Source organism: Lolium rigidum, chromosome 5 (genome assembly GCF_022539505.1).
Source record: "Lolium rigidum isolate FL_2022 chromosome 5, APGP_CSIRO_Lrig_0.1, whole genome shotgun sequence".
NCBI classification, from domain to species: Eukaryota; Viridiplantae; Streptophyta; class Magnoliopsida; order Poales; family Poaceae; genus Lolium; species Lolium rigidum.
The window spans coordinates 60,400,034-60,472,122 of record NC_061512.1 but is presented as its reverse complement, the minus strand read 5'-3'; the positions used below and the strand labels follow the sequence as shown (position 1 = coordinate 60,472,122).

The 72,089-nt window shown below is 44.8% G+C and overlaps 2 protein-coding genes across 2 annotated transcripts; one reads left to right on the top strand and one right to left on the bottom strand.

The window, feature by feature from the left end:
• The first annotated feature begins 54,542 nt into the window (after positions 1-54,542).
• Positions 54,543-58,669, top strand: LOC124653931 (probable boron transporter 2). The gene is made up of 12 exons (XM_047192989.1): positions 54,543-54,894; positions 55,094-55,176; positions 55,307-55,499; positions 55,604-55,742; positions 56,201-56,366; positions 56,495-56,661; positions 56,754-56,927; positions 57,016-57,111; positions 57,199-57,336; positions 57,436-57,755; positions 57,977-58,244; positions 58,379-58,669. The coding sequence occupies exons 1-12, from the start codon at positions 54,791-54,793 to the stop codon at positions 58,667-58,669; spliced, it is 2,139 nt and encodes a 712-aa protein (XP_047048945.1). The 5' UTR covers positions 54,543-54,790.
• A 2,374-nt stretch (positions 58,670-61,043) lies between these two features.
• Positions 61,044-63,882, bottom strand: LOC124655063. Its single transcript, XM_047194031.1, has 5 exons — positions 63,813-63,882; positions 62,332-62,396; positions 62,046-62,090; positions 61,459-61,556; positions 61,044-61,364 (listed from the first exon to the last, which is right to left on the bottom strand). The coding sequence occupies exons 2-5, from the start codon at positions 62,383-62,385 to the stop codon at positions 61,292-61,294; spliced, it is 270 nt and encodes an 89-aa protein (XP_047049987.1). The 5' UTR covers positions 62,386-62,396; positions 63,813-63,882; the 3' UTR covers positions 61,044-61,291.
• Between the last annotated feature and the right edge of the window lie 8,207 nt (positions 63,883-72,089).

The window sequence follows — 72,089 nt, the reverse complement described above, 5'->3', positions numbered from 1 at the left end:
GGGGATTTGAAGAAGAAGACCAGGGACACTTTGCTGAGCAAGGCAAGCCACCTCTTGATGCATCTCTGATCCTATATATCTTGTTCTTGCATTATTACAAGTTTTACAAAAAGTGCATGTCTTCTATATTTATTTTGTCGGTGGTTAGTGCCACCCGGAGATTTATTAATCCACCATTAGGGTGCCGCCCTCGTTGATACCTACTGAACACCTCTCTATTAGTGACCTGGTGCTTATCACCTTGTCATCCTTGTCGCCATTTTTCGAAGAAGAAATTGGACTATAGGTTGGGAACCCTGGAAAGATGGATGCGAAAAAGGTTTTTCTGAAAAGAAGTTTTTCGAAAACCTTGGAATGGGGTAGCCCTGCCCAAGTGTGGTTTTTGGTGAAACACAAAAAGATTTTATGGAAGATATTGCTGGAGACAAATGGAGATGAAAAATGGTTTGTTTTGAAAAACTTTGGTGACCATAGTACGAAACCGGACCTAGCCAGTACAACCACATTACCCTTTAATGGGACGGGGCGTAGTGTAGTAGTTTGTCTCGCCTTAGTTTGGGTCCTGCAAATGTAAGGGGTAGTCCGAGCATGGACACCTATCGACCGTGGCCTTCCCGACGAACTGGGAACGCCTTTCCATTGCGTATCGATGGCAGTGGTACAACCTATGAGCTCCCATTGAATAATTCCCCGCAGTTGGTCGCGGCATTTCGGAGGGTCGAGCTGGTCGGGGAATTTGCTACTCCTGGGTAAACGACCCCTCGGACTCTGGTGTTGGGAGGTACAACTCTAGGCGGCATGTCTTAGGCTAAGGCGAGCAGGCGAAAAACTACGATCGGGTACTTGTCGTGGCATATGTTTTTATGCAGGGATGACGCCCGCACGATGAGTATTCGGATCTTGTGGGGAAAGTGTACAACCTCTCGCAGAGTGTAAATCTATTCGAATAGCCGTGTCCGCGGTTATGGACATGGGAATGGCGGTACATGGCATTAGAGGAAAGTGTTGATTTCTCCAAACTGTTTTCGAAAGTGATTATTTCGGGAAGTTTATACCAGTGGGCCGGTGAAAAAGTACCTGCGAGGTACGGTGGAAAGTTGGAAAGGAAATGGCCATATGAGATGGCTGAAAATTAAACTGGGTCACCCATACCTATTAGTCTGCAAATGAAATGGTTTACCAAAAAGTTTTCAACAAAGTTATGAAAATGTCTTATTCTCGAGAGGAACCACCTCTCGCTCCTTGTCGCCCTAGATAGTGCCTTTTCCTTGCTACTGCCATATTGCATATCCTTTATTTCTCTCTAAGGTGGTTTGCGAGTACATTCAAAAGTACTCACTGGCATTGTTGTCCTGGTTATCTACTTGACCAGACTGTGAAGAAGAGTACTTCGAAGAAGAGGAGTACGACGCCGAAGACGCGAACTAGGACGCTCTCCCGGTCAGCCGCCCGTAGGGTAAAGGCCCGACTTGGGTTCCACCGCTTTTGGAGTCAAGTTGTTTCCGCTGTCTGTTTGGTGAACTACGGCCTTGATGGCCTATGATGTAAGACTTCGTATTACTTAAATTCGGTACTGTAATGGATGATGTAATCTGGTATCAGTTCGGTTATGTATTCACGATGGAATGATCTTGGGATCGTGAAATTGAATGCATAACTGGAGTTCTGGACTGGTAAGTCCGGGGCCCCACACACGCCCCGCCGCTTCCCCGCGCCACCTGTCGCCAAACTTGCCGCGTCGCTGTGCTATAAAGCGCCGCGTGCGCGCGGAACCACACGTCGCTGTCGCCTCCGTTCATTCGTCGCCGGGATGCCGCCGCGCCGTCGCGGCTTGTCCGGCTTCCGTGGCGTCCGAGCGCGTCCGAATGGTAGGTTCTACGCCGAGATGCGCGCCGGTGGCTTCCGGCTCACCCTCGGCACGTACAACACCCCGGAGCTGGCGGCGCGCGCTTACGACGCGGCCGCATGGCGATTTCGGCGGCCACGGTGCGACATGAACTTCCCAGACGTCGAATCGCTAGAGGAGGCGGAGTTCCTCGCGCCGATGCCGTGCCTCATCGACGACGAGGACCGTCGCCGCCACCGCCAGGTGCAGCGCCGGATCGCAATCGCCGAGCACGACGAGGAGTTGATGCGCCAGTGGAGGGCGCAGTTCCCCAACGACGTCGACAACACCGCCGCGTTCTTCGCTGACCTCCGGGCACAACGCAGGTCCAACGGGCGCCACCGTCGGGCCGTCGCCGTGTTCGAGCTCGACAACCCGAATACAACTTGGGCCGACAACGACCCTCGGTGGGACGACATTTGGACCGAGACAACCTCCGACGACGAGTAGATCGACTAGACTAGTTGTTTATCTATTTTAATTGTATTTTCAATAAAGTTGTTGTGGCAGACGCTGATGATGAGAAAAGTTTCCCGCCAGATTACATGTGGAATTAAAGTACAGAGCTCAACTGAAAATTAATTAAGATACATGGCCAGATAGTACTCGTGCCTAGCCCTATAGTACTCATGCCTAGCTCAACTGAAAATTAATTAATATACATGGCCAGATAGTACTCGTGCCTAGCCCTATAGTACTCGTGCCTAGCTCAACTGAAAATTAATTAAGATACATGGCCAGATTCGACTGTTCGAGTCATTCAGTCATACTCGTGCCTAGCCCTATAGTACTCGCCACTGTAGTCGTCGTAGTCGCCGTCATCATCGTCGCTGGCATCGGGGTCGCGGTAGTCAAACCTCGGCGGGAGAGCACGCGTGGGCTGGGACTGAGGGTAGCGCAGGCGGGGGCCACGGTGGGCCATGACGCCCTGGAGAGTCCGGTCGCGCCACCACAGCCGACGGCCGGCCTCGTTGAAGTTCGAAGGAGGCGGGCCGCCCTCCTCGTGCCTGGCGAGCGCCCTCTCACGCCGATTGATGAAGAAGCTTTCCCAAGTCGGGCTGTAGTCGGGATGCCACTGGGGATTCCTCCCGCTGCTCGGCGTGAGCTCGAAGTAGTAGTGGTTCGTGATGGCCATCTCGCGCGCCACACCTAGAGGGACAGGAGGGACCGGTACGCCTCCGACGCTCGGCAACCAGCCGGTAGGGACGCGGTAGCCCGGCGGGCAGGGGTAGTTCGACGCGCAAAGCGCCTCCGCCTCCCGGAGGGTTAGAGATACGATGGAAGCCATGTGACCTGGTGATGAGGTTTGCAGATATGAGTCTAGATGTGATATGTAAATGGAGTCCAAGCCAACATATATATAGTGAAAAAATGGCGGGAGGACGCGGGAAGCAGTGGAAAGCGCGGGAAGAAAAATAGGCGGGAACGCAGTGGCGCCCAAAACTGTCGGTGGGATAAGGACGTGTGGGTAACCTTTAGTCCCGGCTGGTGGGTACAACCAGGAGTAAAGATCCTTTTTTGTGTCATCTAACAAAACTGTCGGTGGGATAAGGACGTGTGGGTAACCTTTAGTCCCGGCTGGTGGGTACAACCGGGACTAAAGATGTCGGCAGGATAAGAACGCAGTGGCGCCCAAAACTGTCGGTGGGATAAGGACGTGTGGGTAACCTTTAGTCCCGGCTGGTGGGTACAACCAGGACTAAAGATCCTTTTTTGTGTCATCTAACAAAAATGTCGGTGGGATAAGGACGTGTGGGTAACCTTTAGTCCCGGCTGGTGGGTACAACCGGGACTAAAGATGTCGGCAGGATAAGAACGCATGGGTGGACGCACTGCTCGATGAGATAAAGCATGTAGCGCACGACGCCCTGTCGAAGGAACAAGACAAAGTAGAATAGGTGCCGTGCCTATAAAAGGAGCATCAATACGCCTTGCCAAGCAGATCAACAAGCCAAGCAGAGTTTCATTCCCATGGATGAAGGGAAGGGTTGGGAAATCTCCCGTGGCGCAGCTTCTCGAAGATGTCGTTGGTGCACACGCCCTACGACATCTTCGGAAGCTGCTCCTCGGAATTTTTCCCTGCAAGCCCCTAAACGACTACATCTCATCTAACAGTGTTGGGGAAAGGGTTGGGAAATCTCCCGTGGCGTAGTTTCTCGAAGATGTCGTTGGTGCACACGCCCTACGACATCTTCAGAAACTGCGCCTTGGAATTTTTTCCTGCAAGCCCCTGAACGACTACATCTCATCTAACAGTGTTGGGGAAAGGGTTGGGAAATCTCCCGTGGCGCAGTTTCTCGAAGATGTCGTTGGTGCACACGCCCTACGGCATCTTCAGAAACTGCGCCTTGGAATTTTTTCCTGCAAGCCCCGAACGACTACATCTCATCTAACAGTGTTGGGGAAAGGGTTGGGAAATCTCCCGTGGCGCATCTCCACTTTTAATATCTTACATACAGTTACATGATTACACAAAAATAAATGGGAAATTGATTGCCATGTTGAGATACTCATTTGTGCCATGAACATTCTTCAATTAACTTGATGATGGAGCATCTTCATCATTTAATTAATCTTCTTCGGCCGTAACCATGGAGCATCTTCATAATTTAACTTGATGCTTGGATCAATGTTCACTCGAAGGGTGGAATTTCATCAAACTGATTATAATCTTCCGACATGTCCGTCTTGTCCTCCACTCCCACGATGTTTCTTTTCCGTAAAAGAACTATGTGGCGCTTTGGCTCATCGTTTGATGTATTTGTTTCCTTATGTTTCCTTTTTCTTGGTTTGGTAGACATATCCTTCACATAGAAAACCCGGGCCACATCCTTGGCTAGGACGAATGGTTCGTCTCTATACCCAAGATTGTTGAGATCCACTCGTTGTCATTCCATACAACTTGTCTACCCGAACCCCGCCTCTCGTTTTGTTGACCCATTTGCACCTAAACAAAGGGACCTTAAAAGAAGGTCCATAGTCAAGTTCCCATATATCCTCTATGTAACCATAATATGTGTCATTTGGGCCTTCATTCATTATTGCATCAAACCGGACACCACCGTTTTGGTTGGTGCTCTTTTATCTTGGGCGATCGTGTAAAATGTATTCCCATTTATCTCGTACCCTTGGAAAGTCACTACGAGTCGAAGATGGTGTCTCGGGCCAGCAAGTACAACTGATCTTCAATATCTTTGTTATTCAGGAGATGTTTTTGCAACCAACCGCCGAAAGTCGACATGTGTTCACGTCTAATCCAATCGTTCGACTTCCCGGGTTCCGGGAGCGTAGAAAGTTCTTGTGGTCACCGATATACGGAGCCACCAAGGTGGAACTTTGTAGAACCGTGTAGTGTGCTTGAGTCAAAGAAATCCCGTCCCTACATATCATTGATTTCCTTCCTAGCGTGCCTTTTCCACTTAGTCTCCCTTCATGCCGCGATTCAGGAACACCAATCGGCTTAAGGTCGGGAATAAAGTCAACACACGAATTCAATGACCTCCTCTCGTTCCATAGCCCTTGGAGATGCTTCCTTCGGCCTAGCACGGTTATGAACATATTTCTTTAAGACTCCCATGAACCTCTCGAAGGGGAACATATTGTGTAGAAACACAGGACCGAGAATGCAAATCTCATCGACCGTGTGAACGAGGAGATGTGTCATAATATTGAAGAAGGATGGTGGGAACACCAGCTCAAAACTTACGAGACATTGGACCACATCATTCTGCAACCTCGGTAGAATTTCTGGATTTATTACCTTCTGAGAAATTGCATTGAGGAATGCACATAGCTTCACAATGGGCAGTCGAACATTTTCCGGTAGAAGCCCTCTCAATGCAATCGGAAGCAATTGTGTCATTATCACGTGACAGTCATGAGACTTCGGGTTCGGAATGTTTTCTTCTCCATATTTATTATTCCCTTTATATTGGAGGAGAAGCCGACGGGACCTTGATACTCGCTTAGACATTCAAAAATATTTCCTTCTCTCGCTTTTGTAAGAGCGTAGCTGGAGTAATGACGTCCTTTAACTCTCTCATGCAGCTTTTTGGGGTCTTTCCTACGTTGCTTGGTCCTCCCGTGCTTCGGTGTATCTTTTGTCTTCCCGTACACGCCCGAAAGCCTAGCAGGTTCACGCAAAGATTCTTCGTCACGTGCATCACATCGATTGAAGAGCGGACCTCTAAGACTTCCCAATAGGGTAGATCCCAAAATATAGATTTCTTCTTCCACATGGGCGCGTGTCCGGCATCGTCATTCGGAACAGACCGTCCGCTAGGACCCTTTCCAAATGTTACATCTAGATCCTTGACCATACCAAATATATCAACACCATCACGATGGAGAGGCTTCCTCCGGTGATCAGCCTCACCGTTGTAATGCTTGCCTTTCTTTCTTACGGGATGGGTAAGCCTAAGAAATCGACGATGCCCCAAGTACACGACCTTCTTACATTTTTCCAAATAATCACCTTCGAGCTCATGTAAACAGTGCGTGCATGCATTGTATCCCTTGTTTGACTGTCCCGAAATGTTACCAAGAGCAGGCCAGTCATTGATGGTTACTGAAAAGCAGCGCTCTTAGGTCAAATTCCTCCTGCTTGTGCTCGTCCCACACACGTACACCTGCTAGAGACCACAGTCTGTAGAAGTTCTTCAACTAATGGCTTCAGGTACACATCAATGTCGTTCCCGGGTTGCTTCGGGCCTTGTATGAGCACTGGCATCATAATGAACTTCCGCTTCATGCACAACCAAGGAGGAAGGTTATATATACAAAGAGTCACATGCCAGGTGCTATGGCTGCAGCTCTCTGCTCTCCAAAAGGATTCATGCCATCCGTACTTAGACCAAACCGTAAGTTCCTTGCATCCTCGTGCAAAGTTTGGGAACTCTCTATCGATTTTTCTTCATTGGGAGCCATCAGCAGGGTGCCTCTACATCACGTCTTTCTTACGGTCTTCTTCGTGCCATCGCAACAACCTAGCGTGCTCTTTATTTCTGAACAAGCGTTTCACCCGTGGTATTATAGGAGCATACCACATAACCTTGGCAGGAACCCTCTTCCTGGGCGCTCGCCCTCAACATCACCAGGGTCATCTCGTCTGATCTTATACCGCAATGCAGTGCACACCGGACATGCATCCAAATTCTCGTACTCACCGCGGTAGAGGATGCGATCATTAATGCATGCATGTATCTTTTGCACATCTAATCCTAGAGGGCAGACAATCTTCTTCGCTTCGTACTTACCGGCGGGCAATTCGTTACCCCTTGGAAGCTTCCTCTTAATTATTGTCGACAACTTTCCAAATCCTGAGTCGAGTGACACCGTTCTCCGCCTTCCATTGCAACAATTCCAGTAGTGCTCGCCTAGCTTTTTATGGCCATCTTCGCAAGTTGGGTATAACAATTTGTTGTGATCTTCTATCATCTTGTCGAAGGCCAACCTTTCCTTTTCAGTTTCACATTCTCTCCTTGCATCAGCAATGGCCCGACCAAGATCATCATCAGCAGGCTCATCTCGGTGCCTCTTGATCTTCTACTTCATTGTCTTCATTGCCTTCTGCAGTATCATCGTATTCAGGGAAATTGGGATAACCGTCATCATCCTCTTCCTCTTCGTCATTGTCTTCCATCATAACCCCTCTTTCTCCGTGCTTGGTCCAACAATAGTAACTCGGGCATGAAACCGGATCGCGAGAAGGTGGCTGTGAATGAGACTCGAGTGAGCGTAATTTACGGTATTCTTGCAGTCCACACATGGACAATACATGAAGCCACCATGTTTGTTTGCCTCCGCCACGGCCATAAAATTATCCAGGCCCGCAGTGAACTCGTCGAACCGTCGGTCAATGTACATCCATTGCCGATTCATCTGCATGATATAATTTAGCTGATCAAAACCATTACAGAACATCACGATGTATATATACACATGCATTTTATCAATTGCAGATGAAAAGGATAAAGTTGTTAACCTCGATGAAGAAGAAAAAAGCAAGTTAAGTGTGGCTTGATTTGTGTAAACTCAAGTGGCAAATCCTGTTAAGCATTTCATCGAACACCTCTTGTGCATGTGAAGAAGAGAGGAGAGCAATACACCCCTCTTGTGAAGAAAGTGAAAAAATGGCCAAGTGTGGCTCACACTTGGGCAGGAGCAAGGTTATATAGCCGGAGGCGGGGCTTTGGACCCGGTTTGTATTACAAACCGGGACTAAAGGGTTCCCCACGACTGACACGGCCTGCCGCGCCCTGCGGTGGACCCTTTAGTCCCGGTTTGTACTACAAACCGGGACCAAAGGCCACTACCGGACAAGCTCCAGCGGGTGGGGTCGTCCTGGGCAGAAACGAACCGGGACCAATGCCCCCATTGGACCCGGTTTGGTTCAGCACTGGGACATTTGCTTGGGACCAAAAGCCTCTTCTCCACTAGTGCAAGCCACCCGGCCGCTCCTTCCCGAGCAGCTTGATCGCGGTGCCGATGGGCAGAGCGAGGATGGAGAAGAGGTAGTCGACGACGTTCTTGTTGGCCTCCGCGAACAGCACGCGGCGCGCCGACGTGTCGACAAGGAGCTTCATGCTCGGCGCCGCCATCTAGATCGGTCGGCGGCGCGGCGGCGTGCGGTGCGGTCGATTGTACGCGAGTGACCTGGCTAGGAGCGTACCACCTTTTGCTGATTGAGCCCATGCCATTTATATAGTTACGGCCCACCGCGTCTGCAAAAAAATGAAAGAATTTGTGATGTCGTTCTGCCAAGGATTCAGTTTCAGGCTATGAACAAGGGACTTCCTTCTGTTATTATACAACAACAACAGTATTTGTGTGAGCCTCAAGAAATCATAACTTCACATAATATTTGTGAGCCCCGTCATTTGTATTGTGCTGTCACCGGAGACACTTTTTTGGTTTGAGCTTCGCAGTGCCGAGTCCGACCAACCTAGCCTAACAAACAACAAATAGTCGTCACTTCAGCTAGATTGGGTATTTGGGTTGGAAATATCTAAGGTCACCCGGACTACCAAACACATCCATAGAATTAAAACTTCCAAGGGAAACTATTTCAAAGCAATGAGTTCACGTTATTTAATCCGGCTAAACTTTCTACTTGTAACAGCATGCACAAAAGTAGCGACTAGCTAAAAAGTATGAGGAGCATGAGTTTCATAAAAAGGAACCATGTAAAAAAACATTCATAACTTCAGAATTTCCGAGGGCTTCTTCTCAAGAAAAACGTCCGTAAGAACAGTCTTGGACTCGAGCGAAGCTCTCAAAATTTCCAAACCCTCCTTGTATGCGAGCTGCACGTGTTTCTCCTGGAGGGCGCCGAGGTCCTTCACCGCAAACGTGTTGAGCAGCGCGATGCTGGAGACGGCGGACGTGGGCGTCACCGTGAGGTCGTCCAGCACCGTGTACCTCACGACGCCCCGCACGAGCGACTTCGTGCGGAAAGGGAGGGAACTCGCCTTGGAGGCGGCGGCGGGCGGCGGCGCGGTGGTGGGCCCAAGGAGCACGGCCTTCGCCGCAGCGGATTCGAGGTACGCCCTGTCGAGCTTCTCGACGCTGGCGTAGAGGCTGCCGGTGCTGCCACCCAAGCCACCCGGCCGCTCCTTCCCGAGCAGCTTGATCGCGGTGCCGATGGGCAGAGCGAGGATGGAGAAGAGGTAGTCGACGACGTCTTTGTTGGCCTCCGCGAACAGCACGCGGCGCGCCGACGTGTCGACGAGGAGCTTCATGCTCAGCGCCGTCATCGAGATCGGTCGGCGGCGCGGCGGCGTGCGGTGCGGTCGATTGTACGCGAGTGACCTGGCTAGGACCGTACCACCTTTTGGTGATTGAGGCCCATGCCATTTATATAGTTACGGCCCACCGCGTCTGCAAAAAAATGAAAGAATTCGTGATGTCGTTCTGCCAAGGATTCAGTTTCAGGCTATGAACAAGGGACTTCCTTCTGTTATTATACAACAAACAGCAGTATTTTGTGAGCCTCAAGAAATCACAACTTCACACAATATTTGTGAGCCCCATCATTTGTATTGCGCTGTCACTGGAACTGAACCTTTGGGGTGGCTATTTATAGACGAGCTTTCTCCTTCATTTTTCACAATTGTGATTACCTTTGAGAAGAGATTTGGAATGCCTAGATAGACGGGTGAGATGGTGGAGTGAACCAATGACAACACGAGAGCCCATCAGAGCATGCAGAATTTAAACCACATTTGCTTCCATGTACTCGGAGCAAGCGGTCAGGACATACGTTGCGATTTACCCATTAAATCGGTCAATCCCACCACTCTGAAGAGAGCCCCAACGCGATCAGGGGTGACGGGTGAGGTTCTCGCGCGTCGCAACGGCCATCTACAAAAGGTTTCAAGAACATTGTCATTAAGGGGGTGTATGAAAGCAATTACATCAGACGGGTTGGAGTAGTAAGAAGGATTTTTTTATAGATAGACTAATTTATGTAAGTATGTAAACAAGGTAATCAAAGAGCTTGCGATAGTTAGAGCATTCCTAAAGCGTCCCCAAACGACGTCGGATCGAGCATTTGGAGGATGTTTTTTCTTTGTGCCACGTTTGGGAACGTCGCTCCCCAACCGCGTCCTCTAAACGCGCCTCCAAACATTAAAATAATGCATTAATACTCCCATCGGGAGCTATGGTTATTGATACGCAATAAGCCATCCAAGCCTCAAGATAATTCGCGAGTGCTACAGTCGATGGAAATAATATTACTTACAAAAAGGCTCATACCGGTGCATCGTGTGACGAAGCCAAATACATAAAACGCCTAAATCCCTCGTTTACTCGATGAGTGTCGCTCTTACGGAACTTACAAATCGACTCTGCAAATAATGCAATTACAACAGAGTCATCGGGTGAGCAGGCTGACTTGATCACTCGGTCGCCCTCGACAAAATTTTTCTAATCGAACTAACAAGTTCAAAATCAAATGATGTTTAAAAAACACCCACATCAAACTACATACAGGATTACTCCTTGTAGCGCAAGGTTATCATATAAAAAATATATACATAACTTCATGGCAGGGCTTCTTGATCTTCTCGAGTCTTCAAATCTCTCTCGATTCCCGTTTCCATCCGAGAGATAATAACATATGCAGGATATCTGGCTATAGAATAATATTGGTCTAATCTTCTATTGGCACTCGCTATGACCTCCAAATCTAAGGTCGGGTGGCACGCTAGAACTGAAGCAAGTGCAAGTTCGGCCCCAGCAAGAAGTTCCTTCTGCACCAGCAATCGAATTCTCTCCGGAGTCTTGAACCGGTTGAATAAAGCAGATAAAGTCTCGGGTGCCTGATCCAATGGAAACATGGTTTTCCATACCATCGAGAGATGAGTATGGTACTTGTCAAAGTAATAATGCATCTTTTCCGCTCGATGCTCAAACTTAGCCATGGCTACGGCTTTCGACCGATTGGACCACAATTCATGTTTCGGGTGAGCAACATCGGTCATTACAGCGATCTTTTCATGGATTCGCCTGTTCTCTTCTGATTCATCAAAGGCTACGACTGTTGAAATAAGAAAGTTAATTAGCAGAACCTCAACTCAGCAAGTAAGTCGACATAAGTTAAAAGGTGATCAATTGCTTACAGCTTAAGCTTTCAGTAGCAACACGAAGGCGATCCAGAGCATGCTGTTCAACTGCGGAAGCAATCTCGCTTTTTTTCTTTTCACCAGCACCGCCATAGCATGAAGATTAGATATGTCTTTATTCAACCGAGATATTTGGTCACGTAAGCGATGAACAAGATCTGATTCATCACTAGCCGAAGGACCCAGAAAAGGCTCAGCACGAGAAAAAGTTGAAGGAATTTAAAGCACAATTCTTAATTCAGAAAAGCATGGATGAAAGACGAAAAAACTCCCATCGGGAGCGTATATTACATTCAAAATATTGTTGATACTAGCAACAGAGCTAGTACAAGTCAAGGATAGATTAAATTGTATCTAACATTACAAGGCCGAAGCAAATATTATTTCAAGGCTGAGCCGATGATGAATCAGGAGTAGCCTTAGACGCAGCTTTGTTCTTTTCTTTATCGACTAACTTGGGAAGCTGATTGGCGCATATCGCTGCCGATTGCTTGAAAGGCTCGAGACTGACTAGGCATTCGTTGGCATCTACTGGCAATGCCTTGGACAACTTTTCCAATTTAGAACCTAGCCCGTGCCCCATTAACAATTGAAAAGTAAGAACCGCCCCAAAGAGACGGGAGCGCCACTTCAGTACCTCTATAGTCTATAGCTTCAGAAGATTCGAGGAAGAAGGTATCTGCCATCTCGCCAAGGGTCTTGTTTTGGCTCAACTTTGGGAACATCATCGAAAATAACTTCGACATAGCCCCCTTGGTTTTTTGCAAAAGGCCTTGGACTTGGTTATTGGAATCAGTGGCAAGCGAAAGAGCATCAGACATCGAGTCCTCTCGAAGCTTGCGTGTGCATTCGACGGGCATATCGGCAACACCTGGGAAAGTTGCGAGTAAGCAACTCAGAAGATAGCACTTGAAGAACACCGTGCAATGGTTAAGAAGAAACTTACCTCGCAAGTTCGTAATGGACTCTTGAGGAGCGCCTTATTTTTCGTCAGCTATGATGGCAGCTTCGCGTCTGGCTTCTTGCTCGTCTTTCATCTTCTTCTTCAACTTCTTTAACTCATCCTTTAGCAGTGTATTCTCAGTCTGAACTTCGGCTGTAAGCTTATTAGCCTCCAACACCTGGTCAGCCGAAATCTGGACGGCCTTGCGAAGCTGGACGTTCTCGGATTCCAGGCGGGTGAATTGATCAGCAAAATCTGCCACAACGTCAACTGTAGCAAAAATTGACTGCAAGAAAGAAGATGAAAAGTTGTGCAGATTGCGTGGGAAATAAAATTCCAAACATCAGTCATCGGCTTGGAAGCTAAAAAAGATATTGTGCCCAAAGGTATACTTACATGATCACGAGAGATTGGGGGGATGGGGGCACCGACAGAAGGATTAACCTTCGACACAGGAACCTTCGCCACAGTCGTCCTTGGAGGTGGCGTTAGATCAGCAGTCGAAGGATTCGACTCCTTTGTTGACTCGGTTCTTCCAGAGAATAATTTAGCCCTCTTTGCGAGAGGGACTTCATCGTCATCATCGGAGCTGCTTGAAAACAAGAACACATATTAGATGAATTGAAAGAAATTGGCTGCAAAGGAAAATGGAGACTCACAGATCCAAGTCATCTTCGGCAGCAAAGAGGCTTGTCGAGCTCTTTGCAGCTGGAGGAGGCGACGCGGTTTCATCGACATCATCATCTTGTCCGCTAGGACTCGATTCAGCAGTTGTCATTAAGGCTTCATTAATCCTCCTACGCCGCATAGCCCTAGTGCGAGCATCTTTTTCGGGGGCTTCGTCTCCTTGGACATTGCTGTCCTCGAGAGCATGCTGCCCATCTTCGGTCTCCTCCGAATCATCATCATCGTCTGGCTCTACCCCACTTTCGGGTGTAGGAGGATAACATTGAACAACGGTGGAAGCCTATCGACAAATAAAGAAGCTATTAAGTTCGGATGAAGAAATAGAAACGACCTTTAAAGCAAATGCAAGGAAAATTACCTCGGCAGGAAGGTGCTTAAAATCAAAAGGAGGGCGTGTCAAAGTCAGAACAATATTGTCCTTCTGGCTGAGTCGAGTGAGGCGCCGCACCTCATCGCGAAGTTCTTCGTCAGACAGGTCGACTGAGCTGACCCTTGATTTATCATTTTCACCGGTGTACATCCACAACTGATGAGGTCGAGACATCAGTGGCTGCACCCGACGCCTTACAAATACAGAGACCACCTCAGTACCGCACATCATCAGACCTCCTGTATTCTTTAGGTCTATAACCTTTTCATACAGTTGATCGGCTATGGCACTTTCTTCGGCAGTCAAGGTGTTCCGCCAGGATTTCTTCGGCGTAGCCACCGAGACATCTTCGAACAAAGGCAGGTTGGAGCTCCGTCCAGATGCTGGGATGTCTCGTAGATAGAACCATTTCTGTCGCCAGCCCTGGACTGATTCTTTCATCGGGTAGTCCAAGTAATTGACCTCTTTTCTAACGACAAAGCCGACGCCGCCAACAACGGGGGGACCGTCGTTGCCATTGTGGCGCTTGACATAGAAAATCTTCCTCCACAAGCCCCAATGGGGGTCGATGCCAAGGAAGGCCTCGCACAGAGTGATGAAGATGGAAAGATGAAGAATGGAATTAGGGGTCAGCTGCCAGAGCTGGATCCCTTAGAAGAAAAGAAGGGAGCGAAGGAATTCATGGGCAGGGAGAGAAAGCCCACGAAACAAGAAGGCGACGAACATAACAGTAAAGCCCTTAGGAGGCTTTGGGCGAGAGGATGAACCTGGGAGGCGGATGTCAGAATAGGCAGATGAGATGAAGCCAAGTGTGCGCAGCCTGTTCACGTCGCGGTTGGAAATGGTGGAGGCGCACCAGTCACGGCTGACCTTGCAAGCGCCCGAGGAAGCACCTAGACCAGCGGTTCCCTTCTTCTTGCCCATGGTGCTTGAGCTCTTGGAAGCAGGAATGATGGCGAGGAAGAACTGAGGAGGAAGACGAGTAGTGTGGAGGCGTAAAAAGTAACAATGGTGAAAGGCTCTTTATTTATAGCAGGAACTATTGGGTAATCGTGACCATAACTCTAGTGATCGTGGGGAAGTGGACAAGGATCCAATCATACACGTGTCCAAGTAAAAAAGATGAAACCGGCGGCCCATTACTCCCACTACGCGCGGAAATCAAGGAGGCGCCTCGGTCAATGCACAAGCACTAGTCATTTCCTAACTGACCGCGCAGAAGTAGGGTGGGCCCGTCAGGTCATGTCTTGTCAATCAGGCCATAGCATTGGCTATGTCATCAGTGATGTCACAAGGAGTATCGACTTCGCGCGAAGCATCCGAAGGAAATTAAAAACTATCGAGTGGATCGGTTTGAGTCTATACGCGTATGCAAGCATTCGTGCCTAGACTCGGGGGCTACTCTCATCGGGAGCGGTCAACGCGCACCAGATAGAATTTGGACTCAAAGACTTTTTGCACTAGAGATTGCATCAGAAGTATCCGAAGAAAAACTGGAACTATTGAGTGGTGTGGATTGAGTCTGCACTCGGTTGCAGGCATCCGCGCCCAAACTCAGGGGCTACTCCCATCGGGAGTGCTGAATGCACACCCGATAAAAGTTATGGACTCGAAGATTTTTGGCACGGTCCAGAATCATGCGTGGGGACTTGATTCTGTGTAGGATAACGTTGTTTTGCCATCGGCAGTTAACCAGTAAAACCGGGCACGTTACTCGATATCTTTTACGTATTAAATCTTGCTTGAAAGAGATGAAGACCCGATGAAAGGAGATATATCGGATGACCGCAACAATTTGCGGAAAGCTTCGACAGAAAAAAGATTCGAGTAGTACAACTTGAGTCTATACACGGTTGCTAGCATCTGTGCTTAGATTCGGGGGCGAAGATGCTACTATTACAAGAAAGTCAAGATTTTTCTGGCGAAAACGAAGATTCAAGCAGAAGACACATTTTTAGTCCCTGCCCGAAGTTTCTTTGGCCAGTCACTCGGGGGCTACTGATGTGGGTATGACCCTCGGGCATTTATTTGGCATGACCCTATCATTTGTTTGGTTTCTAACAATATTCCGTTGTCATTGGAAACACATTTCCAGGGGGCTAAACTATTGGATTGATTACCTATGTATAAAATTATTTCTCCTTAGCTACCAACCATCTTCATGTTTTTCCACACGATTTTAGCAAAGCCCTTCCAACATGCTCAAATTGTTGTGCGTGAAGAACGAGTGATGCTAAAAAAGCTTATTGAGAAAGTGGAGTGAACCAAACAAAACATGGAATTGCCCTTCGTTTAGTGCCACACACTAACCTGTCATGCAGTGTGTGTTAGCGTTGTAGGCTTCGATGCATCAAGTGTCGAGAGCTGCTCGAGAATGACCAAAATACTCGGGCCGAAATAAATCTCTACATGCTACAAACACTAGTTCTGCAGTCTAGCTAACAGCTCTCCAAATCAAAGCAATGTCCCTGGGTGGCAGATCATGAAATTGTTGGGCGGAATCAATGAGCTATACTCAGAAAAGCGCTATCCAAAGATGAGGAGTTTTTCGATAAAGGACGCTTTATTACTTGACCAAGCAATTACATTCAGCTTCTGCATAACCAGGATGCACACAACTGTTCATAGTTTTTGACAAGTACTTTATACACAAAAAACAGGCGAAATACATATCAAAACGAGAAAATGTAAAGCATCTATGTGGAAGGTGGAGCTCCAATCTTCATATTATGCAGCCACCCATCTAGGGAAAAAGCATCCCTCGCTGTAGTCTCTAATCATCTACACACCTCCGTACAGAGGTCACGATTCTCCACCCGCTGAAGAGGCAACCACAAACGGAGAATACCGGTATATCTGTAGATAACCTGTGAGATAGAACAATTTTTATCATTAATTTTTTTTTATCATTTCTACACAGCCATAACGGCCAGAAGCGCACCCACCCTAATAAGTCTTCTAAACCTCAATCTATACCATGAAGCCAACTACCAAATATATTGTCAACACTAGTCGGAGGATAAAGGCTGGAAGCTACTTGGATGATCGACCATATAGATCTAGTAAAACGACATCGGAAGAACAAGTGTATAATAGTCTCATCTTGATGACAAAACACACAACAAGTACTTCCGTGCCAATTTTGCTTAACAAGATTATCTTTGGTGAGTATAACCCCACGACGAAGATACCATCCATTTTTTTTTGATTTTTAACGCTACGTTCATCTTCTAAATTTTCTTGTTGTTATCAACTGGTGTGTATGATTGTAGGATTGCTTTGTAAAGGTAATTTACTGAGAATTTGCTATTAGCATGTAAATTCCATCGAAATTCATCAAGAGCATTCGATAGTTGTATATTCTCCAAAAGAAGTAGTAAGGAGTTCCATGCAACTAACATTGGACCTATCAAATCTCGTCTGAACGTCACGTCCGGGGGTGAGGTAGCCATCACAACAGCAATGGTATCACTCTTGCGACGAAAAATACTATACAAATCAGGATACTGTTCACTTAGTGGGACATTGCCTAGACAAATGTCCTTCCAATCGTTAATGGAGAAAGTACCATGGCGAAAGAAGAATTTCTTCGATGCCATTAGCCCCGCCCAGAAATACAAATCCCCTGGTTTTCATACCATTTGGGATAGTGCTTTCAGGCAGATGTACTTTCGTCTCAAGATTGTTTGCCAGACCCCATCGATAGTAAGAAGCTTAAAAAGCCACTTACCCAGTAAAGTTGAGTTCTTAATCTCAAAATCATGAACTCCCAGCCCACATTGGTCTTTCGGTCTACAAACAATGCTCCATTTAACCCGTCGATATTTCTTTTTCTCACTGTCTCCTTGCCAAAAGAATCTGGATCGATAATACTCGAGATTGTGCGAGACTCCTTTCGGCAGAAGAAAGAAAGATATCATATAGAGTACCATATTAGGGGAAATGCACTTTGGCTCATAGGAGCATTTGCTCTCATTGTGTGAATTCACATTTCGAAGTGTCAAAAAATTCTCAACTAAATTTTTACATGTACATCTAGACATTTTATGTTGGTACACAAATTTTCAAAAAAAGAAAAAAAATTATGTGGCTTCTGTAAAAAAGACAAATTTTGATGCTGTAACACGACTACGTACAGCACATTTGTTTGTCTTTTTTGTACACACCATAGAAAATGTTGTTTTTCCACGAAAACTTGTGTACGAACATAGAATGTCACGATGTACACCAAAAATTTTATGTCAATTTTTTTTGACATTTTTGAAATTAATTTTTAAATATTTTGTAAAATGGGAGCATTTGCTCCTATGAGCCAAAACACCACCTCCACCATATTAGTCAGTACTGAATTAATGAGTACCACTCTTCCTCCAAGAGACAACAATTTATCCTTCTAACTAATAAGACGTTTTTGAAGTCTTTCCTCAACTATTTTTCATTCCGCATTTGTAAGTCTCCGAAAATGAATCGGAATACCCAAATATCGAATGGGAAATTGACCTTGCCCACAACCAAACAACTCCGTATAAAGAGTTGCATCATCTTGAGCATCACCGTAACATAATTCGCTTTTATGGAAATTAATCTTAAGACCAGAAAGTTGCGCGAAGGCCGCCAAAATCAATTTTAGGTTCCGAGCTTTTTCAAGATCATGGTCCATAAAGAGAATCGTATCGTCAGCGTATTGAAGAATTGATAAACCACCATCAACCAGATGTGAAATCACTCTTTCAATCGGACCGTCAGACTTAGCACGCTCGATCAAAATAGCTAGCATGTCCGCCACAATGTTAAATAACATTGGCCATAGCGGGTCGCCTTGGCGCAAGCCTTTCCGTGTCTGGAAATAACGCCCAATGTCATAATTAACTCTGATGGCAATGCTTCCTCCGGACACGAAATCATTAATCAAAGTGCACCACTCTAAAAACCTTTCATCCTGAGGGTCTGCTGAAGAAAAGACCATGAGAAATTAGCTCGGAGAGGGCATGTGCTGTCGATATTTTTGCAAAAACATAATTGCAAAACTATAAACCAAGCATGTTGTAGATACGGTTCTCAAATCCTCTGCTCGTGGGTAATACGTGGACAAATGATGGCACGACAACGGAACATGTTTGGAAGATAAGCGTCAGAACAATATTAACCACCAGAAATTATGATTTTTCTCAGTGTGTAGATAAAGAAAATAGGGTTTTTTAAATCATTTTTGCCACTATGACCGATTTAAATCTTACTTTTGCCATTTGACTGATTGAAACCTCAATTATGATACTATTCCGTTACAACACTCCTCGGTTTTGCCCTTCAGTCGATAATCAATTTTGCCTTTCCAGGTTGTCTATCTTTTTCTCTTTATTTTATATCGCACTGATTTATTGAACTTGCATGTCATCACTTTAACAAATCCAAAACGGTAGTTCACCACGCCATGGTGACTCCAGCCGGTCGCAAAACAGCACACCATGGTGCCTCCGGTGGTATTTCCCTCCACCCACCAACATGGAATAGAAATGGCAAAGAGGCTGCCACTGTCCACCGACACCAGAAGATTCTATGTTCAGTGAGATAATTAAAGAAGCAGCCCATAGCTCCCTAGTTGTTGCAAGTGCTTTCTCTCGAATTTTCTTGCCTCTCACATTTTGTGTGATGTTGTTGGTCAGTAGCTTACATAAGTAGCAATAAATTTTGAGCTAGCATTCTCATTGGTGGACTCTCACTCATCAAATTAAGCCTAACTCAATTCGTGCATACCAATAATAATAGTTGTTAGACCAAGTGTTGAATTTTGAAGATGTGCCTTTGTAGAAAGAACATTGTCCATCTCTTTGCTGGTAATCCTGAACATTGAATGTGTGACCCTTGACATATTAAATGTATTTCTGGTTGCATCTACTCTCCAAATGGAAAAAATTAATTATAGACTAACGGTGGAGATGATGGAATGGAAAAAATGAAGATTCTTGTAACGGACAAATGTCAAGATTGATGTTTCGATCGAAATTCATGTTGATCATAGTGGCAGGAATGATAAAAACTCAGCATATCCTGTACCTAGTTGGAAACAATTTGACTGATCAGCAGTGGACTATAATCTTCACACAATTCTGGTTGGCTGGTTTCATCATCAGTCATCTCATCTTTGTGAGCGTCGTCTGTTGGGTGCCAAACCTAATGTGCTGCCTGTGACTCATTGTAGATGCATTGATTTGAACCCCCTGCCCTCCTGGGAATGATACTTATAGCTCCTAGTTTAGCAAATTAACACACATTCGATGTATGGTCTTGAAGGTTATTTTCTCTGTTAGCCCGTTCTTAGTGCCAGCAAATGAGTCCGTCTACCAAGAGGACACACTATCTTGTTCTTGGGATACTGGAGTGAACCAAAGAAACTGGACAGATTATGAAAAAGTTCGGTACATGTTCGCCCAAAGAGAGTCCGTCGCATTGTTCTGGGATGATTTCGTTACGAGTGACACCACTGATCGAGTGACTGCAGAATATCCATCGCTCAATTTTGACGTGAATAGGTCATTCAGTTTAACAACAGACACTTTGTGTTACAGATGTTAGATGTATATATTTGTATATTATAGTTTCATCATATGTTAGGGACTTCCTGTATATTTACACCTGTACCTGTACTATATATTGTGGCCTTTGGTCCCTGGTAATACAATAAATCTATTACCCTAACATGGTATCAGAGCTGTAGGTTAGCTCCTCTACTCGCAGCCGCCGCCGCCCGCCCGCCCCGGCCTCCTGCCGCCGCGCCCGGCCGCCGCCGCCGCCTCTCCCTCGCCGTCCGGCCACCCGGCCCGCCGGCCGCTGCCTCTCCCTCGCCGCCCGGCCACCCGCCCGCCCCCGTCCGCCGCCCGGCCGCCGCCCGGCTGCCGCCTCCCGCCCCGGCCTCTTGCCGCCGCGCCCGGCCGCCGCCGCCGCCTCTCCCTTGCCGCCCGTCGCCCCCGTCCGCCGCCCGTCGCCTGGCCGCCGCCCGGCCGCCGCTGCCCGTCGACCCCGTCCGCCTTCGCGCGCGCCCACCAGTCTCCGTCTCCGTCTCAGTTTCCTCCCGTCAGAAAAAAAAAGAAAAAAAAGAGATATGTCTTCCTCGTCGGGCTATCTTGCGATTCCTCGCTGCCCGGTGATTTTTGATGACGCGAATTACCCTGATTTTGCTGCCTTTATGCGCGTCCACATGCGCGACATTCGTCTTTGGGGTGTGCTTTCTGGTGAGGTCCTCTGTCCTCCGCGCCCCAGTGCTCCTACGGCGTCTATTCCACTGACGCATGTTGCCCTTGCCCCCGATGCTACTTAGGAGGTCAAGGATGCAACCAAGAGTGCTGATGATACTGCTCTGGCTGAGTATGACCGGAAGGTCCAGGAGTATTCTATCGTTGTTGCCACGTACCGACTGGATCTGACGGACTACACTCAGTGGATAGATTAGGATGCTCGTGCTGCAGCTGTTCTCACTTCTAGTGTTCTGCCTCAGTATGCAACTGAGTTCATGGGTCTTCCCACTGTTGCTGCTCAGTGGGCTTTTCTTCGTCAGTGCTATCAGCCGTATGGGGATGCTCTTTACCTGTCTGTGGTTCGCCAGGAGCATGCTCTTCAGCATGGTGATTCCACTATTGATGAGTTCTATACTTAGAGTGCTGCTATTTGGCGTCAGCTTGATTCTCTTCGTACAGCTGTGTGTGCCACCTGTCCCTGCTGTCTGACTGTGCCATGGATCTGGAGTTTCAGCGCGTATTTGAGTTCTTGTCGCGGCTCCGCAAGGAGTTTGAGACTCGTCGTGCCCAGCTGCTTGCTCGTGGTCGTGTTCCACTCTCTGAGGTACTGTCTGAGCTTCGCGCTGAGGAGACTCGTCTTCGTGGTGCTGGTCTTCTTGAGGTTCCCTCTGTACTTGCTGCTCGTGGTCCTCCTGTGCCGTCTGCTCGTGGTCCTCCTGTGCCGTCGGCTTCGTTGCGGTCTCCATTACCGTCGATACTTTCTACTCCTCCGGTACAGGGCCAGAGTCAGCCTCAGCAGCCTCGTGGTATGACAGCACCTTCTCGTCCTCCCTGCTCCTACTGTGGCAAGCCTGGCCATGATATCTCTAGCTGCTGGAGGAGGGATCCCAGTTTACGTCAGCAGTACCATGCTCGTAAGTAGGCTGGTTCTTCAGGATCTTCTGCAGTTGCACTGTCTGATCAGGACATTATCCGTGGTCTTCGTGGTCTGCTCGCTGCTACAGGCTCTTCCTCGACGGTTACTGCTGGTTCTGTGCCTAGCTCTTCTGGCACCGCGCGACCACCATCTTCTACATAGTCAGGTACGTCATGCCCGTGGTATCTGGATTCTGGAGCTTCCTTTCATATGACTTCTGCGTCTTCTATTCTTTCTGCTCTTCGCTCTCTTATTTCTCTTGTCCGTGTTATCACGGCTGATGGTACCTCTCTTCCTGTTTCCAGTCGAGGCACCCTCTCTACTACCTCTTTCTCTGTTCCTGACGTTTCTCATGTTCCTAGTCTTAAGATAAACCTTTTTTCTGCTAGTCAGCTTACTGATTCTGGTTGCCGCGTCATTCTTGACGCTGATTCTTGTGCTGTTCAGGACCGCCGTACACAGGCCCTGGTTGGAGCTGGCCCTCGCAGCCTTGAGTCTCCGGGGCTATGGGAGTTAGACTGGCTTCGCGTTCCATCCGCTGACACTTCCTCTGCCAGTTCTCCTGCGGTTGCTGCTTCCGTCACTGGCTCTTTTCAGCAGTGACATCATCGTCTGGGTCACCTTTGTGGCTCCCGTTTATCGTCATTAGTGTGTCGTGGTCTTCTGGGTCTGTCTCAGGAGATCTGTCTTTAAATTGTCAGGGTTGTAGGTTAGGCAAACATATTCAGCTTCCCTATACTACTAGTGTGTATGTATCTCAGCGACCTTTTGATTTAGTTCATTCAGATGTTTGGGGTCCGGCTCCCTTTGCTTCAAAAGGGAGCCATCGATACTATATTTTATTTATTGATGATTTTTCACGGTGCCCTCTATTTATCAGCGATTTGCAGCCATGGTTCATACTCAGTATTCCACGCCTATTCATGTGTTTCATGCTGATTCTGCAGGTGAGTATATCTCCCAGCACCTGCGTGGTGTCCTTGCTGAGCAGGGCACCCTCACTCAGTTCTCGTGTCCCGACGCGCATGCTCAAAATGGTGTCGCCGAGCGTAAGCATCGTTATATTCTTGAGACTACCCATTCTATGATGATTGCTTCCTCTCTTCCGCCGCATTTCTGGGTTGAGGCTGTCGCTACATCGACTTACATCATTAACACTCAGCCTTCTACTTCCCTTCAAGGTGGCATTCCTCTCGAGCGTCTCTCTGGTAGTTCTCCAGACTACTCGACTCTTCGTTTATTTGGTTGCATTTGCTATGTCCTCCTACCTCCTCGCGAACGCACCAAACTGACCGCTCACTCTATTGAGTGTATTTTTCTCGGTTACCGTGATGAGCATAAGCGCTATCGCTGTTGGGACACCGTTGGTCGTCGGATGCGCATCTCTCGTGATTACGTTTGATGAGACGCGTCCCTTCTATCCTCGCCCCACCTCTGGTACTTACCCGGTGGATGATATATCTTTTCTTCTATTTCCTGATGCACCTCTCGCTGTCCCTTCTCCTTGACCTATTAGTTCTGATGCGCCCCCTTCGACCTCGGCGCAATCCTCTCCTCCGTCTAGTTCCCCTAGTTCTCCTCGTTCTCCGGCTTTGGAATCCTCTGATGTTCCTTCTTCCTCTTCTTCTGATGGGTCGTCTTCCGCCGATGAGCTTCCCTCTTCACGGCCTGTTCGTCAGCGTTGTGCTCCAGACCGTTACTCCCCTAATCAGTATGGTCTCTCTGTCGTCTCCGAGCCGACTTCTTATCGGGATGCCGAGCGTCATCCTGAATGGCAGCTTACCATGGCTGAAAAGATCGCTGCGCTTGAGCGCACTGGCACCTGGGATCTTGTTTCTCCCCCTTCTAGTGTTCGTCCTATCACGTGTAAGTGGGTCTATAAAATTAAGACCCGCTCTGATGGATCTCTTGAGCGCTATAAAGCGCGTCTTGTGGCTCGTGGCTTTCAGCAGGAGCACGGCCGTGACTATGATGAGACTTTTTCCCCTGTGGCTCATATGACCATTGTGCGTACTCTTCTTGCTGTTGCTTCTGTTCGACACTGGTCTGTGTCCCAGTTTGATGTTCAGAACGCTTTTATTAATGGCGAGTTGAGTGAGGAGGTTTACATGCAGCCTCTTCCTGGGTATTATGTTCCCGATGGGATGGTTTGTCGTCTTCGGCGTTCTCTGTATGGCCTAAAATAGGCCCCTCGTGCCTGATTTGAGCGCTTTGCCTCTGTGGTGACTGCTGCTGGTTTCTCTCCTAGTTTTCATGATCCAGCGCTATTTGTTCACACTTCTCCTCGTGGACGCACTCTTCTCCTTCTCTATGTTGATGATATGATCATTAATGGTGATGATCCTGAGTATATTGCCTTTGTCAAGGCTCGTCTTCCTAATCAGTTTCTTATGACTGATCTTGGTCATCTTCGCTACTTTCTTGGGATTGAGGTCTCCTCCAGTTCAGATGGTTTTTCTACCTCTCGGAAAAAGTATATTCAGGATCTTCTTGCTCGTTCTGCTCTTGGGGATGAGCGCACTGTTGAGACTCCGATGGAGCTTAATGTTAAGTTTCGTCCTACTGATGGTGATCCTCTTCCTGATCCGACACGTTATCGCCATCTTGTTGGGAGTCTTGTTTATCTTGCTGTCACTCGTCCTGATATCTCTTATCCTGTTCATATTCGGAGTCAGTTTGTCTCAGCTCCTACCACCGTTCACTATAGTTATCTCCTCTGTGTTCTTCGTTATCTTCGTGGCACGATCACTCATCGCCTTTTCTTTCCTAGTTCCAGCTCTCTCCAGCTCCAGTGCTACTCGGATGCCACGTGGGCGTGTAATCCTACTGATCGTCGTTCACTTTCTGCTTACTGTGTGTTTCTTGGTGGTTCGCTTGTTGTTTGGAAGACGAAGAAACAGGTAGCGGTTTCCCGTTCGAGTGTTGAGGCTGAGCTGCGGGCTATGGCTTTGTTGATTGCTGAGGTGACCTGGTTACGGTGGTTGCTTGCAGATTTTGGGGTCTCTGTTACGACACACACTCCACTTTTGTTTGACAGTACATGTGCTATCAGTATTGCACGTGATCCGGTCAAACATGAGCTTACCAAGCATATTGGTGTTGATGCTTTTTATACACGTGCTCAGGTGCAGGCTCAGGTTGTTGCGCTTCATTATGTGCCTTCAGATTTGCAGTTGGCGGATTTATTTACAAAGGCACAAACTCGAGCGCAGCATGACTTCTTACTCTCCAAACTCGGTGTTGTGGATCCACCATGAGTTTGAGGGGGTGTTAGATGTATATATTTGTATATTGTAGTTTTCCTATATGTTAGAGGGCTTCCTGCATATTTGCACATGTACCTGTACTATACATTGTGACCTTTGACCCACTAATAATACAATAAATTTATTACCCTAACAAGAGACTTTTTTTTTGAAAGAACCCTAACAAGTAAGGCTGCGCACGGTTAACCTAAAACCAAGAAACCGAACTGAAAAAACCAAAACCGAACCAAAATTTTGGTTATTTTGGTTTCCGGTTAAGGTTCCGGTTAGTAAAATAGCTAACCATATGCCTTGCGGTTATACGGTTAATAACCGAAAACCGAATGGTTAACCAAAAAAACCAAAATGCCTATTAACTTTTATTAATTTGCTACTTTTATTAACTTTATGGGTTACTTGTAGCATGTGATTTGCTACTTGTATAGACTTTTATTAACTTTATGGGTTATTTGGTTACTTTGGATCATATGCCTATTAATTTTATAGTCTATTCCGTTATTTTGTAATATATGGCCACAAAAAAAATTGTCATTTTAAAATTCGCGTTAACTTAGGTTAATTTGGTTATTACCGAAATCGAACCGAAATTAAATGGTTATTACCGAAACTGAACCGTATTCTCGTACAAAATCGTATTTACCAAAGTATTGAAACTGTATAAGTAAAAAAACAGTATCAACCGAACTGAATTAACCATATTAACCGAACGCGCAGCCTTACTAACAAGAGACTTAGAGTGCTCACCTTCACAATTAAGAATCTGCAAAGCTTCCGCGCCTCTCCGACACAATTGGTTCCATCTCGTCGTTACTAATTCTAGTACGTACGTACTCCCTCCGTTCCGATTTAATTGACGCGAGGAACTACCTGCCTACTCATCCGCGCGGAATACCACTGGGGTCGATTAAAACGGAACCGAGGTAGTAGTTAAGTGAGTGCGTGTACAGCAATAAAAATGAGCAACGAACTGCAATGAGCCCCTTAATTATGAACTGCATTGTATTTTGGCTTCATGTAGGCAAAAAAATCGGAAGTTTGGTAGGCCACAGCTAAAAAGATTAGCACGATTCTTAAAGCAGTTCAGATGCAGGCAAAAGTTGGCCAAGAAAAACGCTCGGCCCCCCCTTACGCTCTCACTACCAAAAAAATATATTTCGAAATCTCGAAAACATATTACAAAGAATTCTACATGTACATCTCCACATTATAAGTGTGTTCGTGAAGTTTTGCGAGGAACTAATATTTTTATGATCTATGTAAAAAAGAGAAAATTTATGTTGTGAATAGTCTTATTTTTAGCATTGAACTTTTTCTTTTTTATACACGCCACACGACAAGTCGATTTTTGATGAAACGATTTTGTGAACACGTAGCATGTGAAGATCTATGTGCGAACTTTTTTGTTTTAATTTTTTAAATTTCAAAATATGTGTAACATGCGTTTCAAAATAAGGGAGTATATGCTTCCATGTGCCAAAACATCACTTCCATTTTCTTGTTTATATATATATTAGTATCCCTTTGAACTAAAGACCAAGACTACGATTACTTGAGGATAAATATGTTCACAACCTTCCAAATGGACTTCAAACTATATTAATGACATTGGCAAAGTTATTTGAAATTCGTGTTTACATATATGCACATCAGCACTCCACTGAAGGACAAATTTATTTTCCATGAGAAATAACTATGAGGGGCTGTTTGGATGTATGCATTGAGTATCAGACATTGGCATTTGTTAGAGCATCCCCACTCGTCTCCCCGACGAAGCCCCCGAGCGACGTTTTTTCCATCTGGACGGCGAAATTCGGCCCAGTCGCGCCTCCGGTTTCTTGTTTTCGTCCGGATTTGGCCCTTCATCCATCCGGCGAGCCCACGCCAACCCCGGTCCCCCGGGGATCTATCGGGGAGTACAGACGAGTGAAAAGCGGGGAAGGGCCCGCTCTGTCGGCGACTGGACACACGAACCAGACCGCCACCTCGCTCAAAAATCTCCCCCACCCCTCGTATCTCTCTCGCCGCCGTCACCACCCCGCCGGCTTGTTGCCCAGATTCCGCCGCCCCTCCTCCCCCACCTGCCTATATTCCGCCGTCTTTCGACGACGGCCTATCTGGCTGCTCCTCCGCCGGCCTGTTTTCTGACGACGGCCTACTCCTCGTCGTTTGCGGCTCGGGTTGCCTCGACCACGCCCGCCAGGTGTTCGTCCATTTGCCTCGCCGGCCATGGACTCGGACGAAGAGGAGGAGCAGATGTTCGTCGAGCTTATGCGAGAAGAGATGGCAGCCGCTGCCCAAGACGAGGAGCACATGCTGATCCTCGGTTTCTTCAAGCCTGTACGCCGGGGTGGCAACTGGTCGCTGTGGTGGGTCGGCACCAGGTCACCGGAAGTGCAAGCCGAGACAGCGAATGGAGGGCTACTACATGTTGTACGCCGACTACTTCGCCGACAATCAATTGCACGGTGAAACTGTTTTCAGGCGTCGTTTCAGGATGAGCAGAAAGCTATTTCTGCAAATTGTGTATGCCATCCGAGACTTTTACCCCTACTTCAGATGCAAAGCGGATTGCACTGGCTTGGTTGGATTTTCGTCACTGCAGAAGTGCACAGTGGCTATGAGGATGCTGGCTGATGACCCACAAGTATAGGGGGTGTATCGTAGTATCTTCGATAAGTAAGAATGTCGATCCCAACGAGGAGCAGAAGGTGTTGACAAGCAGTTTCGATGAAGGTTTCACTCGTAAATGCTCACGGACAAGTATTCGGGGGTTTTGATGTAACGGATGAATAAAGTACGAGTAGGTAAAATGCGAGAGAAATAATTGCAGCGAGTGGCCCAATCCTTTTTAGCACAAAGGACAAGCCGGTTTGTTTACTTATAATGACCAAACGTTCTCGAGGACACACGGGATTTTAGTCTAGTGCTTTCGCTACATACGGCTGATTAATCTTCATTGTTTTGATAAGTGTTGTGTGGGTGAACCTGTGCTAATGTACCGCCCTTCCTAGGACTAATACATACTTGTGATTATAACCCTTGCAAGCATCCGCAACTACAAGAAAGTAATTAAGATAAATCTAACCACGACCTTAAACTGCGAGATCCTGCGATCCCTCCCGCATCGATATACCAACGGGGTTTAGGTTTTCGTCACTCCGGCAACCCCGCGATTGGCAAACGAGTACAAGATGCATTCCCCTAGGCCCATAAATGGTGAAGTGTCGTGTAGTCGACGTTCACACGACACCACTAGAAGAATAACACCACAACTTAAATATCATAACATTGAATATTACTCAACCATAGTTCACTACTAACATTTAGACTTCACCCATGTCCTCAAGAACTAAACGAACTACTCACGAGACATCATATGGAACATGATCAGAGGTGATATGATGATGAATAACAATCTGAACATAGACCTTGGTTCAATGGTTTCACTCAATAGCATAAACAACAAGTAGAAATCGAGTACGGGAGAGTTTCCCCTATCAAACAATCAAGATCAAACCCAAATTGCTACAGCGGTGATGAGGTGCTGCGGAGGAGATGGCGGTGATGATGGTGGAGATGATGATGATGGTGATGGAGATGATGTCCAGCTCGATGGCGGTGACGATGGCGTCAATTTCCCCCTCCGGGAGGGAATTTCCCCGGCGGATTCCTGCCCGCCGGAGAGCTCTTTTCTCTCTGGTGTTCTCCGCCCCGCAAGGCGGGCCGTAACCCTTCGTGAGGATTCCTCCGTGGCTTAGGTCTTCGGGACGAAGGGTCTCGCGAAGAAAAGGAGGCGAAAGAGGCCGAGGGGGCCCCACACCACATGGTGGCGCGGCCGGAGCCATGGGCCGCGCCACCCTATGGTGTGGGCCCACCCCGGGTCCAGTCGGCTCCCCCTTCGGCTTCCTCCATCATCCGGAAAAATAGGATTTTCCGTAAAACTTCCTTCCACAGTTGATCTTCCGAAATATTGCATCCTGACGGTGCTTTTTCCAGCGAGAATCCCGGCTCCGGTGCTCGATCTCCAAATAATCATGAAACATGCAAAATAGATGAAATAACATAAGTATTGTGTCCCAATATGAAATATATCAATGAATAACAGCAAATTATGATATAAAATAGTGATGCAAATTGGACGTATCAACTCCCCCCAAGCTTAGACTTCGCTTGTCCCCAAGCGAAGCTGGACTCTGTAAACAGGTCCACATGTTTATGGAGTGAAGAGTCGATAAATAAAATACGGACAAGAAGCATCATATTCATTCACACAAGACATTATAGTAATCAACTTCCTCATATAACTCAATCTTGAAACAAGTATAAGGTAGTCACAAATAAAGGTGCATAAGGAATCATAATTGGTGATGGCAAACTTTGTTCTTGGTCAGAGAACATTTAACAAATTATATTCATCTATTGAGCAGCGCTCTCATATCAAAAGCTTATGGTAAACTTGCATACTCAATCATATTAATCATTGATGACTTTCAAAGCTATATTCATTCAAGGTAAAACTTGTACTAAACAAGAAAGAGTAAAGACATGATGAAGCAAATCACAATATAATAGTTTAATCACAACAACTCAAATGCTTGCTTGAGATGGAGGGAAATAGGTTTCTTGACTCAACATAAAGTAAAAGACGAGGCCCTTCGCAGAGGAAGCGAGAGATTAAATCATGTGCTAGAGCTTTTTCGGTTTTGAAATCATATAAAGAGAATAAAAGTAAAGTTTTGAGAGGTGTTTGTTGTTGTCAACGATTGGTAGCGGGTACTCTAACCCCCTTGCCAAACAAACCTCCAAAGAGCGGCTCCCATGAAGGACGTTATCTCTACCGGCAAGGTAGATCATCCCTCTTCTCTTTTGTTTACACATGTATTTTAGTTTATTTAAGGGTGACACTCCCCCAACCTTTGCTTACACAAGCCATGGCTAACCGAATCCTCGGGTGCCTTCCAACAATCTCATACCATGGAGGAGTGTCTATTGCAAAATTAAGTTGCTTACTTGATGAATCGGGGCAAAACATGTGAAGAGGATTATTAATGAAAGTTGATTAATTGGGGCTGGGAACCCCGTTGCCGGCTCTTATTGCAAAATTATAGGATAAGTGGATGAAGCCACTAGTCCTTTAGTGGAGGCTGCCTAACAAGGCTGAAAGATAAAACACCACATACTTCCTCATGAGCTATAAAACATTGACACAAATAAGAAGTAATAAGTTTTGAATTGTTTAAAGGTAGCACATGAAGTATTTACTTGGAATGGCAGACAATACCATGCGGTAGGTAGGTATGGTGGACACAAATGGCATAGGTTTGGGTTCGAGGTTTGGATGCACGAAAGTATTCCCTCTCGGTACAGGTCTTTGGCTAGCAAGGTTAATTAGCAAGCATAAAAGTTGAGGGAAACAAACAAATATACATGTGATAGAAACAATCATGCATCTTACTTGTAAGCACAAACAGTTTTAACTTTAGAATACTAAGCTAAGAACTGATAAGAAAGATAATAACATCTTCTACATGTATTTCCTCTATTCTTCTAAAACTCAAAGTGTTGTTGCTATTGACCATTGCTAAGTTTGCCAAAACCAAATAGATTAACTCAATGCTCCCAAAGTGGTACCAATACTAAAATCAAGATCAATCATATAGCAGAAATTGCAAACTAAAATAAGATGTGCAATATGTAAATGATAAGACTTCTCATTAATATTCCATAATGATAACTCACACCAAGGGATACATGGACAAACTAAAGGAGAGATACTTCCACACTGCAACCCATCTCATACGATAACTTCCCTACTCATGATATGACACTACTTGATAGTAAAAAGTAAAAGGTAATGATAATGTGATACCGCGGCACTCCCCAAGCTTGGAACAAACCAAGGGGATGCCAATACCGATGATGGATTACTCCTTTGGTGATGGTGGTGATGAATTCCCGTCTTGGACTTCCAAGATAGAGGCTCTCCATCAACAAATGACATCTTGGTCTCGGGAATCCTGAAACTAGCAGCACGGCTTATATGTTTAAACCTCGTTTTCATACTCACAGTTCGATTATGAATGTCGTAGAGTTGAGCTTGGAGTTTGTTGGTGGTGTCGTGAAGTGAGAGGATGTCGCCCCATAGCTTTGCGGTTTCCTTCTCGTGTTCGAGCAATGAGTTCGAGACACAATCTTGTGAAAGATATCCACTTCACGCTCGGCCATCTTCTTGTAATTGAAGACCTCTTGTTCTAGCTTCTCCATCCTGTCTTCCAAGCTTCCTTCTCCTTTGGGACCACTGAACATCTTTGATCTGCAGTTTTCCCTCGACGAGCATCAACTCCTTTGGATGCATCCTCAGCTCCTCCATGTACAAGTTGCCAACATCCTTGCAGGAGTTGTCCTTCGGAGTTCCCGATGAAGACATGATGGCTCTAGATCTAAAACAAATCCTGGCGAAACAGCTCGAAACAAGACACGTCGAGAAAACGATATACGGACCTCCGGGGGTCGGGGGATTTTATAATAAAAATTTTCAGAACAAACGGAAAGTACCGAGATCGAACCAGAGTCGGAAAGGGGCGACGAGGCGGCCGGACCATAGGTCGGCGCGGGCCCCGAGTCGAGCCGCGCCGGCCTATGGTGGCACGCCCTCGTGCGTCCTTTCCACTCCGTTTCGAACTCGTAATTTTTCATATTTTCCAAAAACAACAAAAATAATGTTCGGAAAGTAAATCGCGAACTTTTCATTACTAGATCTTGTTACCTATTCAAAGTCGAGTTACGGCGGACTGTCAATTTGTCCTTTGATGAAAGCCTCCGGTGTTTCCACTCGAATAATATCAATATCAACATTATAAGAATCACATGAGATATAATGGTTGAGTCTTTGTCCATTCACCACTTTCGTAGCATTGCCTTGGAGAGAGCTAATTTTAATTGCTCCTGAACGATACACCTCCTCAACAACATACGGTCCTTCCCATTTCGAGAGTAATTTCCCCGCAAAGAATGCGAGACGAGACCGATACAATAGGACTTTATCCCCAATATTAAACTCTCTTTTGATGATCCTTCTATCATGCCATTTTTTAACTTTTTCTTTAAAGAGTTTAGCATTTTCATAAGCTTCACTTCTCCATTCATCTAGAGAACTTAATTGTAGCAACCTCTTATCACCGGCAAGTTTAGGATCTTTATTTAATTCTCTAACAGCCCGATAAGCTTTGTGTTCTAGTTCTAAAGGTAAATGACAAGCCTTTCCATAAACCATTTTATAAGGTGACATTCCCATGGGGTTTTTATAAGCAGTTCTATAAGCCCATAGTGCGTCTTTCAATTTACTAGCCCAATTCTTTCTAGATTTATTAACGGTTTTACGCAAGATAGATTTAATTTCTCTATTTGATAGTTCTACTTGACCACTACTTTGAGGGTGATAAGCGGAAGCAATTCTATGATTAATACCATACTTAGCAAGAGTTTTCTAAAACCTCCATGAATAAAATGAGAACCTCCATCGGTCATAATATATCTGGGTACTCCAAATCTAGGAAAAATAATATCTAAAAGCATTTTTAAAGAGGTCTCACCATCAACACTTTTTGTAGGTATGGCTTCCACCCATTTAGTAACGTAATCAACGGCAACAAGTATATGAGTGTTACCTTTTGAAGAGGGAAAAGGTCCCATGAAGTCAAATCCCCAACAATCAAACGGTTCAATAACAAGAGTATAATTCATAGGCATTTCATTGCGTCTGGAGATATTACCAACCCTTTGACATTCATCACAAGATAAAATAAACTTCCTTGCATCTTTGAAGAGAGTTGGCCAATAAAAACCTGATTGTAGAACCTTTTGCGCGGTTCTATCTCCGGCGTGATGTCCTCCATAAGCACTTCGCCATGACATTTACTCAATATCTCTTGTTGTTCATATTCGGGAACACACCTTCGCATAATACCATCCACTCCTTCTTTATATAAGTGTGGGTCATCCCGAAATAATGCCTCAAGTCATAAAAGAATTACCTCCTCTGTTGAGCTGAAAAGGTTGGAGGCAAGTACTTGGAAACAATAAAGTTAGCATAATCGGCATACCAAGGACTTGTCTCGCGAGCTCACCTTTATTACAGCCAATTGTTCATTTGGAAAACTATCATTAACGAGAACAGGATCATAAGCAATATTTTCCAATCTAGACAAATTATCAGCAACGGGATTATCGGCACCTTTCCTATCTACAATATGTAAATCAAATTCTTGCAAAAGAAGTACCCATCTAATAAGCCTCGGCTTAGCATCTTTCTTTGTCATAAGGTATCTAATTGCAGCATGATCAGTATGAATTGTAACTTTCGAATCAACAATATAAGATCTAAATTTATCACAAGCAAAGACTACAGCTAATAATTCTTTTTCAGTAGTAGCATAATTTCTTTGAGCAGCATCAAGAGTCTTGCTAGCATAATGAATAACATTTAATTTTTTATCTACTCATCTGTCCAAGAACAGGCGCCTACGACAAAATCACTAGCATCACACATAATTTCAAAAGGTAAATTCCAATCGGGAGGTTCAACTATAGGAGCGAGTTGTTAAGGCTTTCTTTAGAGTTTCAAAAGCTTCCTTACAATCATCATCAAAAACAAAAGGTACATATTTTTGAAGAAGATTAGTAAGAGGCTTTGAAATCTTGGAGAAATCTTTAATAAATCTCCTATAAAACCCAGAATGACCAAGAACACTACGAATACCTTTAACATCCCTCGGATAGGGCATCTTCTCAATAGCTTCAACTTTAGCTCTATCAACTTCAATACCTCTCTCAGAAATTTTATGTCCCAATACAATTCCTTCATTAACCATAAAGTGGCATTTCTCCCAATTAAGAACAAGGTTAGTTTCTTCACATCTACTGCAAAACTTTATCAAGGTTTCGCAAACAACTATCAAAAGAATTCCCGTAGACAGAAAAATCATCCATGAATACTTCCACAATACTCTCACAAAAGCCATGAAAAATAGCAGACATGCATCTTTGAAAAGTAGCAGGAGCATTACATAAACCAAAGGCATACGCCTATAAGCATAAGTTCCATAGGGACAAGTAAAAGTGGTTTTCTCTTGATCTTTAGCTTTAACGACAATTTGTGAAAACCCGGAATAACCATCAAGAAAGCAAAAATGAGTATTTTTAGATAACCTTTCTAGCATTTGATCAATAAATGGTAAAGGGTAATGATCTTTCTTAGTAACTTTATTAACTTTTCGATAATCAATGCACATTCTATACCCTACAACTACTCTTTGAGGTATGAGCTCATCATTATCATTAGGCACAATGATCATTCCTCCTTTCTTAGGAACGCAATGCACAGGACTAACCCATCTACTATCGGCAATAGGATATATAATACCAGCTTCAAGAAGTCGTAATACCTCATTTCTTACCACATCCTTCATCTTAGGAATTAGGCAATGCCGAGGTTCAACAACGAGGCTTCGCATCATCTTCCATATTAATGGCGTGTTGGCATATAGAGGAGAAATCCCCTTCAAGTCATCAAGAGTATAGCCAATAGCACTTCGGTGTTTCTTCAATATTTGCAATAATCTTTCTTCTTCAAACTACTGTAAGCTTAGAACTAATAATAACGGGATATATTTTCTTATCATCAATATGAGCATATTTAAGATTATCGGGTAAAGGCTTTAAATCAAAAACGGGATCTTCCTTTGGTGGCGGTGTTGTACCCAAGTCTTCCACCGAGTAAATCATGTTTGAGAATAGGTTGGCGAAGAAAAATCTCCTCAAGCTCATCTCTTTCTTTCCTAAAAACTTCACTCTCGCTATCCTCCAAATGTTGCTTGCAAAGGATTATTAGGAACAAGAACAATAGATGCACTTTGCTCCATTTTAAAATCATTACTAGGCAAATCAGCTTTATAAGGAGTTTTAGTAAATTTAGAGAAGTTAAACTCATAAGATTCACCAGCAAATTTAGTCAAAATTTTCTCTTTCTTGCAATCTATAATAGCTCCACAAGTATTTAGAAAAGGTCTACCAAAAATGATAGGACAATAATCACTAGCAGCAGAACCAAGTACCAAAAAGTCAGTAGGATATTTAATCTTACCACATAGAACTTCCACATCTCGAACAATACCAATTGGTGAAATAGTTTCTCTATTAGCCAGCTGAATAACCACATCAATATCTTCAAGTTCACAAGAATCAATTTCGTGCATAATCTCCGTGTAAAGCTCATAAGGTATAGCACTAACACTTGCACCAATATCACATAAACCATAATAGCAATGATCACCAATTTTAACGAGATAGCATAGGAACACTAGCTTGTTTGGGTTTATTAGGATGTGAAACAATATTAGAAGCATCTTCACGAGAAAATAATATGACCATCCTCAACATTTTCGAGTCACAAGATCTGTAACTATTGCAACAACGAGGTTCGACTTTTATTTGTTCTTCGGGTTCTCTAGGTTTCTTTTCACTTTTATGAACCGCACTATTTATAACGAGTACTCTTTCATTTTAGCAGGAAAAGGAGTTTTTTCAATATAAGCTTCGGGAATAACACGATCAGCAGTTTCAATTACAACACACTTATTAATAGATGAATCAATTTTATCTTTATATGGTTCATGATACTTATCAAAATTCTTCTTAGGCAATTCATAATGAGAGGCAAAAGCTTTATAAAGGTTTGCAGCAACTTGAGAATCAAGGCCATATGTAGCACTCATATTACGAAATGTATCGAGTATCCATAAAAGCTTCAATGCATTTATAATCATAAATTATACCGATTCTCTATCTTTGTCGTTCTCCCAACCTTCGGTATTTTCTTGGATCCGATCAAGAAGGTCCCTTTTAAACTCTTCTTTGTTGCGTGTAAATGATCCGAGAACAAGAAGTATCCAGCAAAGTCTTGTCTTGAAAAGAAAGTCTTGCATAGAAATTATCAATAATAATATTACCAGGAAGCTCATGAATGGGGCATTTGAGCATTAAAGACTTCAATCTCCCCAAGCTTGGGCAATACTCTCTCCATCATGAGGCCAGAAATTATATATGCGGTTCCGATCTTTGTGAATTTCACTTGGAGGATAAAATTTGGAATAGAATAAAGGCACAATGTCCTCCCAATCAAGAGAATCACCATTCTTCAGCAATTTATACCAATGTGCCGCTTTACCAGACAGCGATATAGAGAATAGTTTCTTCCTAACTTCATTCATAGCAATACCTGCACATTTGAATAACCCGCATAATTCATGCAAAAACAGTAAATGATCACCAGGATGGACAGTTCCATCCCCTTCATAGCGGTTATCCATAACATGTTCAATAATTTTCGTAGGTATTTTATATGGTATTACTTCCTCACCTGGCGCCTCATCCACTACCGTTGCAGTAGTAGTAGATTTCCCAAATAGAAATTGAAGAGAAGATCTCTCCATAATGACTTATAGCGACGAGCGAAATAAAATCAGCACAAACGGTAAAAGTTTTCCTTACCAATTCCACTTACCAATAGCGCTTCACTCCCCGGCAACGGCGCCGGAAAATAGTCTTGATGACCCACAAGTATAGGGGTGTATCGTAGTATCTTCGATAAGTAAGAATGTCGATCCCAACGAGGAGCGAGAAGGTGTTGACAAGCGGTTTCGATGAAGGTTTCACTGTAAATGCTCACGAGACAAGTATTCGGGGGTTTTGATGTAACGAGATGAATAAAGTACGAGTAGGTAAAATGCGAGAGAAATAATTGCAGCGAGTGGCCCAATCCTTTTTAGCACAAAGGACAAGCCGGTTTGTTTACTTATAATGACCAAACGTTCTCGAGGACACACGGGATTTTAGTCTAGTGCTTTCGCTACATACGGCTGATTAATCTTCATTGTTTTGATAAGTGTTGTGTGGGTGAACCTGTGCTAATGTACCGCCCTTCCTAGGACTAATACATACTTGTGATTATACCCCTTGCAAGCATCCGCAACTACAAGAAAGTAATTAAGATAAATCTAATCACGGCCTTAAACTACGAGATCCTGCGATCCCTCCTGCATCGATATACCAACGGGGGTTTAGGTTTACGTCACTCCGGCAACCCCGCGATTGGCAAACGAGTACAAGATGCATTCCCCTAGGCCCATAAATGGTGAAGTGTCGTGTAGTCGACGTTCACACGACACCACTAGAAGAATAACACCACAACTTAAATATCATAACATTGAATATTACTCAACCATAGTTCACTACTAACATTTAGACTTCACCCATGTCCTCAAGAACTAAACGAACTACTCACGAGACATCATATGGAACATGATCAGAGGTGATATGATGATGAATAACAATCTGAACATAGACCTTGGTTCAATGGTTTCACTCAATAGCATAAACAACAAGTAGAAATCGATCCGGGAGAGTTTCCCCTATCAAACAATCAAGATCAAACCCAAATTGCTACAGCGGTGACGAGGTGCTGCGGAGGAGATGGCGGTGATGATGGTGGAGATGATGATGATGGTGATGGAGATGATGTCCAGCTCGATGGCGGTGACGATGGCGTCGATTTCCCCCTCCGGGAGGGAATTTCCCCGGCGGATTCACTGCCCGCCGGAGAGCTCTTTTCTCTCTGGTGTTCTCCGCCCCGCGAGGCGGCCGTAACCCTTCGTGAGGATTCCTCCGTGGCTTAGGTCTTCGGGACGAAGGGTCTCGCGAAGAAAGGAGGCGAAAAGAGGCCGAGGGGGCCCCACACCACATGGTGGCGCGGCCGGAGCCATGGGCCACGCCACCCTATGGTGTGGGCCCACCCCGGGTCCAGACTGGCTCCCCCTTCGGCTTCTTCCGTCATCCGGAAAAATAGGATTTTCTCGTAAAACTTCCTTCCACAGTTGATCTTCCGAAATATTGCATCCCGACGGTGCTTTTTCCAGCGAGAATCCGGCTCCGGTGCTCGATCTCCAAATAATCATGAAACATGCAAAATAGATGAAATAACATAAGTATTGTGTCCCAATATGAAATATATCAATGAATAACAGACAAATTATGATATAAAATAGTGATGCAAATTGGACGTATCACCGGCGTATGGAGCTCCCGGTGATGGTGCGGATGACTATCTTCGGATGGCGGAGTCCACCGCCCTTGATTGTTTCTACCGGTTACAGGGGCCGTCATAGCAGTGTTTGGAGACTTTTACTTGAGATCACCTACTGTCGAAGACACTCAGAGGATCCTTGCAACAAATGAAGCTAGGGGTTTTCCAGGGATGCTTGGAAGCATTGACTGCATGCATTGGAAATGAAAGAACTATCCGTTTGCGTGGCAGGGAATGTACAAGGGTCACAAAAACGGCTGCACTGTGATAGTTGAAGCAGTGGCTACCCATGATCTCTGGATTTGGCACTCTTTATTTGGTATGCCTGGATCCAACAATGACATCAACGTCCTAAACTGCTCCCCGATCTTTTCCAAGCTTGTTGAGGGTCATGCTCCCCAGGTGAACTATGTGATCAATGGTCGGCACTACAACAAAGGATACTACCTTGCAGACGGTATCTATCCAAAGTGGGCAACATTTGTGAAGACTATCTCGAAACCTAGCACCCCCAAACTTTGCGAGTTTGTCAAGAAACAAGAAGCTTGCCGAAAAGACGTCGAGCGTGCATTTGGTGTCCTCCAGCAGAGATTTGCTATCGTCCGGTTCCCCGCTATGACTTGGTCCAAAAATCAGATGTGGGAGGTGATGAATTGTTGTGTGTGCTTACACAATATGATTATTGAAAATGAGCGAAAACATCCGGTTCCTCTAGCTGAGCAACAAGCACCATATGAGAGAGAGGGTCCTCTTGCACAGCCTAATCACCAGGTGCCTCCATCATGGGCCGCCTTCATTGCTATGCGCCAGGAGATTCGAGACTCTACAATGCATCAGCAGCTGCAAGATGATCTGGTGAAGCACATATGGACGCTCCGAGGCAACGCCAACGCCGACGCCAACTAGTCTGTCATAATTTGTTTCAAAAATTGTGAAATTGTGTGCTTCATTTGTTTCAGCACTTGTTAAACATTGTACTGATTATCGCCGAATTTCTTTTAGCAATTTTCCTCCAATTGCTCGCCGAACTTGTTAAATTTTATGTCGAATTTGTTTGAAATATGTCAAATGGTCGAGGTTGGGGGTTTCCTGTCGGGAGGACGGCTAGAACTTCGGCGCTCCCCAGATCAAATTTTCCTCCAATCCGAACGAAAATTTCGCCGGATTTAGGCATGGGGAGGGCCAACAAGTGGAGATGCTCTTAGGCCCAAATGCATCCCGAATGCATCCGTTTGGCTGGCCTGTGTATTCACGCTCGGTATTCAGGCCGAATATTGAGAAGCCCGTTTAATGTGCAACCAGGCCGCTCCCGAATCTCCATCATTTTAGCTAGACATTGCTCTGTATTCGCTTCGCTCGCTCTCCCGACCGAACGACCTAGCGAGCGTAGGCATGCTCAGGCACCGAACGACGGCGGCCTAGGTACCTCGACTCCTCCCGGACTCCTCCTATTCCGGTTAACGGCACGGCGGCCCTCCAGCGAACCACGCAGCGGCTCTCCGGCGAGGCACAACTCCGTCGCTCTCCCCCGTTCTTCCGGCGAAACGCGGCCCTGACTATCTCCTGTCCAGCGCAGGTCACCGGTGCAGGGGAAGATTTGGACATGCGCCCTCCACCCCGACCCTCTCCGTCCGGCGCAGCTACAGAGGGGGCCGCCCGCCGTCCTCCAGCACTAGCGCCCAACCGTCTCCATGTCGATTGCAACGAAAACAAGTAAAAAATCGACCACTGTTTCACATGAATCGAGTTATTGACCACCTGTTGGGAGGATCGAAAGACTCTCCCGGCTATAATGGCAATGTCGCCATAGACCAGATTGATGGCGTTTCTGGGAACAAATGCAATTGATCACTTTGAGCATCCAAACATGATTTGGCATTTAATCATGATATCAATTCTAGGTACCAAATACCTACGCATCCAAACAGAGATATTGACATTGATCTCAATGCAAATATCACAGGTTATTTATATTGAAGGCAATGCAATGCCAAGCTCCTGAATACAAACATCCAAACGGACCCTGATTTAACTTAAAGTGTGATTTACCCAGATCGCCATAAAGTAAAAAACTATTGGCCAGCTGCACCCTACAAAGTGAAGAACCGGACAAGATTGGATTGCATGACATATGGATCGATACCGCACCTTGTGTCTGATCGGTCACCAGCCAGCCTGTTCTATCTTCATTCCGGCTTCACTAGTCTCATCGGAATAAACCATTCAGGTGTTGTGTGGGATTCATCTTAAGTTTTGTTGGTTTCTTGGCATCCCGATTGGACTGTTCCCTAGTGTTTCTTCATGCAAAAGCAAGAGAATGCGGCATCATTGTTCAAAATTCTAGTTATCTCAACAGTAAGAACAGCACAAATCATGCTAAATGAAAGTAACTGCAGATGACATTGCTATGGGCCTCAGATGTGTCAGTCAGCAATAAAAGACCTAAAGTTAAAGGATAAGTATCCTAGGAAGATATTGCTTTACTTGCTTTCAAGAAAGAGTTAACCTGAGCTTTCTTTCATGTCAAACACTGACATGAATATCTCACCCAGGCTTCTGATGTGCCATCATTCACAGCCACTGGCCACTGCCAAAGGGCTGCAAGAAATTAGGCTTTAGGTGTTGAAAACTTGAAACGGGAGGAAAGCATCGATGCATCCCTCGCTGCCCACACAGGATAGACGTTCCCCGGTTTGTCAACAACTTGGATGCCTGAGACAGAACAGTGATGTATTACTCTGAGAGGAGATTCAACAATTCATACATACTAGAGAGCAGATGATAATGTTATCAAGTGTCAGTCTGAATGTTTCTGAATGGTCCATCTGCTCCGTACTATTGCCACTGAGTTCTGATGGAAAATATGTCAAAGCACGGCATTGCCTGAGCTTCAGGCAAGAGTATGCCATTGCCATATGTGGAAATGCAAGTAGTAACATTAGACTGTACTACTCATTGCAATCACTCGAGTAGGGTTACGCAAGAAAATGGTACACTTACCTGACAAGTAGCAGAGAAGAACACTGAACCTGATCATGGTTCTCATACAGTTCAGCAAATTTAGCATGGTTCTAGGAGTGCGCTATGTAAATGCATCATAAATATTCTGTGGCATTATACCACTTGATAAGATACATACAGAAGTTCTTCACAAAAAAAGTGTGACGATGTTGTTTATCTTAAGGAAACATATCTCTACAATCACGTGATTATTACAGAGATTGTTGCATCATCTAACCTTGAGAGCATGGCATTGGATTGGTTAAACAATAAAATCCGAAGTATGGCACAAGTCTGGGAATATGCTTCAATTTTTATTAATTAGTTTTGCAAGAAAGAAAGCCATTATGTCCACCGCAGGTAAACTACACATGCTAAAGGGCGTTATATTAATATCAATGATGCCAAGTACGCTATCCAAAATTGATACTGAATACATCTGACTTCTGCAACAACTCAATGGCACCAGGCATTAAAATGCACACAGCCTAATTATTAAAAAATAAAGGATAAAAATATTAAGCTACCAGCGCAACTAAAAGTCCAAACTAATGGAAAGGGCTAGGCAATTCACTTATACATATCAACAAAAAAGACATGACACCCAAGTACCATCCTGAAGCGGTCAATGGCATGCAGCAACAAGCAAAGACATCAACCTCGTATACAGAGTAATGGTAGCATACCAGCATGTAAAACATAGAACAATTGGCTCAGTATCACACTCTTCACTGTCATGGAAAAGTTATGCTTCAAAATTGACAGTGTACCTAATCTACCTTTAGTTGCTCCTACGGCATGATGCAATGCTTTTAGCTGGTCAGTAACATGGATCTGATCATAAACAGCATTTTTCATAGGCATGCCAGTGTGTTGAACAGTCAATGCTTGCCTCAAGTCTCTTGCCAAGTTTTAGTATGTTATCTTGCTAATAGGGTTGGAAGATAGGCTTAGGTGATCCCATATTCTCATGACTCATGAGGTTCTTCAGTTAACAAAAATATCTTAAGATCAATTATACTCGTACAAACTGCTACGTTGTCGACCAGGTGAGTAACCATTTATACATTGACCTATCAAGAAGCTTCTTAATGAACCTAGTTTCAATTATATTACAAAATATGTTGCAATCCAACTGACACATGGTTAAGTAATAAATCTACACAAGCTTTTCGTCGAACCAACTTGCAATCTTGCTTTGGCCTTTCCAGCATTCATTGCATCTTAAATCTGAAGTTGAGTAACCACCTAGCCTTTCTGTACAGAGCAAAGAACTAGGGAACGAGTAAATAAAATATTTTGTGCCATCTTTCCGAATGGAGATAGGGTACAAACCAGGATCAGTTTGTTTATTTAAGCCTCCATGTTATGCTAAAATTGTCTTTTAGAAAAAAGAGTTGTTTGTTTTTGTATGGGTAGGCAGCGAGGCTGAATGAGAAACACCAGTTGGTGACTTGGTGGTTGCTGACAGCCAGGCCACTAGATAGCTAGTTTTCTTAGTTTTGTTGATCCCATACTAGGATGTTCACGATGTTTCCCTGAAAAAGGATGTTCATGCTGAATTACTTCTGTAATGGCAAAATATAACTCCTCTAATTAATTCACAAGTATTTTAGTATTCCATTATCTTTCAAAACAGAAGAAGTTTATGTTAACATGAAATCCGCTGGACTTAATTTATACCGACTTTGTTTTACATCATCAAACAAGTAATAAATAAAAACCTTGTCATTTCACACTGATCTCATGTGGTTATTTGACAGCTGAATAGCTGATGCCATTAACCAAAGCATACTTGTAAAGAGCCTTGCTTTATTGGTTTCAAAAATCAAAAGTACTACCAGATCTTTCAGACAAGTCCCATCCAAGCAAAACACCATATCTTCGTGTTTCCTTTTCCATGGCAAGAATCCGAAAGCATAACTTCTAACTGGCACTCCTGATCAGACATATTTTTCTTCACGTGCTCATGCCCCTGTTTACCAAACATCAGCAATTACCTCAGCCCCAAACACTATAAACATATTTGTTGATGGAATCATAAGTTAGGATCCTAGATGTTTGTTTTATTCATGCTGTCTGCTCCTTGGTTTGTAGGTAAATTTTTTATTATCAACATTGTCATAGCGAAGCATAGAGCTCAGACCATCAAGCAAACTTATGTAACTTCAAAGATACTGTGATGAAGTCTTGTATTGCGCCATCTTTATTTTACTTTAAGTTAGTAAACAATTTTAAAAACTGTAAAACTCGCGTAAAAATAACTCCAATAGTACCATAATGGGACCTCTGTTTAAAATAGCCGGCTATAGCCCGGCTATAGCCTTTCGCGAGGCCTGCGGCTATAGCTAGAGACTTTAGAGGCTATAACAGAAATAGCCGCTAATAGCCCGGCTAAGACTATTTAGCCTTAATTTAGCCTCATAGCCGCTAACTTCCTGCTCAATGAGCCCAAAATTTTGGACCAAAAATTTCAGTCGACCGGTCCATTTGCTTGACGAAATAGCCACCAAGTTCTAGTTATGTAATTATGGGCATAACTATGTCCTAAACTACGTAATGATGTTGTAATATTTGGACAAAACTATGCATTTAACTATGTGTGAACTATTATGTGTATCTCCTATGTGAAGATGTTATTATGTTATTAATTTGTGAATTATTGATATATATATGACTATATGATGCTCAATTTTTTTCATTATTTAGCAAATCCGCTATATGGCTATAGCCCGCTATAGCTCGGCTATAGCCTTTCATAGCTTCAAAAAAAAATCGGGGCTATCGGCTATAACCCACTATTTTAACCAGAGAATGGGACTGAGCAGAGTTCGCTGAGAATCACAAAAGCAAAGTTTACAACTTCCAATGATCTAAACGCACGTGATCAATGGATCACGCATGTCTGCATCTCTACCCAGCTTATCGACTTGGTATGCATCGTACAACTAGATCCATGAGGTTTTTTAGGCAAGTTTTCTGCCCATCTGAAAGCTCTGCACGTTCTGCATTTTCCTGGAATAATGCAACACATGCGGGTCTTGATTGGAGGTGGAGGTGGGGGTAGAAAATAGAAGCATACTGAAGTGTGTATGAAGCGTGACAAACTTGGTTTGCCCCAGAGGAGTTTGGAATGTAGCACTTCGTTCTGGTGACAAGTACTTACTGAACACGGAAATGCCAGCACATGCTGATACAACGCTTGCCAAACAAATAGAGTAGGTGATACAATGATGGAATGGTTGATCTATCTAGGCCCTGACAGTTTTAGCACGTAAGTGTACATCCTGCTATCCTTCGGTTAGGTGCCTCGTGAAAACCACGAGGCGTTCATCATCAGTAGGGCAGATATATAAATCTAAATTTATTATTGCCTCAAATGGGCACTTTCCCTAACCACGGTAGTACTATTTTTGAAATGGAGCAACATGCCCCAGTGCATGGATCGATGCATGCAACTTTTATTACATTATTAAAAGTATGGGCCTTACAAATTAAACATATTGAAACGTCTCTGCACTAACATGTTATTGGAATTTACCCTTTAAAATCACGTGTGATGCAAGTGATTATGCGGTAGGTGTTGTGCTAGGATAAAGAGTTGATAAGAAGCTAAATATTATATATTATGCTAGTAAACTCTTGATGGCACCAAAAGAAATTATAATACTATCGAAGAGGAATTTTTAGTTGTGATCTTTGTTTGTGATAAGTTTAGATCTTACATTGTAGATTCTAAAGTCATAGTACACTCTGATCATCATGCTATTAAATATCTTATGAATAATAAAGATGCTAAGCCTAGATTTATTAGATTGGTTTTATTACTTCATAAATTTGATTTGCATGTTGTTGATAGGGAAGGAGAGGATAATCATGTAGCTGATCATTTATCTAAAATGGAAAATATTCCGGTAGATCCCACTCATTAATGATAGCTTTGCTAATAAACAACTTCTCCTTAATGATAGCTTTGCTAATAAACAACTTACAAACATTAATGTGTCCAGTGCAAGAATGGCTTCTCCATGGTTCGATGATTATGCTAATCTTATTGTTGGATAAGTTATACCACCATATTTTATTTATCAACAAAGAAAAAATCTTCTATTATCTTAGACTATATTTTTGGGATGATCTATTTCTTTATAAGAAAAGTGTAGATGGTATTATTAGACATTGTATGCCTGAATGTGGTATGAAAAAAAGATAAAGAGGAAGAAATTCAAACTAGGAGATCAAGTATTATTGTTCAACTCTCGTTTCAAATTCTCTGCAGGGAAATAGCATCAAGATGGCAAGGTCCATTAGTTGTGCAAGAGGTCTATCACTCTGGAGCCATCCGTCTTCATGGGGACTACAAAGGTAAACCTCATGTTGTTAATGGACGACGTCTTAAGCATTATATTGCAAGTGAAAAATTCATAGGAACGGTGGAGGAGTTAAATCTCCAGAGTCTGGAAGCCAAATTGCTAAGAATTATCCCTTGCCAGATACCAGAAACCAATGAAAGTTGAGATCCGATACGTAAATATCTTGGAATCTTTTCATATTTTAGGATAGTTACTTTTTAGTAAAATAAGGTCCGCGAAAGATTTGGACGAAACGGAATTGAGAGGGGCAAAAGGGACCAGGTGACACGCCCACCCTGGTAGGGTGCGCCACCCGAGGTATTTTCACCTTCGGACTTTCTTTTTGCCTCCGTTTCGACTCCAATTTTTTGTTTTTTACCTAAAAACCTTCATATATACCCCTCTTTGCCGATCTAATCTCGCATCAAGTCGTTTCTAGCAAACATTGTTTTCTGCCCCTGTCTTTCAGATTTCTTTCCACCAAAAATCTTCGCCATGTCTTCGGGAGACTCCTACCAATGCTCATCCATGCAAGATGATGATGATCTCGATGGGCTTAGCCCCACATACATGTGGAGGAGGAGAATGAGAAAGAATGAAGAAGAGGAAGAAGAGGAGGAAGAGGAACAGGAGGAGGAAGAAGAAGAATAAAAAGATGATGAAGATGAAGAAGGAGACCACATGCACATCACCAACGCTGAATACAAGGGGAAGCTTCACCCTCCTCCTATACCTCTTGTTGTAGTGAGGGTGGTGTCACCTCCTAAGAACGTTATGCGAAGGGGTGGCATGAGCACTGGTTGGAAAGCTAATAGAAGCTGCCTTGCCTAAAGAAATCTTGCTGCTAATTTTCATCGCAGGGAAAACGCGAAGGAAAAAAAGGGTCGACCTCGAAGTGGAAACCTAGCAAGGAGAAGATAGAAGTGAAGCTTTGGGCAGATATGGCCAAGAGTTCTAGGAAATTCAAGCAAGCTTACCTCATGATGGGCTTGCTTCAGAATCTTCAAGATCTTGAAGATTCCAAAGAGCTGGAGAAGAAGAAAAAGAAATAAGATCTACATCAACACTCAAGCTTGGGGAGTTATATCAAGTCTTTTATGTTTATTAGTTCATCATATCGTTTTAGTCATTATCTTTAGTTAGGTTTTTTGCTTTCATCTAGTAGCGCTATCAAGTTTCTCATAGTTTGGAAAGCTCTTAGAGCATTATCACTTATCTTTGATCAAGTGTTTTTTTAATGAAATGTGAAGTATGGTGTCGTCCATGATTCTTTTGTGTAGAGATTTATGGGTAACACTCATGCAGATGTGCAGCTCGTATGTAAAAGTTTGAATTACACCTTGTCTTGTACTTAATTAACTTAAGCATGTTGGACAAGCATAGAACTTTTTAAGTAGAGCTTGCAACAAAGGAAAGGTCCATGCAAAACAATACTAAGAAATAAAAGAAAACGAAAAAAGAAACCACCTTGAAGTTGTGGTGGAGATGTGGTCTTTGAGAAAAAATAGTTAGGAAGATATGATGACAAGGGGGCATGAGATACTCTTGTACTACTTAGTAATCAACTGGTAAACTGATTGTCATGGATATTTCAATACATATGCTTAAAACAAGTTTATGAATGAAAATGTCAGCACCCGAGGATTCGGTTAGCCATGGAAAGTGAAAGACAAAGGTAGATGTAAAGCATATGACATGATTGAAAGATCCATGAATAAGATTTATACTGGTTACTAGGAGGCAAGACTGTTAACTGATCTCATTGAAAATATGCTTCATGCTTATAATGTTGTTTAGTAAATTCTATTCTTGTAACTAGTTGCTCTATGAGAGTTTATCTTCATTATAAATGCAAGATCAAAGAAAAGGAAAGTTGGTAAAAAGCCAAGCATATAGAGATGATATATATAGAACATTATTCAATTGTCCAACATGCAATGGTTACTCTTGTTCAAACGGTAAGGGGTAGTTGCTAGAGTTTCTATTATAAGTCCATGTTTGTATGGTTATTAGTTTAGAGATCTTACAAGACAACTGAATATACATAAGTTGATGATGCCATGATAGTATTTCTATTTATCAACCATAAGCTCATTGATGCATGATATGATCTATTCGCTTATTTGCTCGAGGATGAGCAAAGGTATAAACTTGGGGGAGTTGATACGTGCATTTTACATCATCAATATTGTTACATATATGTTTAGTTTCTACTGATATTTGCCATCATACATCATTATTTATGCATTTTTAGTTGATTCCCGGGATTTTCCTACAAAGTTCCTTTCATTGGTATTTAATTCCCGATGCAGAAAACCTCTTTTTTGTATTTTATTGTTTTAGGGACCTTCTGGACACCCAAAAATCGAAGGAAAAATACATGATCAGTTTTTCACCTGGAGAAGCACTGTGGGCCAAAGAATCACGCCAGAGGATCCACGAGGGCCAAAATAGGCCAGGTGGCGCGCCCACCCTGTTAGGGCACGCCTCCAACGCCCATTTCTCCCTCGGCATCGTCTCAGGTCCCCCTTTTAACCGACGCCTCCATTTTGCCTAAAAACCTAAGCCATTTTTTCCCAGATTTATTGAGGCGGCGGCGGAGGCGAAAGTCCTCTCCTACTCTGGGAGAGGGCAGATCCTACCGCACCGGTGCCTCTGGTGAAGGGGAAATCGATGCTATCATTATCGCCACTCCTCCTTGACATAGGGGGAGACATATTTATCAACATCTCCATCAGCACCATCACCACCATCACCATCTACGAGATCGACTTTACCCCCTTATAGTTTGTGTTTGATTGAATCCCGGATATTGTTTTAAGGGCTAGTTGCATGTTTGTGATTGGTACTTTATCATTATTTAGTGGAGATATTATATATTCAGATTGTGTTGTAATCATTATGCCTCTGACTCATATCATGTTTGACACTTGTGAGTAGTTCCCCATGTTTCTGAGAGCATACGATGATCTGGCTATGATTCTATGTGATATGAAATGAGTATTTGGTCAAGTTTTTTTATCTTTTATATTGTTCTATGATGGTTTTACGTGAACTTCGACTGCATATTACTTCACCTATATAGGCTCATATGGCTACACTTTAATGTAATGAATGAGTTTTGGAAGGGATGGAATGACATAAACCGTTTTCCAATATTTTAAGTTGCATTAAAGGGGTTTATGTTGGGGACCAATGAACTTATTGATATGGTGGGACATTTATGTCTCAATGATTCGTATACTTGCACATGAAAATGGCTCTAGGATCCACCATAAGGGGTGTATTTTCTCATATCTATGGTTGCACCTAATTTACGCTCCGCCCCTAAGGGAATGAAACTTGAAAAAATACTTACCATGTTGGATAGAACTCTAATGCTAGTAAATCCATGCCGTTCTCAGGAACACTTGTCTCATATAAACACACACACACACACACTTGAGTTTTTCCTCTTGCTAGATACAGGATTGGACTTTGAGCATTTACATATTGTTATTTTATTGCAAACTATACACTCAAAACACCAAAACTATTGTATTATTATTATTGTTTGCTTGTCAAATCCGCTAACCAATACCTTTAGCTCATCGTGGGTTCGACAATCTTTCTTATTGAAAAGTACTACAATTGATCTCCTCCACTTGGGAGCCATCAACTAGTCGTGTGTCGGGTACCCACGTGGCTAGTAGGGCCTTATCACTAGCGAGGTACCAGTGGTGGGCCGGGGCCCCCGGCCCGCGACTGGTAGCCAAAAATGACACGCGACTGGTAGGCTTTTCCCTACTAGTGCCGCCGTCGTGCGCCACCCCCTTATGTCGCCACCCTCATGCCAGAAGGGACTTTCGAGGAAGAGGCCTTCAAGCTCGCCTTGCAGGCCTCAAGCACACCGCCACCTCCTAATCGATAGTCATTGTGGGATCAATGGCTCGATGCTGCCCATCCGCTCCTCCTCCAACGGCATACCCTCTATCATCATTCGCGTCAAACTGGCCATGGGACCAGCATCCCTGCTGCTGCCTAGGTCATTCCTCCTCCTCCTCCGCGGGTATATCCTTTGGCGACACCGGCACCGAACTATTCGTGGGATCTGGTAGTGATGGTGGACCTCACCAAGGACGAAGACGACGAGCAGCAGAGTCGCCCTAGGGTTTGGGCCGTTTTAGTTTCAATATTTTTCTTGTTTTAAACGATGCAATTTTTCTAACAATAAAGTTTGTCAAAAAATTGTGTGGGCCGCTTGGGCACCCTCGACCCAAACGGACAATATGCGCTACATGGACGCTTTTCTATCCACGTGCCGGCACAAACGGACAAAATCGTATACTTTTGGTGTCTCTTTTGCATTGGGACGCTGGAGATGCCCTTATATTGTATATGTAGATGAAAACCATTATACTCATGTACATTGTGCCTGCGCAATAGAGAAAATTGATTTGGTCATTCCTCACTTCTTAGAAGTGCAAGCTACCTCGTTTTCCGAACTTCGGAGGTGGGCATGCAACAGTTTCTTCCAAAGACCGGTTTTTATCATTTCTACCACTATGACCGCTTCTAATCTTAGTTTTGCCATTTTACTGATCAAAATCTCAAACTTGCCATGTATTGTTCCGTTATAACATTCCTCAGTTTTGTCATTTCATCACCTTTTCGCCGTTAGTGTCTCACCGGTTTTGCCATTTAGAGAGTGGAAACAGTCATAAAAACGTCTAATATGTCAAACGGATAGACAATTTAACGTTCAGAATTAAAGAGCCAAACAAAGGCCATGACGAGTACCTCGCATCCACCAGAGTTATAGAGGGGAAGAGCTATAGAGGAGAGGGGCGATCTTCTGCAACAACCCACGAAAGAGGCCCTATGGTAATTCCTGGTTTTCGTGGAGCGGTTTCTCAATGTCGATGCACCCGACAACTGTCGCACAATGACAACCATACAATGTTAAAAAAGAAGCTTCTACAACCGAAGTTGTACAGTAGATTGTTGTAAGTGCTTCATCGAGACACTTTTTTTGCAAGAATGATTAGAAAGCTTGTCTATCTCTTTGTAAGCGACTCCAAACATCGGCTTGTCCACATTTTTGACATATTATACGCGTTTCTAATTGGCCCCACCTCCAAATGGCAAATTTGAGTAGAGACTAACGGTGCGGTGGAGAGATGAAGGAATGTCAAAACTGAGGAATGATATAATATTGAGGTTTTGATCTGTCAAATGGTAAAACTGAGATTAGGATTGGTCATAGTGGCAGAAATGATAAAATCCCCCAAAAATGCTTTGTCTAAAAATAAACCCAATAGAAGAGCCATCACAGGTGTGCAAGAGTAGCTAAGTAGATTCTGATGGCTGACGAGCAGGGTGTTTCTGCACCCGGTGCATATGCACCCTTTATTTATAATACATTTTAAACATATTTATAAGTGTTAAAAAAATATAAATAAAATTTTTTCATGTATATCTTGACATGTTACATGCTTATAAAGTTGTTTCGGAAAAAATTGATATGTTTTGTGCCCTATATAAAAAACACAATTTTTTGGTGCTAAAATAGTCTATTTCTTGAGGCATTATTTATCTTTTTTACACAGGATACAAAAATTGTCGGTTTTATGTGAAACTCTACGTGCACACATAGAACATGTTCCTCTACATGAGAATTTTTTTCTCCTAAATTTTTACAAATTTTGAAATATGTTTTGTATATACCAGGTGCATATACACCCATGATCAGTTTTGGTTTTCCGCTGATGAAGTGCTCTCTTATTTAAGTTCATATCTCTCTGTCAAACGGGAGTGGTGTTTTGAAACATAGGAGCATATGGTCCCTTCATTTGCAAATGCATCTTACATATATTTTGAAATTTCAGAAAAAGGAAATAAAAAATTCGCACATACATCTTTATGTGCTACACGCTCACAAAATTGTTTCGGTAAAATCGACTTGTCATGTGGCATGTGTAAAAAAGACAAAATTCAGTGCAGAGAATAAGGATGTTCACAAGATAAATTTTATCTTTTTTACATATGCCACAAAAAATATTATGTTTTCATGTAACTTGGCGAACTCACATATGTTATGGAGATGTACATGTGGAATTTTTTATACAAAAATCGACACTTCAAAATATAATTTTTTGGTACAGGGAGCATATGCACCCGGGAGCCGAATTGAATTTCTGTTAAACTTTCAACTAAGTTAGGGGAAGGTGAACGTGGTGAAAAAAGTATACTTGTATTTAACCTTTGGTACTTGTATTCTGGACTTTACTGCAGTTAGCCTTTTGCAATTCAGTCTTATTTTGAAGATGTCGATTTCTGGATATATTTTAAGTACTAATCACTTCAATCTTGAAGGCCAACATGGCAACATGCTTACGCAAACCCCAAATAATGTGTCGGTTAATGGATGGGTGTAGGTGCAAGATCCACCACCTGACACCACATTCATGAGAGAAAGTAATGCACCTACGCCAGACAGGTATATACTTGCTACTGATATTGGACCTTTCGTACTTCGTATGCAGCCTTTACAGTGAGCCTTTCGCACTTCAGTTTTATTTTGAAGATGTTGGTTTCTTGATGAATTTTAAGTACTAATCACTTTGATCTTCAAGGCCGACATGGCAACATTTTTACGTAAACCCTGCATAATGTGTCGGTCGATGGATGGGTGCAGCCGTGCAGGTGCAAGATCGACAACACTTGACATCACATCCATGGGAAAGTAATGCACTTAGGCCACTGTCAGCACCAAAAGAGAAAGTAATAATGCAATTACGCCAGACAAGTTTATTTACTTGTTAAGCACATGCATGTTTGGTCCAGAGAGAACAAAGATCACAATCACCCTATTAGCCCCATCGAAACCACTTGCTCTAACCTTGTTTTCCGCGATATAAAGGTATTCGATCACGCTTCCATATTATCGTAAGATAATATATTCATCGACAAGACATATATTCCTCAGATAACTCCACACCAGAGCCGCAGCAAGAGCTTAGGTTTGTTAAAGTTTTTCAAGAGGCAGTCATGGATGTTGGGACAAAGTTAAGGTCAACTTTTGTGATCTACAGCAGACGCAAACTTCAGTTAGGGTTCCTCAAAACCTGATTTCTTAATGGAAGATTCCACAGACATGAGCATGATACAGGTTTCAAGGAACTCCTTGAACATTACTTATGTACACTGTTTTTTATTAGCTGCATGTACGGGATGTTTTAACAGAAAAATATCACATGTGCACATGTCAAGGCCAAGTAGTTGAGATTTGTGACTGAGGGCTCCTTTGATTTAAAGGATAGGAAAAATATAGAAATATGAAAGGTATAGGATTTGAATGGCATGTCTACTTAAAACCTATAGGAAGATGAAGTTTGTTTGATTGTAGCAAAGGAATTTTTCCATGAGGTATGAGCTAATGCTTTTTTCCTATAGGAATTACACTACAAGATTCCTATAGGAATTTTTCCTATAGGATATGTTCCTATGAATCAAACAACATGTATAGGAATTTTTCCCATAGGAACCAAATCCTACACAATTCCTATGCAAATCCTTTGAATCAAAGGAGCCCTGAGAAAGTAGCAGATAGTAGGTTCAGAATATTGCTTGTATACTAGTCCCCCTTTTATATTTGTTGGTTCCTGGATAGTGGGGTCACATGGTCATGAATCCTGAAAGTAGTTTTCCTGGTCCTGTTGAATCCTTAAAATAGTTATTCCCTGGTTTTCCTGCAGGTACAGAAAGCTCCTGCGCATGTATCAACTGCAGTATGCTCAAGAATGTGGGTGATAAAAAACGCTCACATGCGGGAAAAAATAAAGAAGACATCATGAAATTTTACCACTTTTTCACCTTCTTTAGGAGATACAAGAAAAATGGTACTGCTCAAAGTTACAGTTCAGAATGATTAGTTGTTCTTGGAAAAACAAATCAGTTATTTTCTTATGTTCTCGAGTTCTCATGCAGTTCTTAAATAAATGAGCTTTTTCTGCGAATACATAATTTTTATAGTTGAAAAAGGAGAAAAACGCACACGGACATTCTTAAAAGCAACTGACCTTAAACCCAGTAGGAAAAGTGGAAAACTGGCGATACTCCGATTGTTTTCAATATTTTCAGAAAATGGCCATAATAGTGCTTGAGAGAAAAAAAACTCATAATAAAACATAGCAGAAAGCACATGGCAGTTAGTATTAGTAAAATGGTCAGAGGAAGCTGGCTGGCTCCTTCCCACAGTCGGACAGCTAGAGCTGGAGAGCTGGACTGGCACTGGCCTACAAACCAACCACAAGAGTAAGTATGCTTCTTGTTGTTTTCTTGCTCTTTTCCATCCTTTTAACTGAATGAAATATGAATTAAACTGGTTGCAGTTCAGTATTTTATAAAATTTATTTTTTTGAAACAAGGCAGAAACTTTTTGAATATAGTAGAGAATAGAAAATTACAGGGTAGTTAGGCCACAACTCAGTTGACCAAGAGCCTCTTCACTGCTATGTATACAGAAGTATATCTTATGGGTGTGGCTAATTCTCAGTCAACTAAAAATTAAATTAATTTTCAGTCAAGAGATGTCATCACAGAATTTTGTACTACATGAACAACTTTTCATTGTATAAATATTTTATGTACTACTTGAACTAATTTCTTAGTTATAACCCATGAAGAAATCTCAGTTCCAATCCACTTGCAACAGAAATATCTTAGTTACAACGTAACTTGCAATTCATAGGCACACGAATCGTGCCGCAAATCCCACAATTCAGGAATTGAATGAGCTTTAACTTAATTCCCAGAGAATTAACAATACCAATATCTTGTAGGATCAAAATCCTAGGCGCTCCGAGGTTAGTTAGACTTTCTCCATTGTACGGATGTGTTAATGAGGTTAGTTCAGAATGATTATAGTATAGCACCAGTCAATTAGTTTTGATTCCTAACTTCCTCATTAACACATCCGTGTTATGTTGGTAATACCAAATGTAACAGCATTTTAAAAAGGGAAAACAGTAGTGAGCTTTTTTCTGTGCTAGGAAACTCTTTTTAGGACATGACAGCGATGGTTGCTGACTCTCCAGTCCACCATTGCCCAGCCCTGTCTATATAGCACCCTCCTTCTCCCTCTCCCTCTCACTCGCTCACCAATCCTGCTGCTGTCTATGCTCCATATGCTCTCCTTCCCTTCGTAGCCTTGGCCCCCTAGCTTCACCCATGGATCCACGCTAAATGCGCCGCGAGCTAGCATACTTGTAGCATTTCTCCTGGTTCCGTCTGCCACAAGATGTAATCTGGGTCTCGTCTCACACCTGGTGAATATCCTCTCAGATTCCTCTGTGTTTCTGACAAAAACGAAGGCCCTTTTGGGGGTTCCGAGCAATGGAGGAGAGCTTCGTGCCCCTCCGAGGCATCACGAACGACCTCCGTGGGCGGCTCACCTGCTACAAGCAGGACTGGACAGGAGGGTTCCGTGCCGGTATCAGGTAAGAACGGATACAAGAAAGCTGGCCGCATCTGCGGAGAAATTGCTTACCTTTTCTTGCCATTGTGTTCATTTTGGAGTAGAGATTTTACCCTTGACATGCCGCAACATCTTGAAACCTACTGTGATTGCTCTCAGCGAGCATTGTGTAACTGGCACAAGATCTTGGACTGAAACTGTCATGTGCCATTTATTTTCAGGATCCTAGCGCCAACCACTTACATATTCTTCGCGTCCGCGATACCAGTGATATCGTTCGGAGAGCAATTGGAGAGGAGCACTGGTAAATGGAGGAGCCCAAATTGTTGTTCTTTTGTTTGAATTCTGTACTTCTCTCTTCGGTGTTTGTTTCAGTGCATTTGGGTGAGTCTGCAGAGGAACTTATTTGGGGGGCTCTAATGACTTTGCTACAGATGGAGTCCTCACAGCGGTGCAGACACTGGCATCCACTGCCCTGTGTGGCATAATCCACTCCGTTGTGGGAGGGCAGCCTCTGCTGATTCTCGGCGTCGCCGAGCCTACGGTGATCATGTACACCTTCATGTTCAGCTTTGCCAAGGACAGGGACGACCTCGGTCCGAACCTGTTCCTGGCTTGGGCCGGTTGGTAGGTCACCCATGTTGCATTGATGCAGATTATTGTTGTGGGCCAGTCCAACTTGTAGCGTTGTTTCATTTGGTTTTGACATCATGAATAATATGTGTGTGCAGGGTCTGTGTGTGGACTGCAATCTTGCTGTTCTCGATGGCAGTGCTAGGCGCGTGCTCGATCATAAACCGGTTCACCCGTATCGCCGGCGAGCTGTTCGGGCTCCTCATCGCGATGCTCTTCATGCAGCAAGCTATCAAGGTTGGTACACACGATCTAGGCTTCAAATCTTGTGCTGATGCAGCAATTTTGTTCAGAAATTTTGTTGTCTTGGTTTGCTTTCTTTGAGGTGGATGTGGTATGAATTTTTTGGGAACACCAATTTGCCCTCTAAAAGTTGTGTACTACTACTGTAGTCAGGCTGAATCAGCCAAATAGTGGGAGAATCTACTAGGTTATGACATGTGCAGAAGCTGAAAAGCACATGGAGGCTAATGGGGATGTCCCAAGATTGCTGTTTCAGTGATTCTGCTGTTTGGTCATTGCTCCAACTAATTTTTTTCCAAATCTGTTTTGTTCTAAATCCAAAACAGAAAAGGTGGATAAAATCAAGAGGGCTTATTTAAAAAAAAAAATCCATTAACAGTATTGTGCAAGCTCTGTTCTCTGTATTTAGCAGGCACTTGCATATGTAGCTCACGTACCTGTGTTGGATGCAGGGACTTGTAGACGAATTCCGCATTCCTGAGCGGGAGAACATAAAAGCACTACAGTTTGTCCCTTCATGGAGGTTTGCCAACGGAATGTTTGCCATCGTATTGTCATTTGGCCTTTTGCTCACCGCACTGCGGAGCAGGAAAGCACGATCATGGCGCTATGGGGCAGGTATGTATCTGAAGATTGTAACTGGTCCGGTAGATTCTACGAGTCTCCACTTTCTTTGCTGCCTATGGATGTTAAGCCCTTCAGTTAACCAAACTCTATGTTCCTTGTGACCCATTTACTCTACCTAGGTTGGCTGCGTGGCTTCATCGCTGACTATGGTGTTCCACTGATGGTCTTAGTGTGGACAGGAGTTTCTTACATACCACATGACAGTGTGCCAAAAGGAATCCCGAGGCGCCTTTTCAGCCCTAACCCATGGTCACCTGGTGCATATGACAACTGGACAGTCATCAAGGTACTACATAAACTCAACCAGACTTGCGAAACATTCAGGTTATTCATGTTAACTATTGGAGCTCATCAAATGTTTCCAATATCAATGAACAGGATATGCCCCATGTGCCACTCATGTACATAATTGGTGCCTTCATACCTGCAACAATGATTGCTGTCCTTTACTACTTTGATCACAGTGTAGCATCCCAGCTTGCTCAGCAGGCGGAGTTCAATTTGAGGAAGCCTCCATCTTTCCACTATGATTTGCTTCTCCTAGGCTTCCTGGTATGTATAGATGAGCATATTTCTGGGTAATAACTTCAATATTTGGTGTTTTCCAATTTATCTTATTTCAGTGTAATTTCTTGAACAGACACTGTTATGTGGCCTAATTGGTATCCCTCCCTCCAATGGCGTCATTCCACAGTCGCCGATGCATACAAAGAGCTTGGCTACTCTAAAGCATCAGGTAAGATATGGGGAATGTTCCAAACTTCTGATGATTGATTAGTATTACTGGACACTTTCATTCGGATAATAAAACATTTCTCTACAGATACTCCGCAACCGACTTGTAGCCACAGCACGACAAAGCATGCGCCAGAATGCGAGCTTGAGCCAACTGTACGGCAGCATGCAAGATGCTTATCAGCAGATTCAGACACCACTAATCTACCAGCAACAGTCTGTCAAAGTACGCACAGATCTGACTGAAATTAATTTCTCACAGTATCGTATCAAAACAGTCTAGTACATGTATCTGACATTGCAGTACCATTTTCACAAATTTTAGGGTTTAAATGAGCTTAAGGACTCAACTGTCCAGTTAGCATCAAGCATGGGTAACATCGATGCACCAGTTGACGAGACAGTCTTTGACATAGAGAAAGAGATTGATGATCTGCTGCCCATGGAGGTCAAAGAGCAACGGTTGAGCAATTTGCTACAGGCTGTGATGGTTGGGGGCTGTGTTGCTGCTATGCCGTTGCTCAAGAAGATCCCCACAGCTGTCCTCTGGGGCTACTTTGCCTTCATGGCTATTGAGAGCTTGCCTGGTAACCAGTTCTGGGAAAGGATATTACTGCTCTTCACTGCTCCCAGCAGAAGATACAAGTAAGTTTCAACTCATGCCATTACTGTAAATTCGAGAAATCTGATTGTGCTATTGCACATATCAAAGAATGCAAAAAAATACAAAGTAGAGTGTTTCTGATGGAAACAATAAGTATATCATTGCGCATACAGTAGCAGAATCAGATATGTAAAATTGTTTGTTGTAGCCTGGTAATCAGGAGCCGCCGTGCGAAATGCTTACCGTTTACTAATCTTCACAGGGTGCTAGAAGAGTACCATACCACATTTGTCGAGACTGTGCCATTCAAGACGATAGCCATGTTCACACTCTTCCAGACTACATATCTGCTTGTCTGCTTTGGTATCACATGGATCCCATTAGCTGGGGTTCTTTTCCCCCTGATGATCATGCTCCTGGTTCCAGTTAGGCAGTATATCCTCCCAAAGCTCTTCAAAGGTGCACATCTCAATGACCTGGACGCAGCAGAGTATGAGGAATCGGCAGCTATACCTTTCAACCTTGCAGCGGTGGGTTCATAAACTCTTGATCTACCCTGCCAGGGAGTCTTGCTTATTATCATGATCTAATTATTAGATGATGATGACTAGATCATTTTTAATCCTGTAGCACTAGCTTGACATTCAAATGATGTGCATTTCAGCAAGATATTGATGTTGCATTGGGACGCACCCAGAGCGCAGAGATCCTTGATGACATGTTCACCAGAAGCCGTGGTGAGATCAAGCGCTTGAATAGTCCTAAGATCACGAGCTCAGGTGGCACTCCTGTTACAGAACTGAAAGGCCTTCGCAGTCCTTGTATTTCTGAGAAGGCATACAGCCCTCGTGTCACCGAGCTAAGGCATGAACGCAGCCCTCTAGGGAGGCGAGACAGTCCACGAACGGGTGAGACCCGGCCATCCAAGTTTGGTGAAGGATCAACACCGAAGTGAAGAAATTATGATGGATTGCTCATATAAGCTATGCAGCTATCGGAAATAAAATATAATGAACATTGGTGCTAATATATGATGTCTACTAATGAAGTATGATGCCACTATATGATGGCTAGTGATGAAGTATGATGAGCCCCCCTGTATGTTGTCTGCTGATGAAATATGAAAAATAGGCAAATATGTATCTCTAGCCTGCTATTTTATCTTCATTATTTCTTCTTTCTTGTGCCTCCTGACCTAAGGGAGCATATGTAATCTCTGGCCTAGTAGAATATTATAGCGACTACTTTGAAACTTTTTCGGGTCTCACTTTGCTAAATTCCTATGAGAACTGGGAGTACCATTCATTGTTATTACAAGCTGTTCATAATATTCTTTGATTTTTTTACATCAAACTTGTGATTAATAAAGCATCATTTCTGTTTGAATCTTTGTTGAGCCTAAGTATGAGTGTTGCACGTGTGCTAATTTGTTATCTCTTACCGTATGATACTTAGTTGTGCTTATTCCATTCTGAGTATTGCACAGTTTTTTTGGTTAAACAGTGACAAGTTCAAGTTTTTGTGGACAATATATATTTGTGATCTAAAAACTTACGCTATTGAATGATGAAAATGTTACTTGAATAGCAACAGCGATGTGGTATGTGTATATTTTGAGCGTGCCTTGTGCATGGTGCTTCAAAAATATTGAATACCTGTTAATTAGTATGTAAAATTATTCTGAGTATCTTGTGTGGTTGCACATCACATTAAATTTTCAATTAACTGACTCAAGATCTCCATCTGGCCGACACGCATGAGGGGAAACAAGATAAGTTCAGGCATGACTGATCTAGACAGAAAGAAGACTGCACAGGGGGTACCAATTGTCCAAGCCTAATGGTAGACCAGGCCATGCTAATTTCAGCAGTAATTTACTAGGCACTAGAACAAGGTACAAGAGATGTGATATGTGGTGTGGCTGTGGCTGTGCTGTTGTAGTGAGTTGCAGAGCCAATTGCCAAGTACAGGTACTGAACACAGTGTCTTAATTGTACATAGAGGGGAAGATGCCAAGATGAAGAAAGAATTCAAAATGCAGTTCTTTCTTCACCTGCACATATGCCTGCAGTAGTAGGCAGAAAGCTACTGGGCTGGCATTACTGTTTCAACAGCAGCCATGATTCCAACTTTAGAAGACATTGCATTTGCATTGTTCATGAAGCATTGACCTACTGAAATCGAATGTTTTGTAACCACCAGAGAGTTCATCTGTATGCAGCCCAGTCCAGGTCATAGACTCATAGGAGGCACTGTCTTGTCATTCCACTGGGCTAAACGACACCCCCAATTGTCGACAATCATAGTCGATCGCTTTTTTCTGGCCCGTCAATATCCTCGATAACAGCCTGTGAGTCTGTTAGCTAGGGCTAGGATCAGATGGATTTTACAGGAGACGCGACTGCCCAAAAAGGAGTGGTTGAGTTCATCGGCATGGCACAAGAAGGCTGAAGGATCCATGCTTGAGGGCCATCCACGATGCCTAGATGATAACTTTTGCACATTTAGTGAGGCAGGAGGGCTGTTCTTTCCCAATCATTTTGACCTGCAGACAGTAAGTAGTGTGTCACACCCTGCAGTGCAGGGAATTCCATAAATGGCTGGCCCCAGTTCTCTTCAGGGTCTCTGAGTTCATCAGCCTCATCAGTTCCTATCCTACGTCTTCCATGCAATGCCATTGGTTTTGTTGCGCTTTTCTGGATTCTGTAGAGCAATCTGACAAATTCCATCCATAGGATTGTAGCTGCTTCAGTTGAAAACTGAGATATCAGATCCATGCATGTCAGGTGCAGAGGGGGAGGTACATCATCCAGGATCTACAGATGTGACCATGAATAATTGGATGCATTTGAGTTACAGGTATCCAAACCTGGAGTGATTACCCTCTGTACTTATATGGTGAAAAATACAAGCCGGCATCTGTAAAACTGGTAACTGTTCTGCCAACTCACTGACCAAGAACTATGTGAAACAATGGATGAAAGGAACTAACAATCTTCAGTGTCAAACGCAATGCAAGCAATCAGGGCATATTTTTCTTGCAAGCTTTTCACTGTACAAACTATTTGCATACTAAGAACCTTGGAAAAACTGATGGCGAAGTCTGAATTTCTATCATCTGAAATACGGAGAAAGAATACTGCAGCGAATATATGTACTTCTGCAAACTTGTGGCTGCCTTCCAGGTCCATGGAGATGGAGTAGGAGACGGAGCCATGGTATACATGACGGAACTGCCTCAAGCAGCATGGATTCATGACCAAGGAAAAAGGTTTTATAATTACACATCTGTTTCACACATATCGAAACATTCAAAATTTCTGAAGATATACATCTCCAAGCTTGGAAAATATTTAAAGATTACCCAAAACAGGTAGCACTCAGCATGTATAGGCCAACTACATCCAGAACCCCAGTAAAATGCAACTGATGAAAATCACTGCTTTAATATGTCAACAACAAGCGAAGCATTAGCTGGTCCATGTGTCAGGAGATAACATAAATCAACAGCCACATGATCAAGATGCTCTTTATTGTTATTCGTACAGCAAATGCTGAAAGTCTACTTGCTACTTTCTTAACCTGAGAACTTACGCCCTGTCATCTTCTCGGACTCGTAAATAATGTGATTGATAAGACCCCTTGCCGCACTGCACATCAAGAAATAATTTCAGAAGATATGTTGCAACAACATAGAAAGGTAAAACAGCCAGAAATGAAAGTTTCACGGGAGCAGCAACTTACTCATCCTTCATTTTCTGTATCTTCTCTGGATCAGTTTCATGCATGTTTTTCTTGAACTGTTGTCTCACCATGGAAACAAGAAGCCCGGTGTTGTGTTGCTGGGTCATAAAACACAGCAACCTAGTCAGACAAATGCATGGGTTTATAAAATTATATAAACATGCCAAACATCAGAAAGGACTTATTAGTACTAGTTGTGATGACCTATTATTCTATAATGTGGAACTAATTCTCGTGCATCTAACAATTATGTAAAATAAAAATGACGATATGAATGTTTAAGAATAAGTATAAAGTGCCCCAGAACAAATAAAGCCTAGTATATGTAATGCTTCCAGAAAAACATTGATTCATCAGAGCAGTTTCATTACAAGCAAACAAGGCAGCAATTAAACAAAATATGTTTGTATACCTAAAAATCCAAATGGCACAAGAACTAACGATTGGGCAATTGATTTGTTGGTTATCCTGGAACACCCTGATAACTAAATAAACTCAGTTCTGTACTCTCCGTTGAGGAGAAAAGAGCAAGCTGAGTTCAAGTTTAGAAATATTATGTAGATAATGATATACTTAAAAATGCATACCTGACTCCCGATGAACTTAGCCCTCCTTAAGCATTCGCGGTATAACTACAGCATGGCCAAAAAAAATGATGAGCAACAGTTCAATAGTTTCTTCCTCAGATGCTACAAATACATTTCTTCTACACTTCCGTGACAGAAAATGAAGAATTGGGCTGCATGAGGACTGCTAGATGTGATTTACAAAAGCTGAAGCTAAAATATTAAACTCATCAATATAGATACTTCAAACTCACAAGTAAAATTAGAAGACTGACTTCTCATTAGGAAGGTGGGAGAGGAACCTTACTCTGAGTGCATTATCAGCAAGTTCTGGAGGTAAAGCCTTTTGAAGTGACGGCATCTTCTTTCACTCTGACATAGTCATTGAACAGGAAGATTGATTACTTAAGCATGTCAGTATCTTAAGCTGTATTGATAGCCTACAGCAATAATAGGAAATCATCTTCCTACGCAAATCGGTTTATGGCACGCAGTATAACATACTAACCTAGCAAAGAGTATAGTAAAGGAACCTACCAACATGTAGGCAACGCCTATTTATCAAGATCATTACAAAGATAGGAAAGGAAAAAACTTGTCCTAAACGTGATAAAACCTTCCATAAGGACGACAGCAAAAATAGTAAGCCATTGCGTGGAAGAACCAGCATTCCAACAGATGGACCGATCCAAACGGTAATTTAGCTCAGTCCCCATCCATTGTCATCACTAGGGGTGGGGTAGACCAACTCTCGCTAAGTTTGTCTTCTCGGCTCTGCAATCTTACTTTGATGTCTTGCATCAAACTTCCTAAGTCACTGATACATGAAATCAACAAGTTGAGGCTTTTTTTTTCTGGAAAGAAACTATAGCAAAGTTGATGGGGGTGACTGCTTGATTGCTTGGGACCAAGTTTGCAGATCTTCAACAGAAATTGACCTGGGCATCAAGAATTTGGAATTCGGAATGACAGCCTTATAAAAAAGTTTGTAGTGGGATAAATGGGTCAAGCAGGCACACTTTTAACGAAAGACGTTGGCAATGCAGTGATTTCTGGAACCAGAGCATGGCGTCAAATTGATGAAGTCAATACAAGCTACAGGGAGACCATCATGGTTCAGCTGGGAAACAGAAAACGCACTTCGTTTTTGGAAAGATAAACGTATTAACAAGGGGCCCCTGAATTGCCTGCTGTTCCTGGCACCTGAGGTGTAACATTTATGTGGCTCACATTACGCAAACTAGACTGGCTAGTACAGTAGTACCCACTCGCTACTAAACTTCAAAACTAACTAGTGAAGAAGGACTTGCGGCAACCATGGAGTTCCAAAATGGATGCCAGCTTCAACTCTCGGTTTCAGACCAGAGGCTGTGGCAACCCAAAACTTCAGAATCGTTTTCAGTTCGCAAAATGTACCATACGTGCAACTGGGCAACGCATCAAGAAACTCCATGAAGAAAGGAGAATGCTGGGTGGCCATTTGACAGGCCATGGCCAGACAAGGTACCATCTGACGTCTCATGGTCAGTGCCCACAAGAAGATATAATGGGACTCGACTTTTGTCGTCGCGCGCGGCAAAACAAATTCAGCGGCCTAAGGTAGATCGATCTTGCGCGCTGAAGAACTATGTTAACAGCAGCAACCGGAACCAGAACGAGTGCTCCACTAGTCCAGCAGAATCCGGGCCACATTTACCCAGCAGAAGTCTTGGATTCAGACGGGAGCGGGATCCAGCGGAGGAGGAGGAGAAGAAAGAGAAGGATGAGGATGGGTCGAGGTAGGCGTACCCGGTTCGGTGGAAGAAGGACGGCGTCGAGCTCGGCGGCGGCGTTGAAGGGTTCGGCTGTCTCGGCGGCGCGGAAGGGCGAAGTAGAAAAACTTGCGCACTGCGCACGGAGGGGCATGAAGAGACGCGTTGGTAGTTGAAAGACGTGTTTCCGAGTTTTCGCTTTCGTCTGTACGTTTGCGGAAACTAGTGCGGACGAGAGTGATGAAAGACGCCTCCCAGGACGTGTCGGCGGATGTTTTTTTTCTTTAGGCCTCGCTGTGTTTACAACTGGAGTATGTGAAGTTCTGAACTCACCTCGGCCGTACAGCAGTGGCCGTCGTTCATTTGCCACTGCTTTTCTAATAAAAAGCTAAAACCCAACGTTAAATTAATAACGCCCTTAACGACCAAACAGATACAAGTTGTTTAACTCATCATACAAGGCAGAACTGCAAACACACACAACTAGGGCCACAAAGGGTAACAACCACCGGAAACATGAACAGCGACTATTACAGCATACGGAGAGAAAGAGCATACGAAGAGCGGGATACGTTGTCGAGCCGGTGCTCACCCTAGCAAACCGACAACCACCGCAGCCGACGAGATAGCACCACCATCGCAGACAGCACCAGAGGCCGGCCACCACCAGGAATCGACCGACACAGCTCACAAACCGACGAGAATCACCGAGGACGCGCCCAACAAGAAACACCGCGGATGCAGCACATGAAGCAAGCTTTGCCGAGGAGGGGGGCAAAAGGGGAACCTCCGCCACCCGAACAACGGATAGCCGCACGGCGTGGTAACTCCAAGGTGGCATCTTCAAGAAGATCACGACACATGAGTGTCGCTGCCACCCGATCTGAGGATCTTGGGTTTTCATCTGGAGTATGTGGATAGACTAAGTGCCGCCAGAGCGACGCCTTCAAGAGGGGAGCGACGTCCATGGACGCCGCCGTCGTGGGCCAAAGGGCAAGGGTTTCCCCCGGTGAAAAGCACTCAGCCGGCCCCACTGGGTAGCGACCGTCGCCGAAGCAACCACCGTACCACTACCACCCCACTTGGCTCGCCGATTCCACGTCGTCCACACGACCGAGGAGACCGGCCAGCACCAGATCCCCTGGCACGCCCACCAACCAACAAGGCTCCAACCGTCAAGGGCCGCCGCGCCCTAGGAACCAGGCACACAACACCAACGAACCGAGACACATCGGAGGTCACCGAGGGGTCCTGGAAGACCAGAGAGACGCCGGAGCAAGGATCTCTTTGCAGATCGACATCCAGCAATCCCCATGGTTGCCTTCGTCACAGATCTGGGGCAGAGGAGATGGGCACGCAAGGAACGGGGCCACTGCTCCGGCCTGAAATAGTGGAGGCCACCGGCCGCACTACCCCTCCCCGCCAAGATACCATCTTGAAGCCGCACACACCCCAACGACGGAGAAGAACCGAAACCTCGGCCAAATCGGCGCGCCTGCCTGCGCCACCCGCCGTCGTCGCTGCACCGGATCGCCACCACCACGGCGAGCACGCCCTGCACATGGGGCCTCCACACCGCTGCCAGGCCGCCGCGCCCTCCGAACAACACGGCATCCTCGACGTCTACTTTGGCCCGCGCCACCATCGCCGCTCGAGGAGGAAGGAGAGTCCCCCCCCCACCGCCGCCGCCTACGCCTCAGGGATTTGCCCGGCAGCGGCGAGGGAGGGGAGGAGGATGGGGAGGACGGCCGGCGGCCGCGCGAGCTAGGGTTCCGCCCTGCCGCTCGCGGGAGCGGGCAGGACGAAACGCTCACCTCTTCTATACTAGGCTCTTCATTTGCCACGGTCGCCGTACCAGAACAAGAAGGCCCAGATTAAGTTACATCATATATGATGAATTATTTATCATCCATTTGTTGCGGTTAGAAACCCACCGGCGAGCAGCGACGGGCAACACAGGAGAGCCGGGAGCAACTTAGGGCTGCGGCTGGCCCTGGTCCCTCCGAGCGACGGCCCGCAAAGACTCCGGCATGCACGTCCGATGCTGGTGCAAGGGCGTGCCACCTGACCTATACCTGGTCAGGAAGGTGATGGAGATGCCTCGCTTAGTTTCCTGCATGGCATACACGTAAACATTAAATACGAGCCTCGATCGGCTCTCGAGTTGTCTCGTGAATCGGCTCAAGGAGCCGATCCACCCATGATTCGCACAAGGTGTACGAATATATGGTGGTCCTGCTTGATCAAGATAAAGCTAAAACGATCTACGACGATTTGGGGTTTTCACCGCATAATCGGATCATCCTACTCGTGATTGGGCCTCGCGGCCACGCACGGTGATCGTAAGCCGATCCTAGACAAGGCCTAAAAACCAACACGAGGTTGATCCCTGGAACATCCTGTCTAGGGCTAGCAAACTACACCCTACGCGCCGCTGGATCCTCCAACCCTTTGTAAGGCCTAACTATGCAGATATTAAACTAATACTTGAAGAACAAGGAGCAACCATAACGGATCGGATCTACTAAATAATGATCAAGCGGGGTGCCGCCCCTACGCCTAAGATAGGCGTAAGGGCGGCTAGATGTCTAAGGGTTGCACGACGATAGCATATGATACGAAGAACAATGCTAACCCTAATACATCTAAGATAACTACGTTGCTCGCCATCAAAAAGGCTTCAGTACGAGCAACACATGAACAACGAATAAACTTGTACTGCCTAGATCGCAAGATGCGATCTAGGCAGCATGATGCTTACCCGGAAGAAACCCTCGAGACAAGGGAGTTGGCGATGCGCCTAGATTGGTTTGTGGTGAACGTGATTGTTGTTTATTTCATAAACCCTAGATACATATTTATAGTCCGTAGACTTTCTAACGTGGGAATAATCCCAACCGTGCACGAGCCAAACTCTAACTAATCCGACACGTATCCTACTATATTACAGATACAAGGGCAGACTAGCCCAAACTTTGCATATAAGGCTGATTCACGTATATTCTTCCATGTATATTCTTCAAGCCCATCTTGATCGCGGCCCACCTCTGACTCGGTCAAATTCTGGTGATAACACATGCCCCCCTGGTTTTGGAATTGATAATTCCAAAATCACTCTGCTTTTCTTCGTCGGGTCATGTCGTGGCAGAACCGTCGCAGTATCCTTCATCATGATGCTTTGTCTTCTCAACTTCTCTGCAAAATTTGATAGCTTTAGCATCACTCCCTCGGAAACTGCAATGGCATTAAATCCCCACTAGGCTCCTCCTTATTTAACTGTGCCGATTGATTAGCCCTCTTCATCCCCTTCCTCTGTTCTAGCTATCGGCACCGAAAAACCCTCTTTCCCTGTAGCAATGTCTTCCTCTTCCTCCGTCTCCTCCGGTCTCTCCCTCCAGTCTTCCTCCTCGAGCGAGCCGGAGTGGAACGTTGATCATGTGCCAGACGGCCCACCCGACGCACTCGTCGGGTCAGATGGCGACCTGCCTCTAACCGATGGGGAAGATGACCTCAAGTTCCTCATCGAAGGGGAGCTGATAAGCGAAAGCGAAGACGACCTCCATCCCTGGGTGAAACCCACCTCCTCCGACGGGAAGGAGGAAGAAGAAGAAGTAGAGGAAGAAGAGGAAAAGGAGGAGGATGATTCCTCCTCCTCCGCTAAGCATCCGCCGGCAAAGCGATTCCGCCCCTGGGCGGACAGCGAGGACGATGATGATGACGAGGAGGAAGAGGAAAAGGAGGAGGATGAATCCTCCTCCTCCGCCGGATATCCGCCGACAAAGCGTTGCCGCACTTGGGCGGACAGCGAGGATGATGATGATGACGAGGAAGAAGAAGCTCCGGCCGAGGGCTGGGGCAGCAGCGACGAGGAACTCCCTGGAAGCAGCGCCGACGGCAGCGATGCCGACGACGCGGCCAGCGAGGACTAGTAGAGTAGGACTAGTAGCCCCTGAGCAATCGGCTCTTCTTTTGTTTTCCCCTTCTTGAGCAATCGGCTCTTCTTTTGTAAAAAATTCCTCTTATTATGAAGAAGAACTTCTCAGCTGATTCCGTCCTTTCATCAAATTTACCGATTGCTAAAACAAGTCAACAAATTACGAGCCGATGGCAACGCACCGGTCCTTGCCATGAAAACACGAGCAGAGCCAACTCTATTTTTCATCCAAATGGTAATCTGTGGCCTGTCCGCAAGGGCAAAACCCAATTCCCCCAAAACGCCATTTGAACAGATCCAACCCACGGCCATACGAACCTCAGATGTCAATTGCGCAGGTTCGCAACTGCAATGAATCCATGGGCAGCACCATCCAAAGCCCACGCTATGGTTCCCAGCCTGAAGGTGATCCTTAACCGCCCCTTACTGTCCGAACATAGCGCCTTGCTCTATCTTTTCGCAGCAACAGAGATGGTTCTGACTCTGTAAATGATGGCAGCTTCCTTTTCAGCAGCTCTAGTAGTCTTCTAGTGCAACAACTCACCGCTTTCGAAGAAGGTTATGATGCAGGGTCAGCCGACGACACTCCAATCGGCTTCTAAAAACAGAGCATCTACCAAGCCAGTTGCCCCCCGAGCCTTAGTCAAGGCGAGAATAACGGTGAGGATGCACAGATCAAACAAAGGGCTTTGAACTTAGGTAATCTGGTAATCTGAGACAGCCACCATGAAGAGTCAGCCAAACTTGCCCCCATTGATCAGCTTTCTTCCGCTGAAAGCCGATGTTGTAGATGAAACACCAACAGCTTAATGAGAAAGAGGCTGCCTTGCATGCCAAACCAATATTACTGCTGAACTGGCGCAAAGGGTTGGAAGTCCTCGAAGAGGAGGTTCGGGCACCACAATCGGCTCATTGCAGCCGAGGATGCTCTCATTATACATTCCCTTCAAGGAACAGAAGCCCTTGAAGCTGAACTGAAGACCACACATAGCCGGTAGGTCTTGTGTAAATGTACTAGAGTCGATGGCTGTGCATCGGCTGTATACTATGTAAAAAAAAATTTTACTGGCCGATTTTTCTATCGGCCCCCAACATTTCACTGCACACATGTTCATCTGCACATGTTCATCTGATTAGGTGCCCCCCCGAGCCGAATCTGTCGAGTAGCTGCGGATATCGGCTCACGTAGTTAGCCAAGGCACGCGTATTTGCACGTCGGCTCCGGTAGGACCAATGTTGATTTTTCCTAACTCATCGGCCGATGTAAAACCGCTGCCCGATGAGATCGATGTTGAACATAAGCAGAACATGTGGTGAGGATAATTTTGGCCGATTGCTGGAATCGGCCTCCATATTGATCGAAGCGCTCAATGAAGGTTTTGCAATGTCCCTCCATATATCTTTGGGGCCGATCCCAGGGATCGGCCTCGCCACGTTCGTCCGTAGGTTGGTTCTTGCTACACGGTCAGGCCGGTGGATAGGACCAGCCTAACCCCGTTCTTTGTCACGTCGATGCGCTCGCAATCGTCCAAATTGATACCTGAGAGTGGCTCTTGGCCTGCTGTTTCCCAAGCGTTCATGCCAGCCGTTGAAATCTCGGCTGAGTCATCGGCCTGGACGACCTCTTCCTCATCTCCATCCCACTGTATTACGCATTGGTGCATCGTGGAGGGAATGCAACAGTTGGCGTGGATCCAATCTCTTCCTAGCAGAATAGCATAGGTGCTCTTGCTATCGACGATGAAGAACGTCGTAGGGATGGTTTTCCTTCCTACGGTCAGATCCACGTTCAGAACACCTTGTGCGTCAGACGCTTGGCTGTTGAAATCGCTCAATGTCACGTTGGTCTTGATCAGATCCGAGCTAGAGCGTCCCAACCAAAGTAGCATAGAGTATGGCATAATGTTGACTGCCGCTCCGGTGTCCACCAGCATCTTGTTGACAGGCCTCCCATCGATATAACCTCGCAAGTACAGGGCCTTCGGATGTGCCGTAGCTTCTTTCTCGTGGCTTCTCAAAGATAACCGGCCGTGGGCCGCGATCAAGTTGTGCTACGGGTGCCTCGTCTAATCTCGGAGCACCGAACTCCGTAGGAAGGATGAACACCATGTTTGTGCCAGCCGATGTTTCATCATCGGCTTTCCTTTGCTTGGGGCGCCACTCCATTTTTTGTGGTCGACCCTCTTCATCCAGGGTTCGCTGAATTTTCGCGGCCGGATCGGGCCGCGCCTTCCTTAGCGTGTGCAGGTATAACCTTTCGGCTTCCTCCAAGCCGCGCAGTCGCTGAACCCTACGCTTTTGGGAACGGCTGAGTCCACCAGGGCACCACCTTGGCCGGTGGTACCTGTCTTCTTCTTCTTCATCATCGTCTTCCAAATCCTCGAGATCTTCCACCCGAGGGGACTCAGCGTGCTTGCTTCGAGGTGGGAGAGGCCCTAGGCGTTTGAACACGGACACGTTAGCTGCATCCTTCCTCTTCTGTCTACATTACGGGCGGTTGCCGATTGTAGGCAATCGGCTCATTCCTGAATCCCAGCAGTGTCTGAAGAAGGGGCAGTCCCAGTGCCTATCCTCGTCGTCTTGCTCCCTCGATTTTTCCTTGGCACGGCGCTCGTACTCCTCCTCATCGCGATCATGCCGACGATGTCTCCTGGCGTCCCTAGCCAGACGATCTCTATCATCATCGTCGCTGGATCGTCGGCGTTGGCTATATTGACTCACATACTTATTGAGGAGGTGATCAGAGAGAGGTCGCTGATATCTTATGTTCTTCACTTCTCCCTCTGTGATGTAGCGCTTGCCATCGTGACGGAGCCGATCACGTGGAGCGGCCTCCTCTGTGTCCTTGCTACGAGAGCAGCTGCCCTCATCTCCGTCCTTACCAGAGTGGTGTCCAGGTCCTACCATGTTGATGTTGAACGAGAATCCTGGCTGGCACCCTTCAGGGTAAGTGCACTCCACCATGTTAACGGCGGGGAAGGGGTGGGTGTCGACCTTCATGGCATACTGGTTGAAAATAAGACGTCCTTGTTCTATTGCCATTTGGATCTGCTGACGCCACACCCGGCAGTCGTTGGTGGCATGGGAGAACGAGTTATGCCATTTGCAGTATGGCTTTCCGTTCAGCTCCTGTTCCGTGGGGATTTTGAGGCCTTCGGGAAACTTCAACTGCTTCTCCTTGAGTAAGAGGTCGAAGATTTGCTCAGTTTTAGTCACGTCAAAATCGAACCCTCTGGGCGGACCTGGTGGCTTAACCCATTTGCAGGACACGGGGGTTGCCCCCCGAGTCCATTCAGCCATTGCTACTTCTTGATCTCCCGCAGAGCCTTCGTCTTCGTCTGCCTCAACCAGGACTACCGCACGCTTGAATTTGTCCTGGTACAAGTCCGGGTGGCGTTGTTCATATGCCGACGGTTTCGAACCATGTGCGTCGGTGAAGGGTAGTACGCTTGGGAGGCCATATCCTTGATTGGTGATGCAAGGCCCACCATCGCCAACTCGACTGCTTCCTTTTCGGTCACACGAGCCGAATAACATCGGTTCCTAAGATTTCGAAGCGGCTGGACGTGATTCGCCACGGTTTCTCCACGCTTCGACGTATTTGTGCCAGATCGGCAAGGCCAGACTCGGAAGCCTCTGAGTGATACTGCATGTGGAACTGTTCTTCCAACTGCTTCCAAGTCCGGATTGAGTCCGGTGGCAACGATGTGTACCACCCGAAAGCCGATCATGTGAGGGACTGTGCAAAGAACCTCACGCGTAGCTCATCTGCTGCTGAGATCGTGCCCAGCTGTGCCAAATATCGGCTCACATGCTCGATGGAGCTGGAACCATCTGATCCATTGAATTTGGAGAAATCAGGGAGCCGATATTTGGGTGGTAGCGGGATCAACTCGTACTCGTTGGGGTACGGCTTGGAATAGCCGATTGTCCTCCTTTTCGGCACCATGCCGAACTGGTCTCTCGGTATAGTGCCGATTTGATCCGCGGTGCTTGGCTGCGCGGAGTCGAACTCTGAAGATTCGCCGGAGTGGCATACTTAGCCAGCCATGCTTGCTTTTCCAGCTCTGAGCCAACTGCAGGAGCTTAGCTCTGGAGGTTTGTCGGAGTGGCATACTTAGCTAGCCACGTCTGGTTCTCAAGATATGTTGCTGAAGTTCCTCCTGCTTTTCCAGAAGTCCCTGCTGTTGCGGCCTAGTTTGTGAGCGCCCAGTTACCGCAGTCTGGCACGTATGTGCACGTTTATCCGTGAGGGATCTCCTTAGGCGCCTCGTACAAGAACTGGTAGTCACTAGGGTCACCACCGATCTTGTAGACGACGAATGCCGGTGAATTCGGCACTTCTGGTGCTGCCAACGCGAACGGCAGCGGTGGACGGGA

What these genes read in the sequence shown, in the direction of transcription:
- LOC124653931 (XM_047192989.1), top strand. Translation starts at nt 54,791, where the DNA reads ATGGAGGAGAGCTTCGTGCCCCTCCGAGGCATCACGAACGACCTCCGT. An exon ending in GGGTTCCGTGCCGGTATCAG is followed by an intron (nt 54,895 to 55,093) that starts GTAAGAACGGAT and finishes ATTTATTTTCAG; the next exon opens with GATCCTAGCGCCAACCACTT. An exon ending in GCTCCCAGCAGAAGATACAA is followed by an intron (nt 57,756 to 57,976) that starts GTAAGTTTCAAC and finishes TAATCTTCACAG; the next exon opens with GGTGCTAGAAGAGTACCATA.
- LOC124655063 (XM_047194031.1), bottom strand. Translation starts at nt 62,385, where the DNA reads ATGCCGTCACTTCAAAAGGCTTTACCTCCAGAACTTGCTGATAATGCA. An exon ending in CTAAGTTCATCGGGAGTCAG is followed by an intron (nt 61,557 to 62,045) that starts GTATGCATTTTT and finishes TTTATGACCCAG; the next exon opens with CAACACAACACCGGGCTTCT. An exon ending in ATACAGAAAATGAAGGATGA is followed by an intron (nt 61,365 to 61,458) that starts GTAAGTTGCTGC and finishes CTTGATGTGCAG; the next exon opens with TGCGGCAAGGGGTCTTATCA.